Source organism: Lathyrus oleraceus, chromosome 6, assembly GCF_024323335.1.
Source record: "Lathyrus oleraceus cultivar Zhongwan6 chromosome 6, CAAS_Psat_ZW6_1.0, whole genome shotgun sequence".
Lineage (NCBI taxonomy): Eukaryota > Viridiplantae > Streptophyta > Magnoliopsida > Fabales > Fabaceae > Lathyrus > Lathyrus oleraceus.
Window position 1 is genome coordinate 9,422,445 of NC_066584.1, and position 72,089 is coordinate 9,494,533.

At 35.7% G+C, this 72,089-nt stretch overlaps 3 protein-coding genes and 1 pseudogene across 5 annotated transcripts in view; 1 reads left to right on the plus strand and 3 right to left on the minus strand.

Moving 5' to 3' along the window:
- Positions 1-42,505: 42,505 nt before the first annotated feature.
- LOC127091636 (uncharacterized) lies at positions 42,506-51,162 on the plus strand. Of its 2 annotated transcripts, none has more exons than XM_051030322.1 (16): positions 42,506-42,696; positions 43,498-43,883; positions 43,978-44,203; positions 44,282-44,530; positions 44,640-44,755; positions 45,233-45,331; positions 45,430-45,517; positions 46,142-46,371; positions 46,908-47,080; positions 47,310-47,509; positions 48,530-48,862; positions 48,966-49,067; positions 49,231-49,528; positions 49,859-50,007; positions 50,083-50,367; positions 50,449-51,162. In XM_051030322.1, exons 2-16 carry the CDS (start codon positions 43,585-43,587, stop codon positions 50,653-50,655), a joined length of 3,054 nt encoding a protein of 1,017 aa, XP_050886279.1. In that variant the 5' UTR covers positions 42,506-42,696; positions 43,498-43,584; the 3' UTR covers positions 50,656-51,162. The 2 variants fall into 2 exon arrangements, with proteins under 2 accessions (XP_050886279.1, XP_050886280.1); XM_051030323.1 differs by having other exon boundaries at positions 42,515-42,701.
- Positions 51,163-60,276: 9,114 nt separating this feature from the next.
- Positions 60,277-61,751, minus strand: LOC127093640 (uncharacterized; annotated as a pseudogene).
- A 109-nt stretch (positions 61,752-61,860) lies between these two features.
- Positions 61,861-62,870, minus strand: LOC127093641 (glutathione S-transferase T2-like). Its single transcript, XM_051032579.1, has one exon. The coding sequence runs from the start codon at positions 62,392-62,394 to the stop codon at positions 61,861-61,863; it is 534 nt and encodes a 177-aa protein (XP_050888536.1). The 5' UTR covers positions 62,395-62,870.
- Positions 62,871-68,752: 5,882 nt separating this feature from the next.
- LOC127092760 (probable inactive heme oxygenase 2, chloroplastic) overlaps positions 68,753-72,089 on the minus strand; it is a 3,802-nt gene continuing 465 nt past the window's right edge. The window contains exons 1-5 of one of the 2 annotated variants that reach the window (XM_051031649.1): positions 71,992-72,089; positions 70,911-71,134; positions 69,883-69,990; positions 69,644-69,785; positions 68,753-69,033 (exon numbers count right to left, since the gene is read on the minus strand). The exon at positions 71,992-72,089 is cut by the window's right edge and continues 465 nt beyond it. In XM_051031649.1, the coding sequence (XP_050887606.1) occupies positions 69,693-69,785; positions 69,883-69,990; positions 70,911-71,134; positions 71,992-72,089 (523 nt within the window). In that variant the 3' untranslated portion in view covers positions 68,753-69,033; positions 69,644-69,692. Of the gene's footprint in view, positions 69,034-69,144; positions 69,556-69,643; positions 69,786-69,882; positions 69,991-70,910; positions 71,135-71,991 lie in introns of those variants that run through there. The other variant, XM_051031648.1, reaches the window with a different exon arrangement.

Here is a 72,089-nt window from a genome sequence, read left to right on the forward strand (position 1 = left end):
GTGTGTGTGTGTATGTGTGTGTGTGTGTGTGTGTGAGAGAGAGAGAGAGAGAGAGAGAGAAATGAAATTTCATCAATTGAAATGCTTCTGCACAAGGGTTCTATTTATAGAATCACTTGTATAGGCTACAAGCTAAAAACCCCACTTAAGTGTATGTGGCCCATATCTTATGGTATACTGAAATTCACTTAAGCGCGTGGTACCTTACAACATTTCGTATTCTACTTAAGTGCACCGTATCTTATGATGTTCTACAATTCACTTAAGTTCACCGTACCTTACAATGTTCCTTATTTACTCTATCTCTCATCAATCCATCCTTTTGTATGTGACCCTGTAGGTTTTCGCGATATTGGAAATAATATTAAATCACATATTTAACATAATAAATAGTGCGTGGTATCTAGCAACACATCATTGCAACCCAAGACACGAAAATGTCATGTGATATGACAAATCCCTTTTAGTGATAATACTTGTATGTACAATTACCCTTTTCCCTTGTGTTTATATTGAACATAAGGCATGGACTGTGTCATCCTTGTCGAGTTCAATATTGGGCCCTTAGACATTTATCCTATTACGCAGGATGGGCAAATTCCATCTAGGTCACTCATGTCCCTTAGCGTGCTTCGTGGAGTACCCATCAACTATCTTTATGGTCATCCAGTTACAGACAATGTTTAATCAACAATAAAGAACTCGACTCTACATCTAGGCTCCATAGTGGTTTCAGGTCGAAGGGTGACATATACCACTATCACCATAATAATAACTTATGACATTTTGCATAACATTCTATGTAGTATTCTCCTAGCGGGTCAATCCAGTATAAATATTACTCCTAATATTCATACATATGTTTAAGACTTGATAACTCCTTATCCATGATCCATGAGATGTGATCATCAGTCTATAAACATAATAGTCTTAATGCTTTAATGTTATCCCACTTCACAACGAAGCTCAACTACGGATACTTTAAGAATAATGTCCTTATGTTTAATGGGATCTCATGATTAAGTCACACTTGATACATTAAACGGACTAGCTATTCTAGGGACTTTATTAAATAAACATAGTAAAGAAAAAACATTTTATATTAATAAATAATTCGATACAAGTACCAAAAGTATTAGCCTCTATGGCTTACATCAACAATCTTCCACTAGCACTATATCTAATCAGGCATACCCCTAATAGCCATAGGTTTAGTATAGCCATCATGCTTCTGTTGTGCATGAAGCTTTGTCAGTGGGTCAATAATATTGTCAAGTGTATAGACTCTGCATATTTTCACATCTCATCTATCTATTATCTCTCGAATAAGGTGATAACGCCTAAGTATGTATTTGGATCGTTGGTTAGATCTAGGCTCATTAGCTTGTGCGATAGCACCATTGTTATTACAATAGAGATCAATGGGATCCACAATGCTAGGAACTATACCAAGTTCACTAATGAACTTTTTGATCCAAACATCTTCCTTTGCTGCACTTGAGGCAGCAATATACTCAGCCTCGGTTGTAGAATCAACAACTATATCTTGCTTTGAACTATTCCATCTCATAGTGCCACCATTTAAGCAGAACACATAACCAGATTGCGATCTAAAGTTATCCTTATCTATCTGGAAGCTAGCATCGGTGTATCCAATTACAACAAGCTCTTCCTGACCTCCATATATTAAGAATGAGTCCTTAGCCATGCTCAAATACTTAAGGATATTCTTGACAGTTACCCAATAAGCATCACCGGGATCATATTGGTACCTACTCGTTGCACTTAAAGCATACGAGACATCTGATCGAGTACACAACATGGCATACATGATAGATCCTATTGCATATGCATATGGAATCTTATTCATGCGATCCCTTTCTTCCTTGGTTGAAGGGGATTGTGTTTTTGATAGACATATGCCATGTTGCATAGGTATGAATCCTTTCTTGGAATCATGCATATTAAAGCGTCTCAACATTTTGTCTATGTATGTACTCTGACTTAGGCTAAGCAATTTTTATGATCTATCTCTATAGATCTTGATTCCTAATATATAGGCTGCTTCACCTAGGTCATTCATAGAAAAGCATTTCCCCAACCAAGTCTTTACTTATTGTAGGGTAGGGACATCATTTCCAGTGAATAATATGTCATCTACATATAATACTAGGAAGACGATCATGCTCCCTGTCATACCCCAAAATTTGCCCGTTAATCTTGCAAGACATTTTTCAAGACACTCCAACTCATTGTTCAAGGCATTAATCTTAAAAGAACAAAGACCCAGCACACAGGTGGCCAAATCCAGAAAATGGCCCAAACTGGCATGCTCGCTAGGCGAGCAACTCCTTCGCCTAGCGAACCCTTCGCTACGCCACTCGCCTAGCGAAGCTTGCGAATACCAGAAAATTCTGGGCTTCATTCTGAGCCCATCAGGTCACAAAAAATTATTATAAATAGCAGAGCTTCATTCAGAAAAAGAGGACAGAGGCAGACGGACAGAAACCCTAGCAAGGAAACCCTAACAGAAGCAACACAGCAAACCCTGGAGGCTAACCCAGAGAATTCAGAGCAACCCTCAAGGAAACCCTGAAGGAAACTCATCTACACCAAGGTTACCTCCGCCCAACTCAATCCGGCGCCAACCCTAAGAGCGACTTGCCAATTCAAGGTTGCAATTCAATTGCAAACAGGTTTGCATTACTATTACCGCTTTATGTTCTTAACTTGCATGTGGCATTATGATTGAATCCATAAAAATATCTTAAGTTTTTGCATGTGAATTTAAGTATGCATGAATATCTTGAACGTTTAACCATGTAATTTCTGTAATGGATGCCATAGGGTTTGGAGCTTTCTGGAATTGTACTGTTACCAAAACCAGAACCCGCAGCCGCTCGCTAGCACATCACTAAGCGAGCATGTAGCGAGTATTCGCTAAGCCTTCGCTAGGCGAGGCAGGGGCGAACGTGACAGTCGCTGATTTTTCTGTTCTGATTTTTTCTAATCTGACATGTTTTATTGCAACCATGCATGGTTTACCTGACATTATTACTGTTGTGATTCCTTTTGTTTTGGTGCAACTCTCGATTGCACCCTGATTTGGTATTCTGACCTGTTTGCTGAATGTTGTAAAGGCTCACATACTCCTGGAAAAGGTAGCTTGCTGGGTATTCCACTTTATTTGTGGGATACCCCTGTGGAGATTCATCCTAATTACCTAATTGATTATAATGTGGACCTAATTACCTAATTGATTACAACTACCTAATTGATTGTAAAATATTGCCTTTGAATATGTGATATTGGACCTCTCTTTGTTGCCTTACGGTATTACGGTATTATGGTCATGTCCCGCGAATGTGGGGATACATTTAGCAAAGACCCTTCGATTAAATCATCATGTCCCTATAAAATAAATCATCGTCCCTCGGATGTTGCCTACGAATATATGATTTTATCCCTCGATGACCCGTCGTTGTAGCATACGGTTAAATGATGATTGTCCCTTCGAATGCTAAAGTATCCTTACAAATGTTGCCTTCAATGACCAATCGATGACCCTACGATGTCCCTTTTACATCCAAAGGATAAAACTACTTACTTCTCAATAGTAAGGACAATTTTACCCTCATAAGGATAGGAAATACCCATAAAGACCTTGGGTAGGTATAACTCTTAAATGCTGAATCACAACTCAAAATACTTTTCACACCTCACACTTTGCAAAACATCTACTAGAAAATCACCACTTGGTATACATTCGTACTAGAATCATTGCCAAGTTATATTTTTCTAAACAGTTTTCTAAACAGCTTTCAAAATTAAACGAGATAAACACTTTGTATACATTCGTACAAGAATCATTACAAAGTTAAACTCTCTTTCCAAAACATTTTCTAAGCAATTCACAAACACTTTTTCAGACAAGAAAAACATAAGTGATTCAGCATTTAAGAGCCCATGGATAACCATGGATACAAAGGGTGCTAACACCTTCCCTTTGTATAATATACCTCCCGAACCCAAAATCTAATCTAGGTCTTTCCTGTTCTTTTCCGCCTTTCCTTATTGGATAAAAGAAAAGTCGGTGGCGACTCTTGCTATCCGCGACATTGCGATTCAAAACACAAAAGTCCAGTTCACCGTATGACAGAACTGGCGACTCTGCTGGGGAGATTAAAGAGAGGTTACCTTAAAAACAAGATCACTTATTTAAATTGTCTGATTTACTTTTAAGGGATTGCTTGGGTATTTTATGCTTGAGTGAAAGATCCTACACCCGGATCTAGTGTACCTTAGGTAAGTAGCAAAAGATCATCGCGACTATCTGGCGTATACTGGAATGGTCAAAATGATGGCTACGGTTAATGTGACACTTTGGATGTCCAGATGTTCCTCATGTTTACTTGAGGAAAAATTTGGCTTCCGCGTGGTGTCATCAAAGCATTAACCAGACCTTTAGAACCCTAATTGACTCATCCTAGCCATTGGAAAGTAGTGAGATAACTGGCTTCGGTTCCGACTGGGGTTGGTTGAGACTCGATACTACACTCTTTGAGATTGGACTTTAGGGAAGCTTCGGTCAACCACTTGGTGTTGCACTGAAGTGGACTTAAAGGAAGGTCAATGATTTGAGATCCTTCTAGAACCCGGTTACTATTCTAGGACAGGTTGAACCAACCAAACTTCAGTGGGGAGGGTACTTACCTATGGAACTCATGCAAGCCTTAAAACCTAGGAATGATTATGGTGTGACTTGTTTGTGCTTGTTACTTACTTAACATCATAACATCATAACATCATAACATCATAACGTCATGACATTGCACTAATCATTTCAAGGACTTAGGGATTTAACTTTGCTCTGTTTCGTAAGGCTATGGCTTCCAGGAAGACCATCCGGATCAATTTTGTAGCCATCTCTCCTCAACTAAAGGATTTAGTGTCAGAACTTCCTGATCAGGCTCAGTTCATCAAGAAACATGGTTCTCTCCTTAATTTGGTTACCACTGGTTTCAAAGAAGATATGATGAAAGTTCTATTCCAGTTCTTCGATCCTAAACATCATTGCTTCACTTTCCCAGACTATCAGTTAGTACCCACATTAGAAGAATTCTCCAGGATGCTTGGGATACCTATCCTTGATCAAATACCTTTCAGTGGTTTAGAAAAGAGTCCGAAGTCTGAAGAAGTTGCCGCAACTTTACACATGACAAAGTCCGACATTGAAACTAATTGGGTAACAAGAAGTGGAGTTAAGGGTTTACTTGCCAAGTTTCTGATAAATAAGGTCCGAGAATTCTTAAAAGATATGAATGTCCATGCTTTCGAAGATGTCCTAGCATTACTAATCTATGGTTTGGTGCTATTTCCTAACCCGGATCAATTCATAGACATGAATGCTATTAAGATATTTCTCACTCATAACCCTGTGCCTACCTTGCTTGGAGACATTTTGCATTCCCTTCACACCCGTACTATGAAAAGGCAAGGGACTCTCATGTGTTGCATACCTTTATTATCTAGGTGGTTTATTTCGCACCTTCCTCAATCAGTCTTGAAGAATGAGCAGAATTTGAAATGGTCTCAAAGGATAATGTCACTCTCCCATTCAGACATCTATTGGTGTCCTCATCTCGAAGAAAATGTTATCCTCATTGACCGTTGTGGAGAATTCTCTAACATACCACTCCTGGGGATGAGGGGAGGTATTACTTATAATCCTGCTTTAGCCCTACGTCAGTTTGGTTGTGCTCGAAGAGATGGTCCACATGAAATAATTATCCAAGGCACTGTGTTTGACTATGACAACGATTCCCAAGGTCTCCGTCAAAGATTTGTACGAGCTTGGGGCATGGTGAAAAGAAGCGTTTTAGGACAGAAAAACTCTATTCCTATGGAACCTTATCTCAGATGGGTACGCGCAAGAGCTCGTGAACTTGGCATGCCATATCTTGCAGTCGGACCGCTGATTGTTGAGCCAGAAGTTGAAGGAGGTATTTCTCAGATCATTCCTTATCCGGATATGCCTACCAATGTTGAAGAATTGAAAAGATCCTGGATCCAGTTGAGAGAGGAAAGGGATACTTTTGAAGCCCAGTTTTGTGCTGAAAGGAAGAAAGTGTTAGAACTCACCAGCCAGCTTAATGAGGAACGAAGACTCAATACATATCTTCGCCCGAAAAGAAGCCGTCCCTGGGAGACTTGAGCTGTCTTTGTATTTTATTATTTTGTTGTAATAAATATTGATTACAAAATTATTAATAAAAGTTCCTTTCTTGGTGGTTTACGCAAAGTTAAATTCCAAAAGTCCTTGAAAACATTTCATACATTGCATAGCATGACATAACATTGCATAACAGGTATTCTAAAGGATCCATGTTCTCACGGTCTTCCTATTGAAAACAGAAAAATGGCCCTCGAACAAACTGTCAAAGATCTCCAGGCTCAAAATGCTCAATTCCAGGAGTTGATCCTGAACTTATCCAAGGGGCAGGAGGAACTGAAGGCCCTCTTGCTCGAGAAGAAGAAAGACAGGAAACCTGTGAGTTACATTAACCCGGGAAGAAGGCTTAAAGGACAGGCTGCAGGAGTCAAGATTAGATTTCCGAAGGATCAAGAAGAGGAGACAAAAAATGATTCGGAAGATGAGAATGCTGATCCTCTCAACCATGAGGACGACGATGAAGATTATGAAGATGGACAGTACTCTCCGAAGGATGATAAGTACAAGTTGCTGGAAGAACGTATGCTAGCTATGGAGGGTCAAAAGGCGCCCGGTCTGGATTTCGAGAGCTTGGGTCTGGTCTCTGATGTGGTCATTCCTCGCAAATTCAAGATCCCCACTTTCACTAAGTATGATGGTGCGTCTTGTCCTCAGATGCATCTGAGAGCTTATGTGAGAAAGATTCAGCCGTATACCACTGATAGGAAACTATGGATCCATTTCTTCCAAGAGAGTCTGTCTGGCATACAGTTGGAGTGGTATTATCAGCTCGAGAGCTCTAACATCCGCACCTGGACTGATTTAGCGACAGCTTTCTACAAGCACTACTAGTATAATTCTGAATTGGCGCCTACTCGGCTACAGTTGTAGAATATGACTATGGGATCTAAAGAAAGCTTCAAAGAATATGCTCAAAAATGGAGAGATTTGGCTGGCAGAGTCAAACCCCCTATGACTGATCGAGAATTAGTGGACATGTTCATGGGTACACTGACTGGCCCATTCTACAGCCATCTACTGGGAAGTTCTTCATCGGGTTTCACTGACCTTATATTGACGGGTGAACGTGTTGAAAGTGGTATTCGAAGTGGAAAGATACAGGCAGCTACCTCCGCAAGCACCAGAAAGACCCATCAGGGAAAGAATGAATCAAATGCTGTGTACGGTGAAAGGGGTCATAACAAGAAAAATCGTGACCATACCATTGGAGCAGTTACAATTGCAGCACCGCCAGCTCAAAACTTCCAGCACAAACAAGACAGGCCGAGAAGGCAGTTTACCAAGATCAATATGACTTTAGCACAAGCACTGCAAGGTATGCTAAAGGCAAATTTAATCACTCTCAGAGGCCCTCCTGCAAATCTCAACACTACTTCTCCTCGTTATAATCCCAACGCCAGGTGTGCGTATCACTCCGATAGCCCCGGGCATGATACAAACGATTGCTGGTTGTTGAAGAATAAGATTCAGGATATGATCGACGCGGGAGAAATCGAATTTGATCCTCCGGAGGCTCCCAATGTCATCACTGCACCTATGCCTAATCATGACAAGACTGTTAATGTTGTGGATGACAATTCTCACATTACTACTGTAGCGGACTTAACATCTCCTCTCCTGATCATCAAGAAGAATTTATTGCAATCTGGTTTATTTCCAGGTTGTGCTGAAAATTGCGATCTCTATATACTCCGACCCAATGATTGCCTGAAATTGAGGAATGGTATTCAACGGCTGATGGACGATCGTACAATTCTCTTTGAAAAGATTCCTAAGGTGGAGAACCCTGTTGAAGAAATATCTGTGATTGCTAGGTCCGAAGTTCCAGTGAAGATTACCGCTACTAGAGTACCTGTGAAGATTACTGCGGAGCCCAAGGCAGCTCCCCTAATTATTACTGCACCTGGCCCAGTGCCGTATTCCTCAAGCAAAGCCATTCCTTGGAATTATGGAGGTGATGTTTACATCCATGGCGTAAATCAAGTTGGTAATTCTGCTAATCCTAATGACATTGTTGGGACTAGTAAAGTTACTCGAAGTGGAAGGATCTTCTCTCCAGAAATCTCACCTCCCGCCCCTGAAACTCGAGGAAAGGAACCAATGATCAACCCTTCTCAGTCAAAGACATCGGTTGAAGTTACTACTGAAGATGTTGCCAAGCAGGAAGTGGAGGAAATGCTAAAAATCATCCGTAAGAGTGATTTTGATGTGGTAGAGCAGCTGGGGCATACTCCGTCTAAGATCTCGATGTTATCCTTGTTATTATCTTCTGAATCTCATGCCAAGGCATTGATAAAATTCTTGAAGACTGCTCATGTACCTCAGGAGACATCCGTCGATCAGTTCGAAAACTATGTGGCCAATCTGACTGTTGACAATGGCCTAGGCTTTTCCGATGTCGACCTGACACCAGCAAGAAAGAATCACAATAGAGCTCTTCATATCTCCATCGAGTGTGAAGGGATCACCTTATCTCACGTATTGATCGACAATGGCTCTTCTTTGAATGTGTTGCCGACAGCTGTGCTCGATAAACTTGATTGTAAGAGCATCGAATTGAAACCTAGTGATACTGTGGTGCGTGCGTACGACGGTGCGAAAAGTGTTGTCCATGGTGAAGTGGTTCTCCCTATCAAGATAGGACCTCAAGTCTTCAACACTACCTTTCACGTGATGAACATCCGTCCGGCCTATTCCTGCTTGCTGGGACGCCCTTGGATTCATGGGGCAAGTGCCGTAGCTTCATCTCTCCATCAAAAGCTGAAGTATCCAATAGAGGGTAAGATTGTCACTGTGTGTGGAGAAGAAGAGTATATTGTCAGTAGTGTGCAGGCCTTCAGATACGTCGAGGTGGATGGCGAATTCTTCGAGACTCCTTCTCAGTCATTTGAAGTGGTTCCGCCGCCCAATCCTGTCCTTAAGCCAACTCCCCTTGTGCCCAAGGTTATTCGTGCTCCTCCTGCTATGATTTCTCTGAAAGATGCTCAAGCCGTGGTTGAGAATGGTGGTCGTACTGGTTGGGGTCAACTGATCAACGTACCGTACAAGTCTGACAAGTCTGGTCTGGGGTTTAACTCTGAAAAGATGGTCAAAGATCAAATTAATGCTGTAGAAGATGCTGATAGCGATTGTGACTTGGATAGCTGGATTTTCACAACAATTGGTGACGGACTCAATAATTGGAAGGCTGAAGACACTATCCCGATTTCCTTTAGTCAGGAGTAATTGTTATTTCCTATTTTTTGTAAATTTTTAATTTTTACAATTGAACTTCTTGAAAGCATTGTGTCTGTGCCCGGGGCACAATAGCTAATTTGTTAAGGGTTTTGTCATCTTCATATGCATATTCATATTCAATAAATCAATGGACCTTTTGCATTCAAATATTGCGCTCTTTATCTTTCCTGTCATCTTTCGAACAAGCTATGTTTTCTTACACACACTCACGTAACGAATTGCAGATCCACACCCACTCTGGATCCTGTTGATAATAGTTCTGCTACTGTTAATTATGACTTCGAAAATCCGATCTACCAAACCGAGGATGGAAGTGAGGAAGATTGTGAAGTACCTGAAGAGCTTGCCACACTGGTACTGCAAGAAGAAAAGACTATACAGCCGCATGAAGAGTCAATCGAAATTGTAAATCTGGGTACTGAAGTGGACAAGAAAGAAGTCAAAATAGGAGCAGGCTTGGGAAGCAGTGTCAAGGAAAGATTGATTCAGATGTTACATGACTATATTGAGATTTTTGCTTGGTCTTATGAAGACATGCCAGGATTGGATACTGATATAGTAGTACATCGTTTGCCGATGAAGGAAGATTGTCACCCTGTTAAGCAAAAAGTTCGTCGCATGCGTCCTGAAATGTCCGAGAAAATCAAAGTCGAAGTTATGAAACAGTTTAATGTCGGTTTTCTAGCTGTTACTTCTTATCCTCAATGGGTTGCTAATGTGGTACCAGTGCCGAAGAAGGATGGTAAGGTGCGAATGTGTGTAGATTACAGAGATCTGAATAAAGCGAGTCCCAAAGACGACTTTCCACTTCCGCACATTGATGTTCTGGTAGATAACACTGCTCAACATAAGGTATTCTCCTTCATGGATGGATTCTCGGGTTATGACCAGATCAAGATGGCGCCTGAAGACATGGAGAAAACTACGTTTGTGACGCAATGGGGCACTTTCTGTTACAAAGTAATGCCATTCGGTTTAAAGAATGCAGGGGCAACATACCAGCGTGCTATGGTGGTTTTATTCCATGATATGATCCATCATGAAATAGAGGTATATGTGGATGACATGATAGCCAGATCTTATACTGAAGAAGAACATCTCGATCATTTATACAAACTGTTTAAGAGGTTGAAGAGGTACAAGTTGAGATTGAACCCGAACAAATGCACCTTTGAAGTAAGATCCGGTAAACTCTTGGGCTTTATTGTCAGTAGTAAAGGAATTGAGGTTGACCCGGCTAAGGTGAGAGCTATTCAAGAAATGCCAGTTCCCCGTACAAATAAAGAAGTCAGAGGTTTCTTGGGACGTTTGAATTACATTGCCCGATTTATCTCTCATTTGGCCGCTACTTGCAAACCCATTTTCAAATTACTGAGGAAAAATCAAGAGATGATCTGGAATGATGAATGTCAAGAAGCTTTTGACAAAATCAAGAAGTATCTCCAAGAACCTCCAATTCTGATGCCACCAGTTGAAGGAAGACCTCTAATCATGTATTTGACCGTGTTAGAAAATTCAATGGGGTGTGTGTTGGGGCAACATGACGAGTCTGGTCGAAAAGAGCATGCCATATACTACCTTAGCAAAAAGTTTACCGACTGTGAAACAAGATACTCATTGCTCGAGAAAACTTGCTGTGCTTTGGCTTGGGCTGCTCGCCGACTAAGGCAGTATATGTTGAATCATACCACCTTATTGATTTCTAAGATGGATCCTATCAAATATATATTTGAGAAGCCTGCCCTCTCCGGAAGAATAGCAAGATGGCAAATGATCTTAACAGAGTATGATATCCAGTATACTACTCGGAAAGCAATCAAAGGAAGCATGTTAGCTGATCATTTGGCTTATCAAGCAGTTGATGATTACCAATCTATGAATTTTGAGTTCCTAGATGAGGATGTCATGCTTGTTACTGATTATGAAGAACCTGGACCAGATGAAGGACCCGAACTGGGATCCCGATGGACTACGGTTTTCGATGGATCTTCTAATGCGTTGGGCAATGGTGTTGGTGTTGTAATTATTTCTCCCAAGGGTTGCCATACGCCTTTCACTGCTAGACTATGTTTTGATTGTACCAACAATATGGCCGAGTATGAAGCATGTATTTTGGGACTCAGAGCTGCTATAGACCTGAGAATCAAGTTTTTGAGTGTGTATGGAGACTCAGCTTTGGTAATCAGTCAGATCAAAGGAGCATGGGACACTAAACATCTGAATCTCATCCCTTATCGAGAACAGGTGTTGACATTAATCCCATATTTTGAAGAGATTACATTCGAACATATTCCACGAGAGGAGAATCAGTTGGCAGACGCCTTGGCTACCATGTCCTCTATGTTCAGAGTCAGATGGGACAATGAAGCTCCCATGATCACCATTGAACGACTAGATGAACCGGCATATTGTTATGAACTTAACGCTGATGAAATAGAAGAGAAACCTTGGTTCCACGAAGTAAAAAGATATTTAGAAGCTCAGGAATATCCGGAAGGGGCATCCATCAATGACAGAAAATTTCTGAGGAAGTTTTCCGCTAAATTCTTTTTGAGTAATGGAATATTATACAAATGTTACCGCACTTCAGTACGCACTTCGACAGGGGCAACTCCTTTCTCTTTAGTCTACGGAATGGAAGTCGTCTTACCTGTGGAAGTTCAGATTCCCTCTCTAAGAATCATGAAAGAGGCAGGTTTAGACGAGGATGAATGGATTCAGACTCGACTCGATCAGATAAATTTGATTGATGAAAAGAGACTTGCGGTTGTTTGTCATGGGCAGATATATCAGAAGCGCATGACCCAGGCATTTAACAAAAGGGTCAAGAGACGGGTGTATCAAATCGGCGATTTGGTGATCAAGTGTATCATTCTACCACAAAGTGATCCCAGGGGCAAATGGACTCCCACATACGAAGGGCCATTTGTAGTTAAGAAGGTATTCTCTGGTGGAGCCATGATACTTGCTACGATGGATGGCGAAGACTTCCCACATCCCGTGAACGCAGACATAGTTAAAAAATACTACGCGTAAAAGAGACCCGCTAGGTCGACGTACCTAGGCAAAAGTAAGGGCATCCCGGCGAACCAAAAGGGTTCGGGCAAAAATTAGGGATAAACATATAAAAATATACACCCGGCAAGTCAAAAACCTGAAAAGGCGGCTTGGGCAAAAAAGGGTATCCTGGTGGACTGAAAACCTGAAAAGGCGGTCCAGGCAAAAATTAGGGATTAAAAGCGTATGACTATGTCCCGTTCTCAGACAACTTCATCCAAGTTCAAGGGACTGAACAAGCCAATCACTTCTATCCGACAGCAGGAGATGAGATGCTTGAAGACATAATGACAGTAGTAGAATTAAAATCAATAGGACTTTTTCTTCATAGCTTTTCTTTGTTGTCTCGACGATTTCCTCTTACTAGGATTTCTGTCTCCTTGTGCTCAAATTGCCTGTTTATAGGCTCTCTTTCAAAATCAATACAATTTCATTTCCAAAAAGATGCTTTGTTTTACTTTCTCTGTTTTGCTTGCATAAACGTCCATTGATTTAATCTGAATTGATATATGCATTTGAATATGATCGATGTTTATCAAAATACATGCATAAAACGGAAATAGCAATTACTAAAAGACTTCAGGATCGAGGAGAAGGTCTAACCATGCTTTCCAACGAATCCGGTTGCTAGTTCTATTCCCCAGCATAAACCAGTTACTCCCCAGAAGGAATTGGCATCGCTAGACAGACGGATCATCTCCTCCATCCCCCGGCCAAACTCTGTTGAATATCTCTACCATCAGACAGAAATCGAGTATCCCCAGCTAAGAGAGGGTCATCGATACAAATGTTCCCAACCAGAATATTGGGATTTATTTTCCCCACGAAGAACCTTCCTCATGCATAGTTCATTCATTACATCATTTCACAGCATACGCATGCCTACAACATTCGCACTTATTTCCGAAAGCATAAAACATCTCATGCATCATGACATAGCATGAAGCTAACTTTATTTTTCAGGTTAATTATCCTCCTGATACAGTCAAAACAAAGGTCCATTCAGACGGATATCTTTATCGATTACGTTCAAGATTCAAATACATCCCTCAGATATAGTCTATATGAACATTCATTCTGACAAGCATTTTGATATCCTCCTAATGGTGGCATCTTTAAGCCCATCCCAGACATTTACTGCAAATACAACAAATATTATCAGATACAGCTTAACGTACGGTTCATTCTGATTCAGCTCAACATATGACTCCTTCAACTCAGATGCGATCTAACGTACGATCCATTCTGATCCTCAAATCCTCATATATTGCCGAGCGTACGGTACATTCCGGGGTGTAGTCTAGCGTACGACTACTTTCTTCTTCAGATACAGCCTAACGTACGGCTCATTCTGCAACTCCAATACGGTCTAGCGTACGACCTATTTGGACCTTCAAATCCTCAGATACTGCCTAGCGTACGGTACATTTAAGGGTGTAGTCTAGCGTACGACTACTTTCTTCTTCAGATACAGCCTAACGTACGGCTCATTCTGCAACTCAGATACGATCTAACGTACGATCCATTCTGACCTTCAAATCCTCAGATACTGCCTAGCGTACGGTACATTTCGGGGTGTAGTCTAGCGTACGACTACTTTCTTTTTCAGATACAGCCTAACGTACGGCTCATTCTGCAACTCCAATACGGTCTAACGTACGACCCATTTGGATCTTCAACTCAGATGCGATCTAACGTACGATCCATTCTGACCCCTTTTTTCAGATACAGCCTAACGTACGGCTCATTCTGCAACTCAGATACGATCTAGCGTACGATCCATTCTGATCTTTCCTCCCCAGCGAAGTCACCCGCCTAATGAATAACTCATTCTGCGATTTAGATACGATCTAGTGTATGATCCATTCTGATCCTTTATCCCCAACAGTGTATGATCCATTCTGATCTTTCATCATCAAACTTCCTGGATGGCATCTCTAAGCCCATCTCCATCAAGACTAGCCTTTGATTAACAAGTGCAAAATTTTGGGGCATTCTAGTGTTCAATAATCTTCCACCTCTAGACCACGAATGGCATACATACCATTCTAACTCTCTCGGTTCAAGAATATTGAACAGGGGCAGCTGTCATACCCCAAAATTTGCCCGTTAATCTTGCAAGACATTTTTCAAGACACTCCAACTCATTGTTCAAGGCATTAATCTTAAAAGAACAAAGACCCAGCACACAAGTGGCCAAATCCAGAAAATGGCCCAAACTGGCATGCTCGCTAGGCGAGCAACTCCTTCGCCTAGCGAACCCTTCGCTACGCCACTCGCCTAGCAAGCTTGCGAATACCAGAAAATTCTGGGCTTCATTCTGAGCCCATCAGGTCACAAAAAATTATTATAAATAGCAGAGCTTCATTCAGAAAAAGAGGACAGAGGCAGACGGACAGAAACCCTAGCAAGGAAACCCTAACAGAAGCAACACAGCAAACCCTGGAGGCTAACCCAGAGAATTCAGAGCAACCCTCAAGGAAACCCTGAAGGAAACTCATCTACACCAAGGTTACCTCCGCCCAACTCAATCTGGCGCCAACCCTAAGAGCGACTTGCCAATTCAAGGTTGCAATTCAATTGCAAACAGGTTTGCATTACTATTACCGCTTTATGTTCTTAACTTGCATGTGGCATTATGATTGAATCCATAAAAATATCTTAAGTTTTTGCATGTGAATTTAAGTATGCATGAATATCTTGAACGTTTAACCATGTAATTTTTGTAATGGATGCCATAGGGTTTGGAGCTTTCTGGAATTGTATTGTTACCAAAACCAGAACCCGCAGCCGCTCGCTAGCACATCGCTAAGCGAGCATGTAGCGAGTATTCGCTAAGCCTTCGCTAGGCGAGGCAGGGGCGAACGTGACAGTCGCTGATTTTTCTGTTCTGATTTTTGCTAATCTGACATGTTTTATTGCAACCATGCATGGTTTACCTGACATTATTACTGTTGTGATTCCTTTTGTTTTGGTGCAACTCTCGATTGCACCCTGATTTGGTATTCTGACCTGTTTGCTGAATGTTGTAAAGGCTCACATACTCCTGGAAAAGGTAACTTGCTGGGTATTCCACTTTATTTGTGGGATACCCCTGTGGAGATTCATCCTAATTACCTAATTGATTATAATGTGGACCTAATTACCTAATTGATTATAACTACCTAATTGATTGTAAAATATTGCCTTTGAATATGTGATCTTGGACCTCTCTTTGTTGCCTTACGGTATTACGGTATTATGGTCATGTCCCGCGAATGTGGGGATACATTTAGCAAAGACCCTTCGATTAAATCATCATGTCCCTATAAAATAAATCATCGTCCCTCGGATGTTGCCTACGAATATATGATTTTATCCCTCGATGACCCGTCGTTGTAGCCTACGGTTAAATGATGATTGTCCCTTCGAATGCTAAAGTATCCTTACAAATGTTGCCTTCAATGACCAATCGATGACCCTACGATGTCCCTTTTACATCCAAAGGATAAAACTACTTACTTCTCAATAGTAAGGACAATTTTACCCTCATAAGGATAGGAAATACCCATAAAGACCTTGGGTAGGTATAGCTCTTAAATGCTGAATCACAACTCAAAATACTTTTCACACCTCACACTTTGCAAAACATCTACTAGAAAATCACCACTTGGTATACATTCGTACTAGAATCATTGCCAAGTTATATTTTTCTAAACAGTTTTCTAAATAGCTTTCAAAATTAAACGAGATAAACACTTTGTATACATTCGTACAAGAATCATTACAAAGTTAAACTCTCTTTCCAAAACATTTTCTAAGCAATTCACAAACACTTTTTCAGACAAGAAAAACATAAGTGATTCAGCAGTTAAGAGCCCATGGATAACCATGGATACAAAGGGTGCTAACACCTTCCCTTTGTATAATATACCTCCCGAACCCAAAACCTAATCTAGGTCTTTCCTGTTCTTTTCCGCCTTTCCTTATTGGATAAAAGAAAAGTCGGTGGCGACTCTTGCTATCCGCGACATTGCGATTCAAAACACAAAAGTCTAGTTCACCGTATGACACTCCCACTAACCTTCTTGTAGACACAAGACTCATATTCATTCTTGATGAATCCATATTATTTTACTGTTTCATCAAAACGAAGATTCCAGCTTCTGGAAGCTTGCTTCAATCCATAGATTGATCTCTGTAACTTGCATATCTTTTGGGCTTCTTATGGTATGTCAAATCCTTCAGGTTGTGCCATGTACACATCCTCAAGAAGATTCCAATTAAGGAAAGAAGTTTTGACATCCATATGCCATATTTCATAACCATGATATGCAACGATAGCAAGTAAAATTTGAACAAATTTAAGCATTGCAACTGGTGAAAAGGTTTCATCATAGTCAATCCCATGAATTTATTTATATCCTTTTGCGACCAGTCTTGCCTTATAAGTATGTATCTTACCATCCATATCAGTATCCTTTTTGAAGACCTACTTGCATCCTATAGGGTTAACTTCTACATGAGGCTCTACCAAGGTCCAAATCTGGTTTGTGTACATGGAATCCATTTCAGATTTCATGGCTTCTAGCCACTTCTCAGACTCAGAACCAGTTATGGCCTCTTGGTAGGTCACATTCTCATCTTGATCCATGAGTAATACATCACCTTGATCAATTCTGAGATATCCATATCTCTCAGGTAGGTGACGTATCCTGCTTGACCTACGTTGGTCTTGTTCTACTTGAGCATGTTGCTCTTCCACAACTACTTGTGTTTCCTGCTCTAATTCCTCCATAGGTGTATCAATGCTTTGTGATTCTTGAATTTCTTCAAGCTCTACTTTCCTCCCACTAATTCCTTTGGAAATAAAATTCGTTTCTAGGAAAACTCTAATTCGAGCGACAAACACTTTTCCGTCAGAAGGATTGTAGAAGTAATACCCTCTTGTTTCTTTATGATACCCTACAAATAAGTATTTGTCAGATTTGGGCTCAAGCTTAGTTGAAATTTATCGTTTCACATAAACTCTGCAACTCCAAATCTTCATGTAAGATATATGTGGTTTCTTACCACTCCATATCTCATATGGTGTCTTCTCAACCTTTTTGGATGGAACACGATTAAGTGTATAAGTTGTTGTCAATAGTGCATGTCCCTAAAAGGATTTTGGAAGATCGACGTGACTCATCATGGATCGGACCATGTCTAACAAGGTTTGATTTCTTCTCTCAGATACATCATTCCATTAGGGTGTTCCAGAAGGAGTAAGCTAGGATAAAATCCCACACTCTTTCAGATGGTCATCAAACTCTAGGCTTAAATATTCACCACCTCGATCTGATCGAAGAGTTTTAATATTCTTACCTAGTTGGTTTTTTACTTCATTCTTGAATTCCTTGAACTTTTCAAAGGACTTTTATTTGTGTTTCATTAAATACACATAACCATATCTAATGAAATCATCAGTAAATATGATGAAGTACTTAAAACCTCATCTGGCTGGTAGGCTCAATGGTCCACATACATCACTATGTATGAGGGCCAAAAGATCATTAGCTCTTTCACCTTTTCCTGTGAATTGAGACTTTGTCATCTTTCCAATTAAATAATATCTTCATGTCTCATATGATTCATAGTCAAAAGAGTCCAAGAGTCCATCTTTATGGAGTTTGGAAATGCGTTTCTCATTTATGTGACCTAATCGACAATGCCAAAGGTAAGTTGGATTTAACTCATTAGGTTTCATCCTTTTAGAATTAATGTTATAAATAGACATTTAAAGATCAAGGACATATTAATTATTCATTTGTGCAGTAGCATAGAATATATCATTCAAATAAATGGAGCAGCAATTGTTCTTTAATATGAATGAAAAACCAAACTTGTCAAAACAAGAAACGAAAATAATATTCCTGCTAATTGCAGGTACATAATAACAGTTCTCCAACTGAATTATTAAACCACTAGGTAAAGTCAATACATAAGTTTCTACGGCTAAAACAACAACCTTTGCTCCATTGCCAACTCGTAAGTCAACTTCACCTTTTGCCAAATCTCAACTCCTTTTTAGCCCCTGCACATTGGTACAAATGTGAGAATCGCATCTAGTATCTAATACCCATGATGCAGAAGTAGATAGATTAATTTCAATAACAAAAATACCTGAAGTTGAAGTCTCTACTCCATTCTTCTTATCTTCTAGGTACTTTGGGTTGTTTCTCTTCTAGTGTCTGGTCTTAACGCAATGGAAGCAAGTGCGTCTTTTGCTATGCCTCCACTAGGCTTCAAAGCAGGAGCAATGGGTTTGGGTTTGGCAACTTCCTTTCCTTTCCCTTTACCACCCTGCTTGGCGGGCCTTTTGTTCTGTTTCTTTTTATTTCCGATAATCATAATGGACTTCCCTTTTGACTTCAGATTTTGCTTAACAGTTCTTAACATGCCTAGCAATTCAGGAAGAGTTTTGTCCATATCATTCATGTTGAAATTAAGGACAAATTGACTGAAGCTCTCTGACAATGATTGCAAGATCAAATCAGTCGCAAGTTCCTTTCCGAGGGGAAAACCCAACCTCTCAAGGTTCTCCACAAACCCAATCATCTTGAGCACATGGGGACCTACAAGGGCTCCCTCAGCTAATTTGCCTTGAAAAAGGGCTTTTGAAACTCCAAACCTTTCATGCCTTGCCTGCTCTTGATAGAGCATCTTTAGGTGTCTGATCATATCGAACGCTGTCATGTTCTCATGTTGCTTTTGTAACTCCGAGTTCATGGTAGCTAGCATAAGGCAAGCAGCTTCATTGGCATCATCGACATGCTTCTTATAAGCATCTCTTTCTGCCTTAGGTGTAGAACTAGGAGGTTCCTCTTCAAGAACAGGTTCCTCCAAGACATACAACTTTTTATCATGCTTGAGGACAATCCTCAAATTTCGGTGTCAATCTAGAAAATTTGTCCCAGACAATTTTTCCTTATCAAGGATTGATCACAAAATGTAGTTAGAGGTGTTTTTTGTCATGGTAATCTACATGAAAAATATGAAAATATAAGTATCATTAAAATAACATATTTAATTAGGCCTTTAATTAAATATGCTCCCACTATTTTACTCAAAACAAATGACCCTCGCCATTTGATTCGGAAAATCCCATTGGAAGATTTTCTAGTGGGTCGAGATCCACATTTCACTTTGTTTTAAGTCCGCGTAGGAGGATTACACAAAACTAGGTTATTTAGGTAGGAACTCCTTCCAATTGTATCTAATACAACTCTCGAATGTTTTAGTTGGGTGAATAACTCCTTATTCCATCCATCATATGGATCATTTCCATCTCTTGCTTCTAAACGTATATAATCTTATTATAATTTGTTTAGTTAAGTTTGACCCATTGTTTTAGAAATTGGATATTACGATTATCCCATCGCATCTTACTAATATAGAACACGCACCTCGCACAGGTGAAACCTACATTATTCAATACTAGTCTTGATGAGTGCTAAAACTTGGAAAATATAAACTTAATATTTAATTTGAGGGAATTTGCAATTATTTTGATCTCACCGATTTATTTATCATATAAATCGTCTCTCACATGCATCAACATACATACAAAATGAAACAGTTATAGCCCATAACGCAATTGTTCTCCCAAGCCAATGAGAGAACCTAAGTTAACCTAATAACGATCTAAATTTCTCCAAGCAAGATCTTCAAGGTTGTCTTCCTTTGATATTGTATTCTTCTCTTTCTTCATAACATTACATTACATAAAAGAAACTCGTTTTTCATACGAGGGAGTTAGATGAAAAAAGACGTTACATTAAGAGATTAAAAGAGAGGCACGACACGCATACCGTATTTTAAAATCCCAAAAACAAAATAAAGGAAAACTAAGGCCATAAATGATCACCACAAGACAATAATAATAAACACATTATTATTATTAATTTAAATTCTGTTAATTAAATAAACCAAATTAAATTTCGGCGATTGATCACACTACGCAGAGTTAGCCTTGGGTTTCGTTGTCTGGTCAGCGGACGAGGGTCAAGGGGGCAGCGCCCTGGCGCAAAATTTTGATGAATAATTAATTTGAAACCAATGTCGTTTTTCACACCATCACTTGATACTTTAAAGTACAACTATTATGCAGTCACAATCTTAATCGCATAACTCTTTGACAACACAACCCTTGTACCGTCATGAACCCTAATGCAGCAATTTCATACCGTCAAACACACCTCGATTGATAATTCAATATGATTGATCAACACGTCATTGCTTCACCATACTAATGTTGAATTCCGAAGCAAATGACAATTGATCGCTCAAAGAAATAACAATTATTAAGTGTTTGAATGAACGAAATAGAAACAATGCATCATATATACCATATTTTGCATCATAATTACTTATATCATATATATAAATTGATAGATCACATTTGTGTAACCTATGAACGACTGATGTATCGCTACTTCACCATACTAACGTCGAATTCCGAAGAATAGTCAACATCAATCATCCAAACTGTACACACATGATGCCAAATTTAATTACTCGTTTATTATTTAATTCATTCTATCTTTTAATCATATTAATACAGAAAATACAGAAAATAAACAGCTATCAGATGCATGGTTTCGTAAGTGGCTCTGATACCATTGAAGGAAAATTGTGATCCAAAATGCAGCGAAAATTAAAAATTTTCTTTAGTGATCCTTAGGAATGGGCATGACAAGTGATAGAAACTGTAACCTCTTATGGCAATTGAAATCTTTGATGCAGATATAAGGAGTGATCATGAGCATTGAATAATGACAACGCCTCTACTCAGTCCACACGAACGAATTTCTTCAGTCTCACTGCTAGTTACTACGAATGAAGGCTTTGAGAGATAGAGAGAGAGAGAGAGAGAGAGAGAGAGAGAGAGAGAGAGAGTGAGAGAAATGAAATTTCATCAAGTGAAATGCTTCTACACAAGGGTTCTATTTATAGAACCACTTGTGTGGGCTGCAAGCTAAAAAGTCCACTTAAGTGTATGTGACCCATATCTTATGGTATATCGAAAATCACTTAAACGCGTGGTACCTTACCATATTTCGTATTCTACTGAAGTGAATCATACCTTATGATGCTATATAATTCACTTAAGTGCATTGTACCTTACGATGCTCCTTATTTACTCTGTCTCTCATCAATCCATCCTTTTGTGTGTGACCCTGTAGGTTTTCGCGATATTGGCAATTATATTAAATCACATATTTAACATAATAAACAGTGAGCGGTATCTAGCAACACATCACTGCTAACCAAGACACGAAAATGTCATGTGATCTGACAAATTCCTTTTTGTGATAATAGTTGTGTGTATAATTACCCTTTTGCCCTTATGTATATACTGAACACAAGGCATATACCGTTTCATCCTTGTCCAGTTGGGCCCTTAGACATTTATCCTGTTATGCAGGATTGGCAAATTCCATCTAGGTCACTCATGTACCTCACCATGCTTCGTGGAGTACCCATCAACTGTCTTTATGGTTATCTAGTTATGTACAATGTTTGATCAACAATAAAGCACTCGACTCTACATCTAGGGTCCATAGTGCTTTTAGGTCGAAGGGTGGTATACATTGTTGGTGTAAGCCCTAAAGGCCAATACTTTTAGTACTTGTATCGAATTATTTATTAATAATAAAAGGCTTTTTCTTTATTATGTTTGTTTAATAAAGTCACTAAAATAGTTAGTCCGTTTAATGTATCAAGTGTGACTTAATCATGAGATCCCATTAAACATAAGGACATTATTCTTAAAGTATCCGTAGTCGAGCTTTGTTGTAAAGTGGGATAACATTAAAGTATTAAGACTATTATGTATATAGACTGATGATCATATCTCATGGATCATGGATAAGGAGTTATCAAGTCTTAAACATAGGTATGAATATTAAGAGTAATATTTATACTGGATTGGCCCGCTATGAGAATACTATATAGAATGTTGTGCAAAGTGTCATAAGTTATTCTCATGGTGATAATGGTGTATGCCACCTTCGACCTGAAACCACTATGGACCCTAGATGTAGAGTCGAGTGCCTTATTACTGATCAAACATTGTCCGTAACTAGATGACCATAAAGACAGTTGATGGGTACTCCACGACGCATGTTGAGGGACATAAGTGACCTAGATGAAATTTTCCCATCTTGCGTAACAGGATAAATGTCTACGGGCTCAATATTGAACTAGACAAGGATGACACAGTCTATGCCTTGTGTTCAATATAGACATAGAGGCAAAAGGGTAATTATACACATAAGTATTATCACAAACGGATTTGTCAGATCACATGACATTTTCGTGTCTTGGGTTCACTGTTTATTATGTTAAATATGTGATTTAATATAATTGCTAATGTCGCGAAAACCTACAGGGTCACACACAAGAGGACGAATTGATGAGATATAGAGTAACAAAGGAACACCGTAAGGTATAGTGCACTTAAGTGAATTGTAGAACATCGTAAGATACAGTGTACTTAAGTAGAATACGAAATATGGTAAGGTACCACACACTTAAGTGATTTTGGCATATCATAAGATATGGGCCATATACACTTAAGTGGGTTTTTTAGCTTGCAGCCCACACAAGTGGTTCTATAAATAGAACCCTTATGCAAAAGTATTTATGTAGTTGTAATTTCGTTTCTCTCTCTCTCTCTCTCTCACACACACACACACACACACACACACATACACACACACACACACACACACACACACACACACACACACACACACACACACACACACACACTCAAAGCCTTCATTCTTAACAGCTAACACTGAGATTGAAGGAATCCATTCGTGTGGACTGAGTAGAGGCGTTGTCACCATTCAACTTTCGTGATCGCTTCGTAGATCTGCATCAAAGGTTTCAATCGCCACAAGAGGTAACGATTTTATCACTGATCATGCCCATTCATAAGGATCACTAAAGGAGAAATTTTTAAATTCCGTTGCATTTTGGATCGCTCTTCTCCTTCATACACCCCTATCACCATGAGAATAACATATGCCACTTTACATAACATTCTATGTAGTATTCTCCTAGCGGGTCAATCCAGTATAAATATTACTCATAATATTCATACTTATGTTTAAGACTTAATAACTCCTTATCCATGATCCGTGAGACATGATCATTAATATATATATATATATATATATATATATATATATATATATATATATATATATATATATATATATATATATATATATATAATAGTCTTAAGGCTTTAATGTTATCCTACTTCACAACAAAGCTCGACTACAGATACTTTAAGAATAATATCCTTATGTTTAGTGGGATCTCATAATTAAGTCACACTTGATACATTAAACGGACTAGCTATTCTAGGTACTTTATTAAACAAACATAATAAAGGAAAAAACTTTTATTATTAATAAATAATTCAATACAAGTACTAAAAGTATTGGTCTTTAGGGCTTACACCAACAAATACTTGTTCGAGGAACTATGTGATCAAGATGGTGAATATGTATTGATTGGAAACAATAAAGCTTGCAAGATTGCAGGTGTTTGATATGTGACATTAAATCTCCTTTATGAGTTAATAAGGTTGTTGACTAAAGTCACGTATGTACCTGATTTGAAGAAAAAATTGATTTCTCTTGGGGAAATAGACAATAAAGGATATGTTTTCCAAGGAGAAAAAAGTATTCTAAAAGCCATGAAGGGGTCAAAGGAAGTCTTAAGAGGCATGAAGAAACAAGGCTTGTATACCCTTGAGGTTGAAGTTGTCATTGGTTCTGCAGATGTTGCATCCACGAAACCTTTGTCGAAGACATAAATTTGGCACATGATATTGGGTCATGTCAGTGAAAGCGGTCTGGTCGAACTAGGGAAACAAAATCTACTTGGTGGAGATAAAGTCGAAAAGCTGAAGTTTTGTGAACCATGTGTACTTGGAAAATCTTGCAGAATGAAGTTCAATAAAGGCAAACAAAGAATACATGGATCCCTTTATTACATCCATGTTGATCTTTGGGGGCCTGTGAGGTGTCCATGACATTCAGGAGCAAGTTATTTTCTATCCATATTTGATGATTATTCCAGAAAGTTAAAAGGAGAAAGAAGAAGTCAAAAAGAGAAGGAGTAAATGATCGAAAGTAAAAACTGAGAGAAAAAGCTTAAATAGTCTATACCTTTCGCAACCGAAATACTCCTTCATTCGGTAGGTTGGTGAATCTCTTTCTCACTTAATCGCCTTTTGCATATATATTAATATATATATATATATATATATATATATATATATATATATATATATATATATATATATATATATATATATATATATATATATATATGTGTGTGTGTGTGTGTGTGTGTGTGTGTGTGTGTGTGTGTGTGTGTGTGTGTGTGTGTGTGTGTGTGTGTGTGTATGTGTGACCATGTTTTAAATGATGTGTGGATGTTTGTAAGGGTGTGGGTATGATTGCGTCAGATCTTGAGTTTTAGGGAGAAAGTATTGAAAATTTGTTGACTGCTTGAGTTTGGATCCGATCCAGGGTTAATCCTTGGCAAGGATTAGATTTTGGGTTGATTTAGGGTTAGAGTTCGTGATTTAGGGTTAGGGTTCATGATTTAGGGTTGGTACTTCTTTTTTCTTTTCGATTTCAGTTGGTCTTGTTAAATGTGTTTTGTTTCCATGATTTGTCGAGAAATGGAAAAGAAAAATAGTAATAAGTGAGAGGGGAATTGGACCCTTGTTTTTGTTTTATTTTTCTCATGGTTTAATACTTATATTTTGGGTGTTTGATGTAGTTTCATATTTTATTCATCTTTCCTTTTTTTAATTTAAGTCAAAGATACCACATGTCATAGTGTGAGTGAGGGTATTTTGAATTTCAAAAATTCTTGCACCCTCTCTTTCCATTTGAGTGTATCATCCCTCCTCCCTCTTCCCTCTTGCTATTTATTTTTTGTATTTTTTTTTGTTTTTTATTTAATTTGTTATTATGCTATTTTATTTTTAGGATTAGGTTTTTTGGCCATGGGCCTTGGGCCAATATAATGCTTATACTCCCATATTAGCATGCAATCTCTTTTGTGATTGTTTTATTTTTTCTTTTGATTAGTTTTATTATTTGATTAGTAATTAATCAATATTTTTTTATTAAGTCGATTTTAATTTAATTAATTGTGTTTTTGATTGTTAAGTGGATTTGATTTGATTATTTGTTCAATGTAATTCAAAGTGTTTAGATTAGTTAGGTAATCTCTGTCATATTGCACGTGTAAACAATTTCACTAACAATTTCAATTTCAATTTTGAACCATTGCTCAAATCCTTTCGAAACAATTTTCACTTCATACAATTCATTTCACAAAATCCATTTTCATCGACACAACTGCTTGATCCAATCTTAAGTACCTCTTCCATTTCATTTAAATTCTTTTGTAAATCAATTTGAAACACTTGATCCAACGTCAAATCGTTCTATACATGAAATTCTTCTTCTCAATAGAATCAAAAGACAAAGTGATGATAAGTGCACACCTTTTGAATACCTTGGTATTTCTCCTTAAAATACTTTAATCAAACAAGGATAACAAGTGACAATTTGAAGCACATCCTTTTGAATATCTTGGGTAAATGAGCGCTAGGAGCACACTTATGCTCAAACGTTTACTAAAAGTCTGCAAAAATTATTTTTTATAAACTTGGATAACAAGTGACAATTGGAAGCACATCCTTTTAAATACCTTGGGTAAACAAGCGCTAAGAGCACACATATGCTCAAATGTTTAATAAAATTCCATATAAAATCAACTCAACCACTCAAACTTCTATTTTCGTCTATGTGCGACTTGAAGTACTTTTTCATAAACGAGTATGATATATCCATTTCGACGCGAAACAAACAAAGACTTTAGCCTCCAAGAGCTAGCAAAAAGTAAACGTTTAACCTCTCAAATGCGATCTAAGCAACACTCTCTAAAAGCAATCAATCAACCTGTGGTTTTCTACCATGAACTACACAACTCTGATTTTCTCATTGCACCATGAGAATACGTAGGTACATGATTCTGAAATCTTGGCGAGAACAGTAATAAAAAAACCTGAAAATATTTCCCCTTTTATTCTTTCTCTTTTCTCGCTCAATAGATAGAAGATCACAAACACTTCATGCTAATATTCATTCACATAACTAACTAAATGGGTCTCGTTAAGTACAACTGATGTGAGAGGTGTCAATACATTCTCCTCACATAACCGACTCCCGAACCCCATCTGGTTGCGACGACCATTTGCCTTAGCTTTACCGGATATTATTTGATATTTTCCCATTCCTTTGGAACAAATTAAGATTGACGGTGGCTCTATTGATTATTCTGAGCGTGCAACGCGCTCGGATAATTTTTTGCATCGCGACATTGATGAACAAGTGATATTAGTTCAAAAAGTGTATAATTTATTTTTACTAATTTTCAAGAATGTTTGATCATAATCTCTTTGCAATTAAACCTTTAAACTTAAACTAACACTGAATCACTTAGCAAATTACTATTTAAGATTAAACTCAGTGTTAATATAAATATACAAGTTTCAAGGTTTCATTCATATCTATAGGCATAAAAAACAATAATATTTAAATAAAAGCATTTGATAAGTCAATTTAAAGGTGGCCAAGTGGTAAAAAAAGCTTTAAGAACATATATTATATAAATAAAGGAATACTACTAAATCTAAAGGAAATTCATTCAAGTTACAAAGTTTTTCCTAACTATTTATTCATCCCTAACAATAGAGAATTTTGCTACCCATGATAATTGACAGAAAAATAGGGAAAAAAAGTAAAAGTTACAAATAAAGATAGGTGATAAAAAGCTTCAACACCATTATATCTAGTTGTAAAGTAGTTCATTAATACATATCTAAGTGAATCCTCTTTTATATGTGTAAAGTTTTCCATTTATCAATTGAGCATTTATACATGAAGGCGAGAAAAATATAAGAAAATGGATTTGAATTGTGTTAACCAATAAAAACTTTTTCAGGATGTTTTAGCTAAAGTTCAAGTAAATCACAAATATTGGAAGATAAAAAATAATGAAATATATATTAACACACTTAGCTAAATGATGAGGTGTGTTGTGAAAATGAAAGGTTAAACCACACCAAACTATCATTAAAATTTAACAATAATATTAATTTCGTTGATGATAAAGATGTGTAGGATAAAGAACAATGACAACCAAAATAAATAGTCTCAAACATCAAAATAACATATAACTAATGTGTCATACCCCGTATTTCTTTAAATACACAAATTTCTATTAATTGAGATCAATTGAGATCCTATGTGCTCTAAAAGTTATCAATTGGGATACATAGAGTAAATAATGAATTCAGGTTGACTTAATTAATATTAATTGGGACTGACTTTTTATTAATTGGAACATTTTGGTAACACTAATAATGAGTCAATAGCTCTAGTAAAACAAATATTACAAATATAGTGCCACTTGAGATATTTGTTACTACTAGTAACCTTGTTCTAACCACATGTTTCTTGTGGAAAATGGAGGCCACGTGTTTATATCTCTTACCACCTACCCACAAGCCATTTCTTTTCTCTATGCATCATACAAGTGAATAGAGAGAAAGAAGAAGCTCAAGAGAAGAAGAGGAAACAAGCTAGTAGAGAAAAAGAAGAAAAGCTTGGAGAAATCAAGGGCTTGGAATCATCACCATCATCTTCATATCATCATCTCATCCTTAACAACTTCTCCTCTTCCATTTCTTGAGGTGGGTTCTAGTTAGAAACCCTAGGATTTCTAGAGATTAAGGTTGTAGAATCATAGGTTGAGTATAATAATACATGTTATATGATAAATGTTTTCTCTTAATTATGTTGATTCCATGAGCAATTGCTTTGATATGTTCTTCCTGATTATTGTGACTAAATGATTGGTTGTGGTTGTGGTCATGAATTTGAAATCCATGATATATATATATATATATTTGTGTGTGTGTGTGTGTGTATGTGTGTGTGTGTGTGTATGTGTCTGTGTGTGTAGGTATGTTGTATGATGGGTTTTGGTTTGTACAAAGAAGTGGGTTTAACTGTTAGAAAATAAAGAAGTTATGCAGGTGGGAATCCAAGTATTACAAAAAGGATTTTTGAGAATATGGCAAGGACCAATCGATTGGTCTTGGGTGTTTCCTCTAAGCCAATCGATTGGTCACATACTCAAAGCTGGAAAATGTGAAATTTTGCTAAGAATCAATCGATTGACACACTCCTCCAATCGATTGGCCAAACTTTCTGTTTTACAGAAAAGGAAATTTTAGCAGGACCAATCGATTGACAGGGGATTGCAATCGATTGCATAAACTTTCTATTTTGGAAAATTGGAATTTTTTTATGAACCAATCGATTGACACTGAGGATCAATAATTGATCCTTTGTAATCTTTGAAAAACAGAAATGTGAGAGGAACCAATCAATTGGGCTTCCCCAACCAATCGATTGGCTTATGCCTAACACTTCAAAAACCCATTTCTTTGATGTTCTAAATGCTTTTCATCAACCATTGATAAACTGTGATGCTATGCTTGTATTAAATCCATGTTAATGGTGAAAATTACATGAGGAATCTAGTGATCTAACATAGGATTGGTATTAGGCCATAAGTTAGGTTTATAACCTAGATAACATTAGAAGATGGCATTCATTCGTATGGTGTTTATGTGGAGGTCTTCGACGAATGGTGTAACACCCCGATAATAATATGATAATTATTTAAATTAAGTTAATAATATATTTATTAATCTAATTAGATAATTGGATTATTATTATTATTATTTTTGGAATTATTGAATTATTATTATTATTGGAATAATAATTATTTGAAAATATATAAGCTGGAATAAGTAAAAAGAGTTCATTTTTGGAAAATAAGGTTTTCACGTGAAACTCAGAGAAGCGGCTGAAAGAGGCAGAGCAAGAGGAAGAGCTAGAGAGCAAGGGTTGGAGAACGGAAAAGCTTGAAAGCTCAAAGTTGCCGGATTAACTCAGGTAAGGGGGGTTATCGTCGTTTAATGGGTATTATGGGTTAGTATGTAATGGGTAGTGATAAACCGTTGAATTGACCCTAATTGGGATTGTTGAATGCTGAAAATTGTGATGGATATGTTGTGTTGAATCTGAAATTGAATCCGTAATTGTGTGAGTCGTGTTTTCCCGAACGTATAGTTTTCTACGGAATTGGAATCGGAGGTCCGGAAGTCCTCTAACGGCGGAAAATGCGGAGAATTCTGCATTCTGCTTTGTGTTAGCGCATGAACTGCTGTTTTGTCTGCGTTAACCGGTTAACCCAGGGTGTTAACCGGTTAACACTGTTACGAATTGAGAATTAGTGCTGTTTTGCCTGCGTTAACCGGTTAACCCAGGGCGTTAACCGGTTAACACTGTTAAGTTTTGGGCAGTAAGCGTGTTTTGCCTGCGTTAACCGGTTAACCCAGGGCGTTAACCGGTTAACACTGTTGCAGAGTGGAAAAATTGTTAATTTAAATGTTGTGTGCCTAATTGGTGGTTGCCTATATCAGTGTGTGATATGGTAGGGATTATTTCCCGCTGTTCTGAGCAGTATGGGTATTAGTAGTGTGTGCTAATACTGTGTTCATTTATTTGAGATGATATGATGTTTTGACAAATGTGTTGATGATGTATGATGATATGCATAACGTTGCGAATGTATATAGTATGCATGTATTTGTGAATGGGCTGTTGTATGGCTTAGAGTGTGAGCATGTGTCCATTGTGAATTGTTGTTGATGTTGCATTGCTAGATGATTAGCATGTATAGCATAGCCCTTGGGGTTGTAGCTAATTCCCATGGTGAGGAATTAGTGAGTGAATTATTGTGGATTTGTTGTTGATGTTTGCATGCTAGGTGATTAGTGTGCATAGCATAGCCTTTGGGGCTGTAGCTAATTCCCATGGTGAGGAATTAGTGAGTGAGTCACTATATCTCAAATGAGTGGGACTAGTGAGCTTAGTAGCCGTATCTGGATTTGATCGGTGAGCTTGAACTATATGTTCAAGAATAGTCGGTACCGCATGTGTGGAGTCTCATTTCATAATGTGTGTATGGCGTATAATATGAATGGATGTATTCCAATATTATACGTGTGGTTGTGTTGACATTGAGTATGAGTACGATTGAGTTGATATTGCCGTTGCTGAATGTGTAATCTGATTTGGGTGATGAAATGTGTTATTTACTTAACATGACATGATAATTTATAATGCTTATTATATCGATTGAGGAACTCACCCTTACAACTATTTTTCAGGTAACGAGCAATGAGTTGAGTAGAAGCTAATGCTTGGAGTCTAGTGTAGTCTCCTTAGTGGGTCGTGCTCTGATAGATGTAACATCGGGATGGGATGTTTTAACTTGTTTTAAATATTTTATTGTTGGTTATGAACCATTTTACATGTAATGTTTTACATGATTGATGAGATTTCTATCCGCTGCGTTTTATGCAAATGCTTATGTTTTGAATCAATAAAGAGCATGACCGTTATATTGGTGAATGGTGTACAGTGTTTGTGTGTGACACCCTTAACTGCATAATTACTCTGAGTTTTATATGTTGTTTTAATTAAATATTGGGGTATTTTAGAAGGGTGTTACAAATGGTTGCCAGAGTTGAGAGTGAGACGCTTTGTATGGAACATGCCATGTTATTGCTTGTGTATTTTGGTGAATAAAGTCACCTGTGATTGATGAATCTTGTTATGATTTGTGGAACCAATCATGTATTCAGAATGTTTTGCCCTTGGTGGTTCACATCTCTATTCGATATGCTTAGATGAGTAAGCAATAGGATGTGAGACCGGTGATTTGTGCCTCAATTGGGTTTGATCCCCAACCACGGCGGACATGGGGGAAAGGTGGACACCTAAGTGGGTTAGAGTCTCATACGGTGAAAGATACCCTAAGTGGGTTAGAGTCCCATACGGGTGACGGTCGCCTGAAATGAGTTTGGACCTCATAGAGGACCCGATATCCACCGCGAAAGTCGAATCATACGAGCATGCATGAACTGGGCTTGCCCTAGACGTAGGTCCGCTCAGGGATTGATGTTTCGTGAATCTGAAAAATGATCTTATTTTGAGTTGCGAGAACTCAGGTGCATGTTACCATACATTGCGAGTTAGTTCCCCGTCACTTAAGTCTTCTTTCCCCTTGTTGACTTAAGTTGGATATTGACTAGAAAACCCTGTAGGGCCGAGTGGACCCATAAGATAGGGAACCCACTGAGATTATTATCTCACCCCATGTTGTTGATTATTTTTCAGGTGGTTCTGAGCAGGCGAAGGGTAAGGACAAGATAGAGTGATGTCTTGCTTACCTGATGTGTGGATGGATACTCCGTTGTGTATATATTTTTGAGATAATTGTATAATGATCTAGCTCCTAGTTTTTATTTTGGGCACTTTTGTGTACGTTTTGTGCCATGTTATGTTTCTTTTGGGCATGTAAATATGTACACTGTTGCCGTTAGGCGCTTATGTATTTTAGTACCAGTATTACACTATGTATAATATGTATTTTAGACATATATTATATGTGGGTGTTACATAATGTAAGCAAATCTACAACAAGCAAAAGAATTATAAAATATGAGAATACAAAGAACTTGTTTACATAGTTAAATCAAATTGATCTATTATAGGAGAGACAACAATTTTTCGATTCTATATACTTTCATGAATTGTTACAAGAGATTACAAATGATTCAAAATAAAACATTCATCCAAGTTCTCAATAACAAACCCTATTTTCTACCCCAAGTTTTTCTCAATCTCTCAAACCCTTTATATATGAATCTTAGACACCTCCAAAGATCTCCCAAATCCCATGAACCAAAATGACTAAGCTCAGTACTAGTGAACCACCCGGACGAAACCTATTTCTCAAAGGCAGACGCTCATCCGCCACACTAATGACAAGCCTCTAATGCTCTGAAGCTTCGTCGTTGCCACTTGTCAGACCTCTATTAGATGATAGACACCCATAAGATTTCTGGCTCCATTATATATGCCGCCATCGATGATTGGTAGATCGTCTCCTCCATAGTTCGTACGCCTTTGTGCACCTTCGCTGACTCCAATCGGTCGTACGCCAATCCCTCGTGGATCCTGCATCCTCCGCCAACTTTCCTGCTTCTTTTTGGGCATTTTAATTTTTGGCAATATTGAAACATGTTTTACTTCTCTTCATCACTTGAGTTTTTAAATCATACTTCTACCATTATCCACCTTGACTTTAAATTGATGTTGATGCCAATGTATCCATCAACTACCTTATTGTTCTCTCTGATTTGAATATTCATTCAACAAGTATAAGTCATGCTTAAACCTTGATTTTTACACTTGTGTCCTCTTGCACCTAACCACCTTTTTCATGCTTAGGTAATCTAACAATCCGACATGTATAGTTATTCAACCATATTTGACTCCATTTTATTTTTAATGCCTTTCTAGGAAGTCCTTGTTTCATACTTTTGCAATCCTTCAGCCACATGCAAAGCATAACTACCAAGCCCAACAAATTTTAATCCTTGAGATGATACGATCTCATTTGTTACCTTACCATAAGTCAAATGATAATCAGAGACCATTGTAAATGTTCTCTCATTACTACTAGTATCTATACCATGAACCTTCACCTTAAATTGAGTATAACCTTCCATAGTTTCTAATATCTTAATCTCTAACCTTACCCTAGAAACTCCATGGAAACTCAACTTCTACCACTATGCCATAAGCGGTCAAATGTATTTTTATTCCTTGTCTTTAGAAAAACTCATTAAAATGCCCTAAAATAACCTCCAATCATCTAACATTTCTTGACCTCAATTCCCATATCATGTTTTTGTCATAAAAGTCTTCGATAACTGGTGATGAATGACCAATAGCATTAGAACTGTATAAGATATATAACCCACTTAGTTTATACCTTTTAGCTACGATCACTCTGCCATGTGAAATATTCAACACCTCATATTCAAATCTAGTGTAATAGCCTATATCATCCAACATGCTTATGGATAACAAATTTTCCTCGAGGTCTAGAATATACCTCACATTGGATAAAAGGAATTCACTATCATTGAATATTTGAAGTTTGACCGTACCAATAATGTGTAGCTTGCAAGCCTTATTATCACAAAAAGAACTACTTCACATTCTTTCAACTTCAAATTCTCAAAGTATTGTTTCTTTGTACACATGTGATAAGAGCATTCTAAGTCAATGACCCAACTCTTTTCAGTATCCAAACTCGACATCACTAGTGCACCAACACTAGCATAACTACTATCCATATCTGATGCAACAACGATCTCAACAAATTCTTCATTTTCCTCCCTCATTGGACAATCCTTCACGAAGTGATCGATTTTTTTTAATAAATAAAGCATTTTAAACTTGATTTGGATTTGGACATCCCTTTATGCTTAATCCCTCTTCTTGAGATACTCACTTCTTCACCATTATCATAATATTAAAATCTTTCACTTTTGAAAATTTCTTAGGTCTCACAATCGTTAGGGTTTCATCCAAAGTAAGAGTATCTTTCTTACCATAAAGAAATGTATTATTAAAGTGATCAAAAAGGATCTAGGTAATGAGTTTAACATGAATATAATATTGTCCTTATTATAATTTTTACATCAATATTCTCCAATCATCAATGATTTTATGAAATATTTGTCAAATATTCCACTATGGGTTTGTTCTCTACCATTCAAAATGAGTAGATTTGTTGTTTCAGACACAATCTATGAGATAAAGACTTTGTCACATACATTGATTCAATCTTTTCCCACAACAAAGTTGTGATCTTCTTCATGGAGATTTTCCTTGGATATTTATCCCCGAGGCACAAGATAATGTCATTGTTGACCTTATCCACCATCTTAGTCTTCTCTGTTTTTGTTAGGTGTGCATGCATTGATGCTTCACATTTCAATGTTTTGACATACTTCTGTTGAGTTAATATTGCTTGCTCATTCACTTTCCACAACCCAAATTTGTTGTTTTAAAAAAACTTATCGATGTCCCATTTAGTACCCATGGTTTTCACTTATAAACAAAACCCCTTTGCCCCATGATGGACACCTTGTGAAATTGAAGAGTTCAATCATACCAAACTATCATTAAAATCTAACAATAATATTAATTATGTTGATGATATGTATGTGTGGAGGAGATTAGAAAACATTTATGAGAAATAGTCACCCAAGTTTCCAAAAACAATCCTAATTTTCTACTAAAATGTTTCTCAATCTCTCCAACTCTTTATATATGAATCACACATACCCAATGTATTTATAAGTGTTTCTCAACCCCTTTAAACACATTTAAAGGTCTCTAAAATCCCAAGAATAAATTCTAGGAAATTCCACCATTGCCTCTCTATCTAAGATTACCACCTCTTTCTTCCCCCTCGAAGTCTTAACCTTAAAAGTGATAGACATGCATATTTATAACCGTTGAAATCAAACAAATTCATAATAAATCTAAAATATGATTCATTAACAGACGGATCCACAAACTAAAATGAATAAGTTCGATACTTTCGAAGTGCCCAAACCAGACCCACTTCTCGAGGACCGCCTCTCAGCTAACGCTTGTCGTCAGACTTTTCCGACTCTGCCCAAGTTGGACCATATAACCTATTGCACCCTCTTTTAGATTCTCCGTTCTTCATTTCTTTCCAAATATTTATATTGATGTGGAAAATTTTAGATTAATTTAAGAAGAATTTGAAGTCCATTTAGTTTGGAAAAAATGTTTTTATAAGTATATTATGCAATTGTCTCATATTTTACACTTTATTTTCTTTTTTTAAATATATGTGCACAAAACAATAAAAATACATGTTAAATATATTTTTAAATTTTTTACCTTATCCCAACTATTATTCTCCTACTCATACAATTTATTCAATTTTATTAAAATACCCTTAAATAAATAATTTATATTTGAAATTAAAAAAAATACATTTCTGATAACTTTTGGTAAGTAATCCCGGAAGTCTAAGACAAAAAGAGTTTATACAACACAAAAAAACAATGGTCTAAAGTGTCCAGTTGTTGCCTAAAGTCAACTATACCCCTTTTAACAACACTTTTAAACCTTGTCTAAAGTAACAAATTTGAATAAGAAAATTTTAATTAAGTCATCCAAAAAGCATAAAATAGAACGAAAACGAATTTAGGCAACATAAGAAAACCGTGACCTAAAGTAAACAACCATGGCCGAAAGTCTTCAACAATTCAGCCCACACTTTTAACAAACTACACCATTTTTAGTCACGATTTTAAACTGTTGCCTAAAGTCTATAATTTAGAAAAAAAATTAAATCACCAGAACTATTTAATTAAGTTATCCAATGAGCACTTTGAAAACTATCGGAACATTTTAATTAAGTTATCCAGGGAACACTTTAAAAACTATTAGAACACTTCTGATAATCACTTTGAAAACTACAAGAACATTTTAATTAAGTTATCTGGTACATTCCAAATTACAAATTTGACTATCATAACTCTTTTACAAAGTTTTCCAATGTATTTAAAATTAAATATTTATTTACTAAAACTCTTTTACCAAGTATTTTAATACATTAAAAATTAAAAAATTGACTACCATAACTTTTTTTTGCTAAGTCTTTCGGTAAACAGGCGTAAAAAAAAATTAATTTTGAAAATTTTAATAATAAATAAAAATGTATAATTAAAATATTTTGATTTTTGATAAATGTTGGAGTGTAGGTATAATGGGAGGAATATAGGGTAAAATTTTCAATTTATATTCTGGGTTTTATATTTTGGGCCTTGATTTCATAATTGGGCCTAAAGCCCAAAGAAATAAATGCTCTAACCGACTTGGAGTTGGATGTTGGAGTGGGTCAGCGATGATGGAAACTTTGACAACAAGAAGACGGTTATGGAAGCTTTGACGAAAAGAAAACGGTGCAAGTTGGGAGGAACTTGGACGGAAAGAAAAGACGCGGAAGGAAGTCGCCGAAACTGAACTAGATTTTTCTGTGTGCATATCATTTTGATTAATTAATTCATTTATAAAGGAGTAACGTGTGGATATAAACTACTACTACATAAATTAATTCTCATACCACCATTAACGAAAACAGTTGGTTGTAAAATTAATGTCTATATTTAAAATAATTATTAAATTATTTTTTTACTTTATATATATATATATATATATATATATATATATATATATATATATATATATATATATATATATATATATATATATATATATATATATATATATATTTGATTTTTTATATTGATAAAGTAATTATTGATTTTTCATGTTGATGTTGAGTTAGCATGATATAATTTTGAAAGAATTTAAAAGACCTATTTTATAATATGGATGTTCAAAATCGGATAAAAAATTGTTAACCGAATAAAATAAAAAATTATAAAAAAATTATATTTGAAAAGGATGTGTTTGAGTTCATTTAATAGCAAAAGCGCACGACTCGGTTCGATTTATGAGTTGTATTTTGCAAATCAAACAAAATCAAGCAAAATTGTATTATATTACAAAATCTTACAAATTAATATATTTTTAATTCTTTAGGAAACTCAACAAATATTATAGGTATATTTATGGTATTTTTAATCTATATATCAATAAAAAATATATCATTTATTTATAAATACTATTATTTTTATTTAAAATGAAATCTATATATTTATTTTTGTTTCCACTCTTAATTAGTTGATATTGATAAAGTTAAGATTAAAAAAGAAAAAATATAATTTACACTACTTTTGTATTTTTTTATATATAATATTAATAGTATTTTAAATTTATTTAATAATACAAGTTCATATTCTTTTTTAGGTATAAGATAAAATTGTAATACGCAATTGATATTTATGCATCAAATTATAATTTTATTTGGACAACTATAAACTTAGTTTATGGTAAACACAAATTTATATTATTTTTTATATGGTGTGTATGATTTAATAAAAAAAAAGTAAAAATCAAAAGAACCGAATCAATACAAATCACATAACTTTGATTGGTTCAATTTTATTTTTAAAAGTCAGCCGAATCAAACCGAACCATACATTTTTTATCTTGGGCTTAAGATGACTTTTAGCTTCAAAACCACGCAAGAGCGAACACCCTACTTCCGAATATACTTGAAGAATATAAATTTTTTCAAGCGTTTAAGTGAGAGGAGAAAATAGATTTTAATATAGGGGAGATAAATTAGAGAATGAGAGAGGATTATTTTAATTAAATATGTGTTTGGTTTAAAAGAAGGAGAAAAGATGAATTTTAATTAAATATATGTTTGGCTTTGATGAAAATCTTAGAATGACGACAACTTCCCGTGGAAATTGAAATGATTTATTGGAATTAAATGGAGAATAAATGAGCATAAATAAGAACTAATATGGAAGTGAATTTTAAAAGATTCATTTTAGTCTCACAGAAGAGGAGAACAAAAATATTAGTAGTGTATATATTCCAAATTGACTAAATGGATTAGGTCCCAAGAGTACTCAATTTTATAAAGGAGTGAGGATATACCATCAAACCATCTAGACACACGCACACGTGTGCTGATGTCGATCGGCCGACTCGGCCCGTTCCGACCCAACCCAGTTCGGTATGATTCGATATAAATGAATAAATTTTTTAGAATCCAAATTGGGAGAATTTAATTAATTTTAATAGGAGAAATTATTTTTTTATTAATTGATTTCATGGAAATTGATTAATATTAATTAATTAATTAATTAATTATGATGTGTGACTCATCAAAACCTAGTTTTAACCTAAGTTCTGGCGGAGTTTGACTTGCCTTCAGTTGCTGAGCAAGCAAAACAATCAGTAATGGGCCTGAAAGTTTCAACTCTCCCACGGTTTTCGCTCCACTCAGTTCAATTTGTTGCCAATAAATAGAGTTCATCAGTTCATTTGCAACTCACTCCAGATTTTTGAATATTTTGGAATCTCTCTTCTCCCTCTCATTCTCTTCATCTCAAATTATTTTGTATGTTTTGTTTTTTCGAGTGACTTTTCGCGCCATTTACGACTGAATTATTTCTAGATACTCCAAGTGTTTTAAACACCATTTGAAGGTGTATTTCTTCGAACAATTTATTACAATGTAAGTGAGAATTGTCGTTTTGAACGAATTGTTTTATCCCGGAGACGTCGTCGAAACTCAACAATATTGCATAATTATTGGCAGTACGACGAAACATCTTAAAGAAAGCGACTTAGTACACGACTCGTCATAATAATTTTCTTTGTGGTAATTTTTCCAAAATCGAAAACAACAATTTTAAGACGTTACTTTAACTGCCATGACTACTGAGGAAATTATCGACACTAATGCGGTCGTTGTTGTCTTTGACAAATCATTTAAGTTTGAGGGGTCTCACTTCAAACGTTGGCAGGATAAGATGAAGATTTTCTTAACTTTAAAGAAGGTTGTTCACGGTCTGACTGAGGATATCCCCGTTGCTCCTTCAGAATCAAACAAACAAACTAATGGTAAGAACTCTGCAGATTCAGATGGAATTGCTAAAACGGATGAATATGCTGTGATTAACTTACAGCTCACGAATGAAATTGCTTTATGGTATGAGAGTGATTATCTCTGCAAAAATCACATTTTGAACAATCTTACTAACGATTTGTATGATTACTACAGTAATTGCAAGATTGCTAAACATGTATGGGAAGTTTTGTAGAAGAAATATGATACTGAAGAAGCAGATTTTTTTTTAAAATAACCATGTTTTAAAAAAAAAAACGAAAATAACCAATTTTTCAATTTTTTTCCAAAATAACCATGTTTGGAGGAGGATGCGCCGGGGGAGTTGACGCACCCCAAAAAAATAAGAGGAGGCGCCAGCCTCATGAAGAGGCGCCTGCATTTAAGTTTGAGGGGTCTCACTTCAAACGTTGGCAGGATAAGATGAAGATTTTCTTAACTTTAAAGAAGGTTGTTCACGGTCTGACTGAGGATATCCCCGTTGCTCCTTCAGAATCAAACAAACAAACTAATGGTAAGAACTCTCCAGATTCATATGGAATTGCTAAAACGGATGAATCTGCTGTGATTAACTTACAACTCACGAATGAAATCGCTTTATGGTATGAGAGTGATTATCTCTGCAAAAATCACATTTTGAACAATCTTACTAACGATTTGTATGAATACTACAGTAATTGCAAGATTGCTAAACATGTATGGGAAGTTTTGTAGAAGAAATATGATAATGAAGAAGCAATTTTTTTTTAAAAAATAACCATGTTTTTCAAAAAAAAAACGAAAATAACCAATTTTTCAAAAAATTTCCAAAATAACCATTGCGCCGGGGGAGTTGGCACACCCCAAAAAAATAAAAGGAGGCGTCAGCAAAGACCTTTCATGTTAATTTGTTTCATAATATATTTAACGAGCCATTGTTCTTAGATCATAAGAGAAAGACACTAAATTTTTATTTTAAATTTTAATATCTTAAATATATGAATTATATTCTTCAATATTTATATAATTTATTTATAATCAATATAAATTGCTATTTCCATTTTAAATTATATGTTACTCCTATTTTGTAAAATATTTTGTTTTATATTTTAAGTTGTTTTGCAATATAAATTAAATATTAATAAGTTTTTCTTATCATACTATCTACTATTTATATTATTCTTTTATTTCATCATCTTTTCATATCATTAATAAATGATATATAATTTATTTATTTATAAAATTAATTATAATCTAAATTTGTGTGAAATATCATAAAGAAATTATTATTTAGGACGAAGAAAGTATCTCATTTAAGTTATGCACGATTTTTAAAAAATAATTGATAGTATTTATTTTATTATTAAAATAAATCTGATTTATTATAATGTTTTATTTTTAAAAAATATATTGTTCTTTTTTCATTTTATTAAATTTTATCTCTATTCTTTAATTTTTAAAAATATTATATATTAATATATTCAAATTAATATTCAATTATTTTGTGTTTTATTTTATAATGTATTTATATTTTATTAATTTTTTATATATTAAATATTTAAGTATTATTTTATATAACTTAGACATGTATTAATATATTATATTATTTATAAAAAGTAATATAATATTTAAAAATATATTATATTTAAAATAATATAATTATTCAATTGTATTTTTCAATTATATTTAAAAATATTATGAAGTTTTTATATTAATTTTTACACAAAAATTCAAATAAAACTTCATAATATTTATTATAAATACAATTGAAATATTAATACATGTTAATATATAATATAAAACACAAAATATATGATGAAACAATTGAACAATGGCTCATTAAATATAAAATAATATATTAATATATAATATTTTTAAAAATTAAAGAATAGAGATAAAATTTAATAAAATGAAAAAAAAAATATATTTTTTATATTAATACAAAATAATTGTTGGCTGCAGGCGCCAAAATATGTTACTCCTATTTTATAATATATTCAAAATACATTATTAATATATAATGTATTTTGTGTTTTATTAATAAAATTATTTTGTGTTTTATTTTAATACAATTTAAAAAATACAATTGTACAATGGCTCATTAAATATATGATGAAATAAATTGGTATGAAGGGTCTGTGGTGCAATGATAATATCTTTCATTATTGTCCAAAGATTGGGTGTTCAATTCTTGTTTGTTGTAATAATAAATTTTATTTTCAAAAGAAACACACATGGCTAGACTCCTCTTATTTTTTGGGGTGCGCCAACTCCCCCGGTGCATCCTCCCCCAAACATGGTTATTTTGGAATTTTTTTCCCCCGGCGCATCCTCCCCAAACATGATTATTTTGGAATTTTTTTTGAAAAGCTGGTTATTTTCGTATTTTTTTTGAAAAACATGGTTATTTTAAAAAAAAATCGAAGAAGCATGTGCAAATAAATATGTTGTCAGCTACTACTTGAACTATAAGATGGTGGATGGAAAGTCTGTGGAAGCTCAAAGCCAGGAAATTCAAAAAATTGCTCATGAAATTATATCTGAATGCGTTTGGATCGAGTTTTGAATTCAATTATTTATCTTCATTTAAATTTCAGATTAGAGAATGAATATTTAATTGAAATTTGAGTTTAGATATGTGAAAGGTAAACTTCTTCTCTGTCCCACCCTTTTGCCATGCCTAATTTTGAATACTAAAAGGTACAATTTTTTTTTTGTATATAAGGTAAAATCAACAATTCAACTCCTAATCCCATGAGAGACAAAATCCACCGTTAGATGGAAAACTATTATCATATAAATTATTTATATAAAATTTAACATCAATAAAAAATGATTTAATATATCAACGAGATGCATAAAAATTAACGTCTTACAAATTTGTTTTGACCATTCTCTATAACATATTAAATAATTTTCTATTGATATTAAGATTTATAGAGATGATCTATATAATAATACATTTTAATCCAACAATAAATTTTATTATGCGGATATACAATAAATAATTATCGAAAATACCATGTTCCTAAGTTTGATACTTTTGTGTCATTTGATCTTGATATATATACATAAATTTCCTTCATCGAAAAATGACGTGACATCATAAATATCACCAACTTATTTATTTTTGAATTAATATTTTTCAACTATTAACAACATTGAATTTGTGTTACTATTTTCAATTAATTCTACCAATTTAAATGAAAAACCATATTTTTTATATAAAAAAATTATGGCCAATCAACTAAAGTCATACTAGTACCGTCCAATTATTATTTTTAAAAATAAAAAATAAAAATAAAAAAGAAAAAGAAAAAGAAACTGGATTTTGAGAATTGAGAAAAGAGAAAAGAATATGCCATTGTTATTATGTTATGTTCCTCACAGATATTCTCAGATTCCAACGCAAAAATACTCTTCTGAAAAAACATTCACTTCATAACTTTTCTCTTTCAAACAATTTCATTATCGCACCCTTTTCTTTTTCTCTTCTCTTTCGATACAATCTAACACAACGCAACAACAACGTAAGGTTTCCTTTTTCTTTTAACATTTCCAACATCTTCTTTTCGTTCATTCTTGTTCTTGTTTTTTTTTTCTTTCTATACATATACGGTTTCTTTTGCTTCATGTTTTTTTTTTAGTTTCAAAGATTTTGTTTTTTCAATTTCTTGTTGCTTTTTTGCCTAGCTTCAACATTGTAAGGTGATAATTATATAAGAGGAATTAGATTTAGGGCTTTTGTTGTGTTTCCCTAATTTTATTGATTTTAAACTTCTGTTAACTGCTATATAATTCGACCTTAATTTGTTGTTTTTTTATTAACTTAGTTATATTTATTTTTCAACTTTGTTCTTTTCATCATGATCATTATTTTGCCTCTGTTGTGTTGTTGTACTATGATGACGTTGACATCTTTTAATGATGACCATAAACTTGATGTGGAAATGTCTAGATATAGAAGTTTAGTGGAATTCAATAATTACGAAATTCAATCATTGGCTAATCTTCTTGGAGGAGGATTTGATTATGTATAGAATGTGAAAAGGACAATTTGCGGTTGAATTTCTGTTGAACTGACAAAGGATTCTGAAAAAAGCGTGTCTGTGTCGGTGTCGGACACCGACACCGACTGATTACGTTTAATTTATTCTTTTTTTCAAAATTATTATCGGTGTCATCGTGTAAGTGTCGGTATTGTGTTCGGGGTGTCTGTGATTTATAGTTTGAATAGTTACTGTTATAGTTATTGTTACCTGACTAAATTTCAAATTTCTGCTACCTTTTGTCAGAAATATTGAGATTATTATTATTTTCATCTTCTGCAGGATTCTTCTGTCGCTGTTCTATATGGTATTCTGGAATTACTAAAGTAGGATTCATTGCAAGAGTTTTGATTCTTTGAAAGATTGGAAATGGGCTCTGATAAGCACCCTGCAGGTCTTCTTGATACTCTCAAAATGGAGAGGGTCAGAACTATATTTACCCACACTTATCCTTACCCTCATGAGCATTCACGCCATGCTGTAATTGCTGTTGCAGTGGGTTGCCTTTTTTTCATCTCATCTGACAATATACATACTCTAGTAGAAAAATTAGACAACAATGTTAAATGGTGGTCTATGTATGGCTGCTTGTTTGGGTTCTTTTATTTCTTTTCATCGCCATTTGTAGGCAAGACTATCAAGCCGAGTTATTCAAATTTCAGTCGATGGTAAGTTTATTGAACAAATGTGTATATATGTTACTATGAAAGTTTATGAAAATGATTCTACAGGATTAGAAATGATATGGCATCCACTTTGCAGGTACATAGCCTGGATTTTAGTGGCTGCAGTGTACCATCTTCCTAGTTTTCAGTCAATGGGGGTGGATATGAGGATGAATCTATCTTTGTTTTTGACAATATATATCTCATCCATTGTGTTTCTTATTGTTTTCCACATTCTTTTTTATGGCCTCTGGTATATTGGCTTGGTTTCGCGTGTGGCTGGAAAGAGACCAGAGATCTTGGCCATTCTTCAAAATTGTGCTGTAAGTTTGGAAGATTCTTTTTTTTTTTGTTAGAAGACTCAATATCATTCTGATGCCTTTTCTTTATATATATAATAGGTACTTAGTGTAGCATGCTGTGTATTTTATAGTCATTGTGGAAACCGTGCCATGTTAAGAGAAAAAACGCTTGAGCACCAAAAAAGTTCGACCTGGTTTCCTTTCTGGAAGAAAGAAGAGAGAAACACATGGCTTGCGAAGTTTCTTCGGATGAATGAGTTGAAGGACCAGGTTTGCTCATCTTGGTTTGCTCCTGTTGGATCTGCAAGTGATTATCCTCTTTTGTCAAAGTGGGTTATTTATGGAGAGGTACTTAATATAAGCTTATAATTTATACAATCTTGTGTATTAAATAGTGTATCTTTGTCTGTTGTGGTCCTTTACATGTTGTGATGCAAGAATTCTTTTAATGTTTTAGATAGCCTGCAATGGTTCATGTCCTGGTTCGTCAGATGAGATTTCCCCCATCTACTCACTTTGGGCTACGTTTATTGGGCTTTACATTGCAAACTATGTGGTTGAAAGGTCAACAGGGTGAGTAATTCTTTTAAGTTGATTTTTTATGTGCTTAACATTGCTATATTTTTGCATGTTAGTATGATTTTTTGTATTGTAAAATCCTTCTGATATTAAATTTTGGTAGAAGTTAGTCATTCACGTGAAAATATGCCAGTTTTTGTTCTTGGTTTGGCAGACTGCTGTTGAACATATATGAAATTTCGCACCTGCATTTCTTGGGATGTTTTTAACCTGAGCATCTGTTCTTGTTATATTGTCTAGCCATCCCAATGAAATGTGTATTAGTTATAATTGTTTTTGTTTTTGCCAAACTGTTTTTCTGGCCATAGTTCCCCACAAAAAGCAATGCACGACAGTGCCACGAGCCATAGGAACAATAGTACACTGTGAGGGGAAATGATTACTATGGGAAATCACATTTTCATAATACATTAATATAATAATTATATCAATATTTTTTTCTCATTATCTTAATGTCTTAAAAATCAACAGTTGGGCTCTCACTCATCCGCTCTCTGTTAAAGAATTTGAGAAGGTGAAGAAGAAGCAGATGAAGCCTGACTTTTTGGACATGGTTCCTTGGTACTCTGGGTATGTGTAATTTTTTTTCTTCATATTACTTACTTTGTTATATTTTGAGGTGTTGGAGATGATCATGATTGTATGGTTACACTTGATAAATTATGCAGAACATCTGCTGATTTATTCAAAACTGTTTTTGATCTTCTAGTATCAGTGACGGTGTTCGTTGGCCGTTTTGACATGCGAATGATGCAGGTAATTTTTTATATTTCCTTGCAATAGTTCATAATATTTTGTCAATATGCCATTTAACTTATAGCCTGAATTGCTTAGATTACCGTATTACATTCTATGTACTATTAAATTGCATACAGTGTGACATGACAGTAAGTGCTTGCTTACCTTCTAGGGGTTTATAGTTACTCCAAATGTGGTGTAGGATAATGTTGAAAGGATTTTTTTCCCTGTATTGTTGCCATTGGTCTTGTATCTGGTATTTTCTTCTTTAAGAATAACACAAGTTGCAAGAAATGTGGATGTGAAAGCATATGAATCATACAAGAATTTGTCACATACAACAAATTTTTGTGCTTTTAAAATTCAGTTTACCATGTGATTTCTAGTCGTCAAATTTTTATTAAAATATTTTCTTGAAATTTTTATATTTATACCGAGCATGCCAAAATCAAACTATATGTTAACTGTAGGTGTAGTTAAGCTTAGTATAAAATCTTTGACGAGTCTTACATGACAATTTTTTGAAATTTATTTTTGTAGTTCAGTAAAAAGTATTCTTCTGATATTAAGAAGCTTGCTTTGTTGCAAGAATGTCACATTACTTGTATGCGATGGTATATTAATTCTTATTTTCATTTCCAGGCAGCAATGAGTAGGGCTGAAGATGGAAAGCAGCATCGCGACCTTTTATATGACCATTTTAGTGAGAAGGATGATTTTTGGTTTGACTTTATGGCTGATACCGGTGATGGTGGGAACTCATCTTATGCCGTTGCACGGCTACTTGCAAAGCCTTCCATTCGTACACTGAAAGATGATGCTCAGGTTACCCTACCACGTGGTGACCTACTAATTATCGGGGGTGACCTTGCGTACGTTGCCTATTTATTGTGGCTATTATATATATTTTTGGATCTATTATTATATGTTAATTGAAAGATTCTCTTGAGTGATTAGTTAACCATTTAATGCATGTGGTTCTTGATACTGAGTTTTGAATAGCTAGGTCTAAAATCAAATCATAAATAACAAAATTCTGAGTTTTCTGTCCTTAGTTTTGTACATTTTTATAAAGGGATATGGAAGCCCTATTAGAAAGTAGATCAGGTGGAGAGGTAAAGGAAACATGTGCTAGTCAATAATTATGTATATGTTTAAGAAAAAAGTATTATTTTCATGGAGTAGTTGCATTTTCTAGAGTTTGGGAAACATGTTCTAGTAAAAATTGATTTGCAGGACTTGTTTGTAATTTGTTAGCATGATAGGAGACACCCAAACTGCTTTTATAATCGACCAATAAGATCTTTGTAGTGCCATTTGAAGATTAACTCCTTTTCTTTCTATTATTTGTTTTTAGAGTTCTGTTGCTATTTTTGTTTTATTCGAGGGCTTGTTTGTACTGTTGTAGGTATCCTAATCCATCAGCATTTACATATGAAAGACGTCTCTTTGTTCCCTTTGAGTATGCACTCCAACCTCCTCCTTCCTATAAAGCTGAGCAGATAGCCGTGAATAAGCCCTTTGGTGATCAGCTGAGACAGTATGATGGACCTCAGTGCTTCGTTATTCCGGGAAACCATGGTTAGTTTTAGCTTGGATTGAGCCTCACCAAACTATGTTACTTTTCAAGGAGTTTATTAAATTTTCACAGTTTTCCTTGTTTGTATCTATTTAGTTGCTTCATTTATTTTTCATTAATTGTTATGTTTGTTTTGGTTATTTTACCTGATCTCATTTTAAAAACATCTAAAAAATTGTTTCTATGCGTAACGGAAATATGTATTCATCGTTATTATTGTTTGCTTCACAGACTGGTTTGATGGACTTCAGACTTTTATGAGGTATATCTGTCATAGGAGTTGGTTAGGTGGATGGCTCATGCCTCAGAAAAAGAGTTACTTTGCTTTGCAACTCCCTAAGCGGTGGTGGATTTTTGGCCTTGATCTTGCTCTTCATGGTGATATTGATGTGTACCAATTCAAATTCTTTACCGAGCTGATAATGGAAAAGGTAAAATAATGTCTGTTTTTTCTCTCTTTATATTTACATGATGTATAATTTAATGTCTGCTTCTTCAAGTCTCTAGTGTCTAATGTGATTTTACTTAACTTGTACATATTTTAAAACTTTTTTTATATTTAGTCATTCTTTTGCTGTTGCCATTGGTTTAATATGAAACAAAAAATTGATGTATTGCTATATCCTGGTATTCGCACCGAAATTATGAGGAAATTTATTGAGCAATATTCTAATTACCATAAACTCTGAAGATTGAATGCTATTTGTCCCTCAGCCTAAGCCTCCTTGACCCACCCCAGCAATGCGGTGTCTGTCTATGAGCCAAAAAAATATACCACAATATGATTAATTTTGTGGAGGCTACTTCTTTCCTATTATTGTATTCCCCCAAACATTGGATCATACTCTTTGTTCCACAATTTAAATCATTCGGGGAAAAATCTTATTTTATTTGTCGTTTTATGAAATCAATAGTGTTAGGACTGACAATGTTGTATGGAAGGAGTATTGGGTGGTAAAGAACCAACGCGAAAGTAAAATAAGTGTAACAGGGATGAGGGTGTTGTGTTGGATGTGTGGTATGACTAGATGAGTTGTTAAGGTGAGAAATGACAACATTAGAGGGAATGTTGGGGTAACACCCATAATATAAAAGATGGTGGAAAATAGGCTTAGGTGGTTTGGGCATGGTGGAAAAGATTGTGGATTTTGTAGTAAAGAGAGTAGATCTGATGAATGGGGTAGTCAAACAAAGTTAGAGGTAGAGGAAGACCTAGAAAAACTAAATGAGAAACTATTAGTAAAGACCTCAAGATTTACGAGTTGGATAGAAACATGGTTTTTGATAGAACATTATGACGAAATTTGATCCATATGGCCGACCCTACTTAGTGAGATAAGACTTTGTTGTAATGTTCCAATTCTTGTAATTTCTCTTTCTCTATCTTGCCTCATTTTTTAACATGTACACTGATTGAGCATACCTGTCTTCATGACCCATTTTCATCTTAGGTTCAAGAGAATGACTCTGTGATCATTATAACTCACGAGCCTAATTGGCTAACTGACTGGTATTGGAGCGATGTTACTGGGAAGAATATTTCACATCTGATTTGTGATTATTTGAAAGGAAGATGTAAGCTTCGGATGGCTGGGGACTTGCATCACTACATGCGTCATTCACATGTAAAGTCAGATGGACCTGTCCACGTCCACCATCTTCTTGTAAATGGTTGCGGTGGAGCTTTTTTACATCCTACCCATGTTTTCAGTAAATTTAGTAAATTTGATGGAGTTTCCTATGAATGCAAAGCTGCATATCCTTCCTTTGAAGATTCAAGCAGGGTATGTAGAATGTAAACAGTTTCTTAACTGTAAGCACTAAATGTTTGGTTTTTATACATGTTGCTACTTACGGGATTATAACATTATTTTTAATTTAACGCAGATTGCATTAGGAAATATCCTTAAATTTCGGAAGAAGAACTGGCAATTTGATTTTATCGGCGGTATCATATATTTTATCCTAGTATTTTCAATGTTTCCGCAAGTGAGTTCCTCCATTTCTTTGGTATTATTGAGTTTTATTTTTTTAGTTGTATGTTCTCGATGCTAATTTAGCCAGTGGTTTCCTTTTGGGTCAAAGTAAGTACAGATAAGCGGGGTTTCCTTTGTCACTAATACCCAACTGTCTTCTTTTTCTTAATTTGTAGTGTGAGCTGAATCACATTCTCCAAGATGATACATTTTCAAGTCAATTAAGCAGTTTCCTTGGTACTGTGTGGAACGGATTTATATATATCCTACAAAACTCTTGTGTGTCATTTGTGGGAGCTTTAGTATTACTAATTTCAGCATATTCTTTTGTTCCGCCAAAGTTGTCACGGAAGAAACGAGCAATGATTGGAGTTCTTCATGTCTCTGCTCATCTTGCTGCTGCTCTGATTCTTATGTTACTTCTTGAAATAGGCATTGAAATATGCATCCGGCATAAGTTACTGGCAAATTCAGGTTTTATTTTCGTTCCTGTTGAGTGACTTGTATAACTGTATTGCTACAAATTTGTGTAATCTGTGTACAGCCTAAATTGATAAATTATATATTTTTTTGGCACTTCATATTGAAGGCGTGTCTGGTGTCTGACACCAACAAACGTGGTTACATTCAGTTAGTCTCTATTCTCAAATTACTACAAGTGTCGGTGTCATGTTCAGTGTCACTGCTTGCTAATCTATGGTGATTCTGTAGTTAGTAGTTTGATACTTTGTAAAGTAGTGTCGTATGTTATCATGTAACAAATATAGATCATCAATGATGATTTTGTGTGTTTGTATGATCCAGGTTATCACTCGTTATATCAGTGGTATCAATCAGTGGAAAGTGAACATTTTCCGGATCCAACTGGCCTCAGAGCTCGTATTGAACAATGGACATTTGGTTTTTATCCAGCATGTATCAAGTATTTAATGTCCGCTTTTGATGTGCCAGAGGTATGAATTTTTTTTGGACTTTTACAGTTCTGATTGTTCTTAAAATGGATAGTATCATGAAGATTATTTTCTCAGGTCATGGCTGTCTCTCGGAACAATATTTGCAAAAATGGGTTAGAGTCTATTTCTCGAGGGGGTGCCGTAATCTATTATGCTTCCGTCTTCCTTTACTTTTGGGTTTTCTCTACTCCGGTCGTTTCATTAGTGTTTGGAAGCTACTTATATATTTGCATTAACTGGCTCCACTTACACTTTGATGAAGCCTTCTCGTCTCTCAGAATAGCTAATTACAAATCATTCACACGATTTCACATCAATTCTGATGGTGATCTTGAAGTTTATACTCTCGCAGTTGATAAGGTATAACTTTGATTGTGAGCGCAACCAAATTTGATAGTTGATGCAAGTTTATTGAACAGTTATTTTTCTTTCCATTTGCAGGTTCCTAAGGAGTGGAAGCTTGATTCTGATTGGGATGGAGAGACAAAAAATCCACAAATTTCGAGCCATTTGAGAAGCTTTCCGAGCAAATGGAGGGCAGCCGTTTCCCACCAGGATCCAGTACATACAGTCAAAATTGTTGATCATTTCACTATTGAACGTACGGAATGCGGTGATACTGATTCTAAAGGGCAAGTAGATCAATGATTTATTGATTTACTTGTCCCATTTGTAACATTATTTAGGAAGAGATTTGAAGAAATGAAAAGTAGAACAACACTTTTCACATCTCTGTTACTCTCTACTATCTTTTTGCAAAGTGAGATGCTGACCAATCTCTTAGCACGAGACCTTAAGGATTTAGGAATGGGTAAGTATGAGCCTTCACTCTTCCTTTCTCTAATTATTAGTAAAATATATATTCATTATAGATTGTAATTTTGTAAAAAAAATCTTGTAACACTTAGTAGTATAATTACACATGCTAGAAGTTAGTAGTATAATTACACATGCTTCAAAGCTTCAAATCGATAGAGGTTATGCTGTTTGAAACTAGATTTGATTGTATTTTTAGTTTACTTGTTAGGCTTAATGCTTTAGTCTCTTGATTTGCTCAAGGGATTGTATTCTTCAGCAAAGAAAATGTTGATGTAATACTTGTATGTATTTAAGTGATTATTTTTTTCTCAATATATTCTATATCTTTTGTTATTATTTCTTCTTTCAATTGTTCAAATTTCTATTATATATATAATAAATGAAGGATAATATTTTAAAGTCATGTATAAATTTCTATTTTCTTAATTTGCGTGGATTTCTCTTCTTTTGTGTATAGAAAATATCTTTCTATTGGAACTTATATTAACGTGACTATTCAAAAGTGTTTCAAACCATCCACTCCCAGATCTTTGCAATGTTTGATGCAAAAATACTGTACAGGACTGCAACCACATTCTTCCCTGGCCAATTCATCAATTCAATAACCATAGTGAACTATACTTCAAAATACTACCTTTTAAAAATGGAACATATTAAAAGTTTGATAACTCCTCATATCACAAGTCGGTCATGGAACAATTGGTTAGATGAAGGAAGTAAGAGTAAGTCTTTCTGGTATGATACGGGAATCTCCGATGCAATGCTGTGGGGTGTATTTGCAAAGCTAATAATCCTAACACCGAAGTCAATGAGGTAACAGTAGAGTAACTTGCAAGAGTGAGAATGATAATACATGTTATGGCGTGTCTATGGCGTGTCGCAAAGTTTATATATGATATACATTTGAAATCATTTATGCTTGATATGACAGAGTTTATATATGATAAACAGAGCCTATGGCGTGTCGCAAAGTTTATATATGATATACAGTTGAAATCATTTATGCTTGATATGACAGAGTTTATATATGATAAACAGTTCAAATCATTTATGCTTGATATGGCGTGTATCGTTGGGAGGTTGATGCATCAGTAACTCAGATTAGGTGTCACTCTAGTGAGGTTCCATAAATTCATAGGATTTTTATGATGATGCTTCGTATTGGACCTGTATAATTGAGTCTGTTTTTTTGATCTTTGGTCGGTCTAGAACAGTTTCCCCCAAAAAATTTCAACTATATACGTGTGAAGCGAGGATTGTATTGGATGCTTCAGGATCAATTTCTAGGCCGTTCTTCTTTACCACCAGACAAATCTTCATCTTAAGGGAAAATGAAGGATCTTGCTGAGTGGGAGTAGATGATCTTGGGAACATGTGTATTAAATGCTCGTTAAGTAGCCAAAACCTGTCGCAGTGAAAGCTCTACACGTGGCTCTAGGTTTAAAGATAAAAAAATGAATTTTTAGGGTACTCAAGTGCTAGGGAAATTGAAGTTAAATCAAGACCGTTTGTGGCGATGATGTGTTTTCCTAAATCTTTAATCACTGATTGTGGTCGTTCGCAATCAATATATGAAGGTTAAAGGGTGAATTTGGTCTTTCCTTTTTCATTGTTCGTCAGACTTAGGGATCCTTATATCATTTTTTTCTTCTTTCAACCCTATATCTTACCACAAGTTCACATCCGAATTTTTTTTTTCCCCCTGATCTTATTCTCTTGTTTCGACATCTTTCAGGGAACTCTTAAAGGTAACAACTCTGCCTTCTTTTTTTATTATGCCCATTTATAATTCGCTAAGAGTTCTTATTAATGTTTTAAAAATCGGACCGAACCGGCCGGTTCAATCGGTTGAACCGGGAACCGGAGATGAATCCGATTGGGTTAATCTTTCAAAATCGTTAGTGGGTCAAAATCGGAGTAAAACCGGAAAATTCGGATTGAACCGTCCAAAACCATTCGAATCAAAGAATCGGAGTCGATTTTGTAAAACCGTCCGGTTTAAAAAAATTCATCAAATTGACCATTTTTATTTATTTATTATAAATTTTAATATGTCAATATCAAAACTTAAAATACATTCCCAATCAAAAAAAAAATTCCATAATTTTTTACAACCAAACAAACTTCTAAGTTTTATCACTCCATAATAATTTTTCTTTCAACCACACTTCATCATCACGTCGTCTCTTTCAAACATAGTCACGATATATAACTCAATATTGATTGTCGTTCAAGTCAATATTGTTTGTTGTTGTCAATTAAGATTTATTTGTCGTAATTCAATTCAAATTAATTTTTTTTGTTTAATAAAATATATTATATTATTTATTTTTGGTATTTTATCTTATTTAGTTTAAATATTCTTAATTATTTGAACTTTATTTTAGTTATTATATTCTATTATTTTAATTTTGATTTGAATTAGTTTAAACTTATTTTATTGTAATTCTTTAATTTGGTCAAATTGTTCTTAAATGAATGTTGAAAAATGAAGTGTAGAAATATGATATGTTATTATATGTATTATCGATATTGTTGTATTAAATTTGTAATAAATTTTTGAAATATTTATTTTATTAAGTTGTGAACATATGATTATGTGTGACATATTTATGAAGTTTAATTTTATATTATTAGTTTATTTAATAAACGGTTCGACCGTAGGTTGAACCAGTTGAACCAATTGAACCTTAAACCGTAAGTTTCACTGGTTCGATCTCCGGTTCGGTTTTTAAAACATTGGTTCTTATAGATTTTGACATGAAGGGCTCGAAAGAAAATAATTTTGTCAAAGTTGGATGGGGGATTGTTGGTCTTCCTTCCAAGGAATTTGCAAGGGGTTTTTCTTTCCTAACTTTACTCTGACAAATCCAGTCGACATAGGTGACTTCAAGTAAGAATGAGAATCTCAAACTTATATCGGAGAACATCAACGTGCTATTGATTATGACCCTAATGACAATGAAGTGATGTGATAGTTAAAATCTTTATCTCATGCTTAGACTCACAATCATTCTTTTTCACGTGTTGGCAACGAAAATAGGATGGACCAAAGTAATCGTCAGACCGCTCATGACTCTAGATACGAAGACCTATTTTTGGGTGGATAAGAAGACACTAAATATTGTTTTTGCTTTTTTTCCCGGTAAAAGAGGCATGAACCATGCTTTTACCGAGGTAGGTTCTTCCTCGAATTGGGGAGGGTTCATCTTCCTAGAAAAAGACAAAAGATTGTGAAACACATACAACAAATGTGTTCCTCATCTTCATAAATGTTTATTCTCCCGGATAAACTTTCGGCTTCCTTTCCACAAATTTGAGGTGCAAGTTCTAAACCACTTGGGGGTTGCTTCTTGTTAAGTGCACCCGTGGGTCTATGTCAAAGTCTTCCAATATTGGTGCAAATATAAAAGGAGTGTGCCAACTTTGACTTTATTTTTCCATCTTTCTAATATTGAGCCTAACTTGGCCGCTCGAAATGAGGTTAAGTCTTACTTGCCCTAATGCAAGGTAGAAAGATGTTTGAGGTGTATACAAATAGTATGAAGAATTTTAAGGACCAATATTACCTTGTCACGCCCCTCACCGGGGTTCTCATGCAAGTATATGTGATTCTCAACTTGGTACACCTCCAAGTTGTTCTAAAAAATTCCCCAAATTCTAGCATAAAAATCATTTTCTAGTCAAATCGGGAACTTATGTTTACTTTCCTGGCGACATGTCTCAAGAGGAGACCTATTTGAAGGATAAACGATGGCTTTTTGGGAATGTTTTAAATTTGTTAATGGTGTGTGACCCTCTACAATTGCTTTAAATAAGCAAAAGACCGCTACATAGAGACTCGCTAGCTGGTGGAGGCTACCACCAAATAGGAGAAGCCTAATATCTCTACTAAGGGAATGTGAAACATCTTTATCCTTGTTTTTCCTTTGCCCCAAATTGGATACTTTCATTGTTTTTATCTCCCCCTTCCGATTTGTTGATAATATGGGTTGTTATAAGATAATGCTCCAAATGAAAAGGGTATTTAGAGACATTCCTTTGCCTTTAGAAGTTGTTTCCTTGATGTTTTAGACAAAGTCTGCTCCCCGGGCACTCATGAAAATTCAGAATCTCCAACTTTTCCTTCCTCAAAGCGTCCCAAAATTCAAAACACTTCTAGTCCGCCTTTGGGTGAAGGTGTCTTGAGGCCGCCACCAAGGATAATCGGTGAAGACCCACCAATGGGAGATATTAATGGAGTCCATCTGGTTGGTGAAAAAGTCTTCAAAAGGACTCTATAAGAGGAACAAAATTCAAGAATATCGGGGGGAGGAGGAAACTTGTTGTCGACCCCAACAAACTTATCACCGACGATCCTAGCTTTTTTTGGAACTTGGATGACCATGGAGCTTCATTTTTTTGTTTCTGAAGAGAACTGCACGTATTTGTTAAGCAAGGGTGAAGACATTCATTGAGAGGAGATGGTAGAAATTTTGTATCAGACGCGCTAGGCTTCCGCTATTTTGGCTTTCAAAGATGCAGGCAAATAAGGTGTCTTTGCGTCTGAATGTCTTCAGAAGAAGAAAGAGATGCTTAAGGAGCATCTTGGGGATCTTGTTATTGAAAGGTATTAACTCATTGAATTTGACAAGTCGGGTAATCTGCTAAGCGAAATTGGTGACGAGGTGCTAGCACAAGGGTAACCTCACATATTAGTCGAGAGAGGGAAAATGTTGACATCAGTGTAGAAGGCATTGTTTAACACTGAAAATTCCCCTGCTAAAGTGAATGAGCTTTAGACTTTTCTCACAAGAACCTAAGAGAGTTGGAGATATCCTTGAATGACGCTCGAAAAGGATTGAAGAAGGCTCAAGATGACCTTCGTGAAATGCGATATGAAAATGTTCACCTTTCTAAAGAGTATGCAAAGGTAGTGAAGTACACTTATTCTATAATGCATACCTCTTATGAGAACGCTTTTAAGTAGGTGAACTCTTCCACCCGGGGTGCAATATTGAGGGAGTAGGTTCATCCAAAGTATGAGATAATATATGGGAAAGAAGTAATACTTGGTAAGGAGTCGTACTTAGAAGCATTCCTTTTTTTTACTGAGCTATCTTTATAAGGTATTACTTATTTTTAAAGAATAAACTGCAGTTTTTGTGAGTGTGAATTGTTGTTACATTTATTTCGATGTGAAGTATTATTCTTTTAATTTCTTATAGTGGTATTTATTGCAGTTTCGAGGATTATTGTTGTGGCACCATAGTTAGCTTCTTCGGGCTCATGCAAGTGTCATGAGGCCGTGCTCATAAGCTTTATTTAACGACTCTCAGAAGCGTGCCCGGTCAAGGGTTTGCTCCTTTTTCTCGCCCAAAGTTTATATTTGGTTCGAGGCCGACATAAAAGGGCATCACCTCATGCATTATGGAGTGAATAGCTACTAAGAAGGGAGTGAACATGAATCACCACCTTTTATTTCGAGGTTTGGTATCATTAATTGAGTGAGTCTCGTTGTGGGAGTTTGATTTCTTTAGTTGCACACTCATGGTGTTCACGACAACACCCCTTAGTCATATTTGTCTTCGTGTGACAATAAAGAAAGGAGTTTAGCAAATAATTTATTCATTGCTAAAAGAAAATAATTACACGGTAAAGTGAGCCTTTGAATGTATGATTAAAAATATTTAGCTAAGACGATCTAATTATTGTCTTATTGGTCCAAGTAGGGTCTCATTAGTCGATTTATTATCATTTGAGTCTCCAAGGTCAGTTGTTGTAAAGGGCTATAAGTTATTTCAACGTTGTTCCTTGGTTATTTTTCGGGACTAAATCCCAGACCCATTTCTTGATGTCCTCACTTGCATTCATCGAGTTAGGATACTTGAGATTGTACCTGTTGGGAGACGCCCATCTCCCGATGTGATGTCCAACCGGCATCGCTTCTAAGCTCTTTCTGAGGTTGTCGATGTTGACTTCCAACGCATTTTCTTCCTCTTTCCAGCCGATCTCGCATCATGGTTGCATTATAAGGCTTTATGTACTGACCAAGATCTAGATAGGGTGACACATATTTTCACAGGATTATCGTAGAGGTTGTGGTATTTCATCTTCATGTGAATCAGATAGACCTCGATTTCGAGCGTTCCAGCGAAAGGTCTATCCAAAATGCAGTTGTACATGCTTGTGCACAAAACCATCAAGAATAGTAGGTGTATTGTCTTGGTGTCTCTTCCTTCGTTGAGTGAGACCATGAGCTTTACAAAGTCCCACGGGTGGGTTACCATGATAATGATTCCTGTAGGTTAGAACACTTGTAAGGCAATAGATTTTCTTTTACAAACCTTCATTTTTCAAATAGTATGACGCACATGATATCGCACAAGCTTCCTCCGTCGGTAAGGATCCTTAAAACATCAAAGTTGGCCATAATCTCGATTATAACCAGGAAAAAATATCATTAGGGATACCATCCACTTTTTCACTATCTTTAACTCCAAGGATAGGTTTTTCCGACTTCCCTTCAAAAGTTACTTATTCTTTCTTATTGACCGTTATCAGCTTGAGAATCCTTCTTTTGACCATCCATATGGATATGGTATTTGGGCGTGGAAAACCTCTCCTGGTATAGGTTATGAATTGACGCTTTCCTCATTGATCTTCTTCCTTCTCTTCACTGCCATCTTTCTTCCTATGGCCCCTATCACGACCTCAATTACCTTTTTTGGGAACAACTTCTCTCGACGGGGGGATCACTTTTTCCATGGTGATTCATCTTCCCTTTTACATTTTCTTCTTCTCTCGTGACCATCCTTTGTCAGTCCTCTTGGATGTACTTGGTTAACCTTTCTTTCTTAATCAGTTCCTCAATTGTATCCTTTAGGAGTACACACTTATTTATATTATGCCCATGGCTCGTGTGGAAGCGACATAATCTTTTCTTATCAATTCTATCTGTTTCTTTCATGGGGCGAGGTTTCTTATTTCGACTTCCTTGAAATAAGTGTTAGTCCATTCTCGTAAGATCTTCTCCACGGATGTATTAAAAGGTATGCAGGTTGAAAACCTGGTCCAAGGACCTCCATCTCCATCGTCAGTTGAGATTTTTTTCAATCGATTGGTTATTTATCGGGTTCACTAATCCTCAACCTTTTTTCCAACTTTTCCTCTAAAATATTCTCTTCATAGTTAATGTACGACGGGCCCTGCTGGGGAGGTCACACCCTAACCTTTTCCAGTCCTAACTTCTTACGAAACATATAATCTGCTATTAATTATTCTTTTAATATCCAACATTTTAGTCCTTTATTCGACCCGTCTACTTCGAAGACTACCTTGGCCAATCACTCAATTTATTCTTGCAGGGTTTCCTTTTATTCTTTTGGATTCTACTAATAACAACAATAGTTTTGGCTACTATTTCCAGGCTATAAATTGAGTTGTGAATGAATCATATAGCTCTTTCTAAGAGTTGATACATCCATCAGGAAAGGTTTTTAACCATGCCCTGACTGATCCTTCAAGAGTTAAGACAAATAATTTGCATTTTATTTTGCTTATGGCGTTGTGATAATAAGCATAGTGTCCACATATCCGATTAATGTTCATATAGATCTTTGGTCCCGTCATAACTATCCATCCTTGGCTGTTTTTCGGGGGATTTGAGGATTCATCTGTCAAGGATGCACCTAAAGAGCGGGTTTCTTCTTCGATTAGGAATTTGTATTTTGATGTCTCGCTTGTTCCTTCCCTGGGGGTGGTGTAACAAAGATCTTTGAGGATGACTTCCATTGGGGGGGGTATGGATGTCATCTCTTCCTCATGAGTTATACAGAGGAGAATAGTGTGTTTAATATAGGTGACAATCAGAGAATAACTTGATGTAGAAAAATGGTGTCAACGAAGATCAACTGAGGTGAGGTTCAACGATTAATACGTGGCGCCGCTTCCCATGATGAGCGATCTAGAGGCAGAACGTGTTATATGTTATCTTATATTCTGAGGAATCTTTTGACTAAGAGATGTACATTCAGATGCTGCACCAATTTTTATATGTTGGTGAGAAATTCATGTGGCCCTTGCATGTCAAGATTGACTTGGAGTTGTTGGAGGCTTTAAAACATATCTGATCCAAGAACCTATAGATGTGGTTGTTTAGAAGTTTGACCTTGGAGTAACTGTTAGAGAGGTTGGAAGATTGACAAGATCTAGATTACTCTCTAGCACATAGGCGGAGGAACCAGAGCTTGAGGAGTCTTAACGGTGAGAGAAGTCACGAGGATTGGATCGATTCCTCATTCTATAAGAGGAGAGGTTTCTCTTACGGGATTGAGAGCATTATTCGTCATTTGAGCGACGACACTAGCGTTATGTTGAGCGGTGATTCAAGGGGATTTAGATGCCACCATAATTTGTTACATAGTTGATCAAAAATTATAATGGAAGAAAGATTGGTTTGATGCTGCTATTAAGATACAATGGATTTTTGTGAAAATTCGTGGGAATCAAAATTCGTTTTGCAGATACAACGCCTTTGTTCCAGCCAGTGAATGAGAGATTGCTCATATGAATGGAGAAAATCTTTCGGATACGGTTACAAGAATCTTTGGTGCCGTATAGCAGAGTAGACCTCCAAAGTAGTATTCCAACATCCAAGTCAGTGAGATAATAGTGGAATAGAATAATGACACTTGTTATGGCACGTGAGAAAACTTATATATGATAAACGAGTAAAACCGTCCCCGCTTGATTCACAGTGTGTAGCAACTCAAAAAACCGTCCAATTAGATTTTACAGCGGTTGAGCATCGGTAACTCAGATCAGGTGTCCAACTCTCTAGCATGGTTCCACCGGTTCGCTTGTCTTTTCTAATGATACTTCAAATTGGACCCTTATAATCAAGTCTGTTTTAGTGTACCTTTGTCCGACCCGAAATAATAAGTCCACATAGTTATGATCTGGTACATACATGAAAAATGTTTCATTAATTTTTTTAAAGATCCTGGATTATTAATAGGTGGAATACTAAATGATTGAAAATTTTCTTACCAGTTGAAAGTTTTGGGGTGTGGATAATGCACGTAAGGGAGTTCCAATGCTTCAAGATGCGAAGGATGACATGACTGCTCGGTGACTCTTAGAGCATCTCCAACTGTGAACCCATTTTTGGGTTCTTTGTGGGACCTATTAAGCCACGTCAGCTTGAAGCAACTCAACTACTTTTTCACTCCAATGGTGCAACTCTGAAGAACTCAGATTGGATCTCACAACTTTATTTTATATATTAATATTTTATTCATATTAAATTTTATATTAATTAAAATAATAATTTTAGTGTTTTAAATTAAATTTGATATAAAATAAAAAAAATTAAACTTATAATTTAAAATGATAATTAAAATTAATCTCAAATACATGATATATAATTAAAAACAATAAAAATAAATAACATCACATAATTAATCAAACTTAAATTTCATCATCTTCATGTCCAAAACGTTCCCAAATATATTCGACTAGATCTCCTTGAAGTTTACGATGAACTTGTTTTTCTTGAATACTTGCTCTTCTTTGTAGTCTTGTTGCAAGATTCAGATGAGGACCGCTAAATGTTTCAGTTGTTGAGTTATTGATATCCACATTATCATAAGAGTAATCAAAATTACCTCCATATGTATGTCGTTCGTCTTCCACAATCATGTTGTGCAATATGATGCATGCATATATGGTATGCTTGAGAGTGTCCATGTGCCAGGCACGCGTTGGGCCACGTATAATTGCAAATCGAGATTGAAGCACTCCAAATGCTCGCTCCACATCTTTTTTAGCCGATTCTTGATGTTGAGCAAATAATTTTTTCTTTTCTCCCTGTGGCATTGAAATAGTCTTGACAAATGTAGCTCACTCGGGATATATACAATCTGCTAAATAATACTCCATATTATATGGTGTCCCATTTATTGTATATTGCACATTGGGAGCACGTCCTTCCAAAATATCGTTAAACACGTTGGATTGGTTTAGCACATTAATGTCATTGTTTGAACCTGCAATACCAAAAAAAGCATGCCAAATCCATAAGTCTTGTGATGCCACTGCTTCAAGCATGATTGTGGGCTTACCATGATCACCTCGACAAAATTGTCCTTTCCATGCAACAGGACAATTTTTCCATACCCAATGCATACAATCGATGGAACCCAACATACCTGGAAAGCCACGTGACTCTCCCATTTGTAAAAGATGTTCAACATCAGTGTTGTTAGGCTTTCTCAAATACTCGGTGCCAAATACAACATTGACACCCTTAACAAATCTTTCTAAGCACTCAATTGAAGTGCTTTCACCGATTCGAACATATTTGTCTACAAGGTCAGCAGGAGACCCATACGCCAACATACGAATAGCAGATGTACATTTCTGCAATGGTGAAAGACCCATTTTACCAGTTGCATCGACCCTCATTTGGAAATATTCATCATGATTTCCAAAGGCATCTACAATTCGAAGAAATACATGCCTATGCATTCTGAACCTTCTTCGGAATTGAACATCTGTGTATACTGGGTTTTCCGAGAAGTAGTCATTGAATAATCGATTGTGCCCTTCTTCACGACCTCGATCTACCGTTGTTCTTCTCTTTGGCCTAGAGGAACTTCCAGATCGACGTTCATTCTGAAATTGTTGTTCTTCATCACTGTCGTCCATAAATTCTTCTTCAACCAACTCCCAAAATTCTTGATCGTAATTATTTGAATTGTCTGAATCCATTTAGTGAGTAAAGAATGAGAGAAAAATGAGAAGAATAAGATGAGAATGAGAGAACAATGACATAAGTGGTAGTATATATAATGGTTTGAATAACAGCTAGTTTGAATAACGGCTAGTTTGAATGGTTAATTTAAATTAAAGTGGTAGTTTGAATAACGGCTAATTTAAATTAAAGTGGTAGTTTGAATAACGGCTAATTTAAATTAAAGTGGTACTAATGACCATTTTACGTAGGTGTTGATAAATTAAAGTGGTACTAATGACCATTTTACATAAGTGATACTAACTACATTCCATATTTTTTTTCATCTTATTACAATATTTTTCATGAATATCTCGTTGACTATCGTTCATAGTAGAAGTGTCTTTCATCATCATTTGCACTACCCTTAATTCTAGCTCGTCCTCCTTAGCTTGCGCAAGTCTGTCCATTGTTATTGCTTTTTTATTCTTTGCATCTTGCGTTGCATTTGGAATTTCTGATGCCTTACCCTTCCTTTTTGCTATTTTTTGTCCCATTGGACGCTCCATTGGTGATGATGAGTTAAACTCATAACTTGAAGTTGTATTTGGGTTCTCCGATGATGCCCCACTAGCATAAGTCTTTGTTATTTTTGCAGAACTTCCAATCGATTCTTCGACGATGCGCCATTTAGCTTCATCTTTTAACAATCGCCATGCATACTCAAGATTGAATGTTGTACCTTGATCCTGAGCAAAAATAGCATGTGCATCTGCCATGACATCGGTCTCGGATGTCCCATTTTTCTTTCCTTTAAGAGCAATTTTGTAACACCCAACAAATTTTTGAACCATGCCATTTATTCTATGTCATTGACATTTTAACTGTCCCCCTAACTTTTCCCGCAATTGCCCACGATATTGGTTATAACTAGCAACAATTATTAACCAAAAACTCTCAGCCTTTTGATCAACTCCCACAATTGAATCATTTGAAATATTGAGCCATGATTGGATAAGTAGTATATCCCCTTCCCTTGTAAATTGCTCTCGAGATCTTTTTTTAACGACAATCCTTTCTTCTTTTTCAGTACCAACTTGAGTAGAAAATGCTAGGACTTGAGTAGAAAATGGTGGAACTTGAGTAGAGACTATTAGAATTCATTTGAGGTATAGGATACATATTTGGATTGTTTGGTGACGGAAGAAATATGGTGGGGTTTGTTTGCACCGGTGGAATTTGAGAATTTTAAGGATTAGGATTTTGATAAATTTGCATGTAATTGAAAAAAGCTTTTTGATAATGAAAATGATTAGGATCCATTTGGCCTAAACAATTGTAATTTGAAGTAAAAAGATGAAATTTTGAGTTGAATATTTTGTAAAAAAAATGCTAATGAGAAAAAATTGTTGAAAAAAAATTAAAAATATAGGAATAAAATGATGAAATTGTGAGAGAGAAATTTCAAATTGAAGAGAAAATAAAAGTAAGAGAAATTTGTGTTGGTAAATTTTTGGAAACCAAAATTATATTTATAATAAAAAATAAGTTAAAAAAAAAAGTCGTTGAACGGCTAGTTTCTAAATTAAAAAATAGAAAAAAGAAAGGTTACCGTTGCTTCACATTACACTTCACATTACGCTGCTCCCCATGCTGACATATGCTTGAAACGAGAAAAAGTGAAAAGACGGATGCCATGCTGGCAAACCCATTGAAGGAACCACCAGTAGAGGTGGTCTTAGTACCAACAATTTAGTGGTTGCACGAATGAGAACCATTGATTGCTCCAACTTAATTGAACAAATGTATATTACATAAACAGAAGCTAAGACTAAAACTACCAACTTCAATGTTAATGGGGATTTCTTCATAATATATATATTTGTTACTGTGCTCATAGTACTAATCAAAATGGAATGGTTAATTAATTACCATGTGAGTATGTTACATATATGAAGACAAAACAGAAAAACATAACAATACTGTTATTACCTTGTTGAGGACAAATAGTGCTTCAACTTCAACCATTTTTGGTGCAAACAGAAAGAAAGACAAACAGCAAAGAGTACCCTTCAAATATGTTTAATATTTTGTGGAAGAAGAAAACAGCTAAAAAGTAAATGATATTGAGAAGGAAACAAGTAGTGTAGGGCACGCACTGTCACTTATTTTGGATTTTATTAGTTAAGTATTAGTCGTGTATCAGACAGACTGAGTAAGGAAATTTTAAAATTGTGATGAAAGAATGAATAAATAAAATTTACATTGTAATGTAGACTAAATTTTAGTCCATCTTATCTTTTAAAGGAGGAGAAATGTAAGTTTTGTTTGAATAAGAAAGAGCAAGGCAATTCCATTTCTCTAAAAAGATAAAAGTAATGCAAGTCTTAAGCGTGAAAATAAAAGGTGAGTGACTCGATAGCGGATAATGGAAGCCTAATAGCAGGTGACCTATCGGATCTTCAACAGACTGTGCTACTATGATAAAATTAGAGTTTACCTAACACATCCCTACAAAATTGGCATGTAGAGTGAGAATTGTCCCCACTCGTAAACAAATGTTCAGACCATATATTATTCAATATCATACTTATAGAAATATATTGTATATTTCATTATGATAGGAACTATTACATTGTACGGTATAAATAGGATACAACAAGCTGTACTAACTTGTTAATAAACAGAGAAATAACTCCGTATAATTGCTGCTACCTAAATAAGGAAATAATAATAATAGAGAATAAATCTATTTACACCACTGTTTTGTAACAGCTTAACAAATCATAATCAAATGATTATGATTTGATATGTGCTAATCTTCAACACTCCCCCTCAATCTGGGTGGTAGATGTCTATCATACCCAGATTGGATTTGATATTTTCATAAGTATTCCTTGGAAGAGCCTTGGTTAAGATATCTGCAGTTTGCTTGCATGATGGGACATGATCAATATTTATAATCTTCTGATCAATTTTTTCTTTAATGAAGTGCCGGTCAATTTCCACATGTTTTGTTCTATCATGTTGGACTGGGTTCTTTGCGATGCTTATAGCAGCTTTGTTATCACATAGTAACCTCACAGAATGGTTCACATGAATTTTGATTTCATCTAGCATGCTCTTAAGCCACATTCCTTCACAAATACCTAGGGCCATAGCTCTAAATTCTGCTTCTGCACTACTCCTCGCCACTACAGATTGTTTCTTGCTTCTCCAAGTTACTAGGTTCCCCCACACAAATGAACAATAGCCTGTAGTCGATTTTCTGTCTGTGGAGCATCCTGCCCAATCTGAATCTGTATAAACTTCAATGTCCCTGTTTGAATTCCTCTTGAAGTGGAGGCCTCGGCCTGGTGTGCCTTTGAGATATTGGAGGATTCTATTCGCCATTTTCATGTTAGACTCAGTTGGATTTGACATGTAGCAACTAGCCAAGCTTACAGCGAACCCAATGTCGGGCCTAGTGTGAGATAGGTAGATTAGTTTCCCAACTAAACTTTGATATCTATCTTTGTCGGCTGGTGGACTTTCATCTTCTCTTCCTTTTATTTGTTCTATTGGTGTATTAGCTGCCTTGCACCCAAGCATTCCAGTTTCTTGAAGTAAGTCAAGGGTGTATTTCCTTTGTGATACATAGATACCATCCTTTGTTCGAGCAACTTCCATCCCTAAAAAATACTTCAGTTGTCCCAAGTCCTTAACTTCAAATTCCTTTGCCAAGAGTCCCTTTAAATGATCAATTTGATCATAATCATTTCCTGTAATAACGATATCATCAACATAAACAATAAACAAAGCTACCTTTCCTTCCATGGAGTGTTTAACAAACATAGTGTGATCTGATTGGCATTGGTTGAACCCGTCTTTCTTTACAACTCGAGTCAATCTATCAAACCACGCCCTTGGAGACTGCTTGAGGCCATAAAGGGATTTTCGGAGCCTGCACACCATATTTGCGGTGCTGGATGATTCAAGTCCAGGAGGAATCTGCATATAAACTTCCTCTTCTAGGTCACCATTTAAGAAGGCATTCTTGATATCTAGTTGATGGAGTGGCCAATCTAAATTTGCAGCCAAAGAGAGAATAACTCTAACTGAGTTCAGTTTGGCCACCGGTGCAAAAGTCTCTTCATAGTCTACTCCATATGATTGAGTAAATCCCTTTGCTACAAGTCGAGCTTTGTACCGATTTACACTCCCATCTGCATTATACTTCATGGAGAATATCCATTTGCATCCTACCGGCTTCTTCCCTGATGGTAGGCTTGTGATCTCCCAAGTGCCATTCTTAATTAAGGCCTGAACCTCTTCAGTTACGGCTGCTGCCCATTCAGAATTTTGGAGTGCCTCATGGATGTTGCTTGGAATATGTGTATTGTCAAGGGCTGTTACAAACGTCTTGTAACTCTGGGACAATTTTCCATAAGATACAAATCTTTCAATGGGATGTTTAGTACACGATCTTACATTTTTTCTCAAGGCAATAGGAATATTAATGTCGTCAACATTCACAGAGTTAGGAGCAGTATTACCTGAGGGAACGTCATTTTCTAGAGTCTTGGAGGTTTCTTGGTTCTGCCTTGGAGCTGTGCAGGACTCTATTCCCTTCTTGCTCTTCCTGGAGTACACTCTCACGTAGTTTTCTGGTGCAGTTTCTGTTGTAGGGGCTGTAGTTTCTACTGCAATTTCCTCTACATTTTCTAACGTAGTTTCTTCTGGTCCATGTGTAGGTTCTGCAGTTTCTGTTGCATTTTCATTTGGTTCAGGTGTAGGTTTTGATGCCTCTGCAGTGAGTTTGGGTTCAGTTAGCTCAAGTTCCAAAAGTTGGGATTCTACCACTTCAATTGGATAGATCTTCTCCCCCTGAATGCCAACTTTGGGATAATATGGTTGATTCTCAAAAAAAGTTACATCCATGGTGTGGTAGAATTTTTTGTTTTGAGGTGAATAACATTTGTATCCCTTTTGGTGAGGAGAGTAGCCGAGGAATATGCATTTAATGGATTTCGGGTCAAGTTTACTGCGTTGGGGATCAAGATTATGGACAAAGGTTGTGCATCCAAATATTTTCAAAGGAATAGATGTAAGGATGCGATTGGTTGGATATAAGGTTTGGAGAGTGGAGTAAGGCGTATGAAAGTTAAGGATTCGGGAAGGCATTCTATTTATTAGATAGGTTGCAGAGAGGACAGCTTCTCCCCAAAAATGGTTAGGGACATTTGTAGCTAGCATGAGAGATCGGGTTACTTCTAGGAGGTGTCTATTCTTTCTCTCGGCAACCCCGTTCTGCTGAGGTGTATCCACACATGAGGTTTGGTGTATTATTCCATGTTGCGTAAAGTATGAGCTTAGTGCAGAATTATAGTACTCACGACCGTTATCACTCCTAAGCACTCTAATCTTGCTTTGAAATTGTGTTTGTACCATGGTATGGAAACATTCAAATATTCTACCAACTTCCGATTTGTCTTTCATAAGGTAGACCCAAGTGATCCGTGTATGGTCATCAATAAAGGTGACAAACCATCTTGATCCAGTTACATTTCTGACTCGCGATGGTCCCCATACATCACTATGAATAACATAAAAAGGTTGGGAAGGTTTATAGGGTTGAGGTGGGTGGGGGCTGCGTGTATGTTTGGACAATTGACAAATTTCACATTGAAACAACTTCTGATTTTTATTGAATACTTTAGGAAGCATTTTTTTCAAGTACATAAAATTTGGGTGGCCTAGTCTATAGTGCCACAGCATTGCAGAATTTTCACTACATGCAGAAACTACAGCGCAAGAGGTTGCCTCGGATTCTGGTTTAGATGCTTCAGCCTGAAGGATATAGAGTCCAGCACATTCTTTAGCATTGCCAATCGTCCTCCCCGACTCCAAAATCTGAAATTCACACAGGTTAGGAAAGAATTTAGTGATACACTTCAAATCCTTTGTAAGTTTACTGATGGACAGCAAGTTACAATCAAGTTTAGGCACATACAGTACTGAACTAAGAGTAATATTTTGTGAAATAATGACTGAACCTTTACCCATGACCTTAGAAAGGGTACCATCAGCAATTCGAACAGTCGAATTATTTTGACATGGAGAATAGCTATCAAAGACAGTCAAATCTCCAGTCATGTGATCAGATGCTCCTGAGTCAATAATCCATGAATTTTGTTTTCCCATGCTAGTGTTTAGAGCATGAAAAAGATTACCTTTTTGTGCCACAGTAGCTGTACCAATTGTTTGTTGAAGCATTTTTTGTAAGGCTTCCATTTGCTCCTTGTTGAATGGTGATGAGTGAGAATTTACCTCAGTTGTGTTCCCCCTGCTGTCCCGGTTTTTAGTCCATTTTAGCTCTGATGGCTTTCCATGAATGATCCAGCATGTCTCCTTGGTATGGCCCGGTTTCTTGCAGTGGTCACACCAAGGCCGAGTTTTCTTTTGGAAAGAACGCTGATCTCCCCTTGCTGCCATTGCAGATCCTTCTATAGATGGGACTGCACTGGATTTTCCAAGCATCACTTTTCTCCTGCTCTCCTCTCTTCGTATTTCCGAGAATGCTTCTCGAATTTTTGGAAGAGGTTTGGTTCCAAGGATTCTCCCACGAACTTCATCAAGTTCTGTGTTCAAACCTAATAGAAATTTGTAGACTCTATCTTTCTCCACCAATTCTTTGTACTTCTTTTTGTCCTCCGTGCAGCTCCATTCAACTTCATCATATACATCCAGTTGCTGCCAGTGACGATTGAGAGTATTAAAATACTCTGTGACTGAGCGGTCATCTTGACGCAAATCATGGAGTATGCTCTTGATTTCAAAAATTGCAGATGTATTGTCGACATTAGAATAGGTTTCCTTTACGGCATCCCACATCTCTTTGGCAGTGTCATAGTACATGAAATTTTCTCCAATTTCATTTGTCATGGTGTTTAGCAGCCATGACATTACTAGACTGTTTTCTAGTTGCCATTTTTCGAGGGTTGAATCCCCCTTTTTTGGACACTTGGAGTCTCCTGTGATATAACCTTCCTTCCCTTTTCCTTGAAGGTAGATTTTGACTGAGCGCACCCATTGATTGTAATTCTGGCCATTCAATTTGTGACCAGTGATAGGAAGAGCATGTCCTTCAGCCAAACTGTTGGCTGAATTTTCTGCTTTAGTATCTGCCATGGGTGGTGCTCAAGATTTAGGGATGGTTCAGATCTTGTGCTCTGATACCAATAGAAATATATTGTATATTTCATTATGATAGGAACTATTACATTGTACGGTATAAATAGGATACAACAAGCTGTACTAACTTGTTAATAAACAGAGAAATAACTCCGTATAATTGCTGCTACCTAAATAAGGAAATAATAATAATAGAGAATAAATCTATTTACACCACTGTTTTGTAACAGCTTAACAAATCATAATCAAATGATTATGATTTGATATGTGCTAATCTTCAACAATACTCTTAACACATATACCGTGGTCTCCCAAACTACCTGGAGAGGAAAGAATGTCTGAAAAATTATTCAAGAACATTCAAATTACAAATAATTCAAGCAGTGGTCTCAAAAGCATAAATAGCTACAAAAGAGAGTGCAGGTAGGAAATAATGGCCACAAAGAAAGAAATCTTCAGTTATACTGAAACATCATATGGTCATTATAATTTTAGAACTCATAATCTCAAAGTAGTTCCAGCTAAGTTACATCTCTAATGAAAAAAATTAGCCTATACCCTGGCTTAACCATTGAAATCTATATCAATAAGGATCAGAAAATCCATAACAGATGTAACCAGATCCTAGAAGCTTTGCGGAAAACGTTAAAATTGCGAGAAAAAGTGTGATGCAGCAACATCAATATTTGCTGTAAAAAACATGGTTGCAAACAACAGTTAACGCCCACAAACTGCCCACTATCCTACATGAGGGCATGCCTGGACCCTTGACCACTTTCCAGGCTGAACTAATAATCCAATTGAACGGCTGCACAACTTATAATTGCAATTGCATCAAAATGCTGGACCAAAACAAATGAAATCAAAATGCATTTACAAAATAACTTACCATAAAAAGTTAAAGGAAGAATATATTTTTAGAAGTCTTACCATAAAAAAAATCAGTCTATGAACAAAAACTGAGAACCAACCAGCATCGTCATAAGATGATTAAACGAACAATCTGTCCCATAAAGTGGAATGACTTTTTTGCTTCTCTTAAAGATTTATTTTTTTCATTCCGGGACCAATGCTGCATAAATTACAAGTACACATAAATAGTAAGTTCCACGCAACAGCTAAATATTATACTACTATAGCCACAAAATAAAGGATTCTCAGTATTCAACCTCTGCAAGCACGTTAAGCTTCTCTCGTACATCTTTCAGCATTTCCTGTACATCTCCTTCCCATTTGCAGAACTCCAGCTCCTTACCTTCCAGGAGCCTTTCAGAAACCTACAAGCAATAACAATAGAAGTAAGGTAAATGAGTTATGGTCTAGCAACACTCTATTTAGTAATCTCACTTATGGAGCCAGATCTCATCATTAGCTTTTACCTAATCAAGTACTCCGTTCACTTTTGTCCAAAAATACAATCAAATCAAATTATCACCTAACTTAATATATCCATCACTAACAAATTCACTCACTAGGCTCTCAAACTGATACAAATCACTATCTCTTTTATATTGTTAGTTTCTAGTTCTTCCAAGTCAAAATTGATACCTTAGCATTAAAGGTAGACAAAGAAAAAAAAGTCTCTTTTCAGTGACACTGGTTTCTCTTCTAATTGTTAGAGCCAGTTGTGTAAGTTTCTCAAGAAGCACTTAAAAAACAGAAATGTTAAGAGAATCTTATAATTACTTCAGTTTTTTAAACAATAGTTTCTCTCATATAAGTTGAAATAAGTTTTTCCATTCCAATTTTTTCAATGTTGTTTCATTAGCTAATAATCAGGAGTTCTTTGTGAGTAAAGAACTGAATTTTTAAACAATAAATTCTTGTTTTTCTATCCGGGAATGGACCTGGGGTATCCTCACAGCCGGTGACTGTATGACTCTAATCCCCGAGGATGTAGGGTACCAGTTAAGAGACAACTCCTTTACCAATAGATGAAACTCTACTCTCATCATCAGGATTCGAACTATAGACATGTGGTTAGAGGGCTCAAGCTACTAGCTACTCCACTACACCTTGTTGGTTAAACAACAAATTCCTGTATAAGTTAAAATTAGCTTCTCCATTTCAATTTTTTGAATGTTTAACTTCACCACAAACATCTATAAGCTAATAAGGAACTCTTTGTGACTAAAGAACCATAAAAACACTGCCTAAATAGATTGGATTCTCTATAAGAGAGGGGAAAAGTGGGTACCTGCTTTGTAATAACCTGGCCAGCAGTTATATGAGAAAAATGGATATTGTAGAAATGGGAGAGAAACAAAGGCGCACTTCTTTCCGCAAGTTCCTCCAAATATTTTGCATATGTTATCCCAGGAGAACTTGGATTGGGAATCTCAACACCTTCTTGTTTAAACCATTCTAGATCCTTCAAAATCCGTTCTGTTCTTTCCAATCCAGTTTTTCTCAAGTAGGCATCTGCAATTCAAACACACAAAAACCACCATCTTAACTAACAAAATCAAATCAAGTCAAAAATAAATCACACAAACGATTTAGGCCTTGTTTGGATAAAAAGTTTAATCAAGCTATTATAGCATTAGAGTTTATAATATAAGTGCATATATAGGCTATTTCTATAACAAAAGATAAAATAAAGTCAATATGTTTTTATATAAGCTAGATAAGTTTTTGTGAGAAAAAAAAAGCAAGAGCTAATAGAAATAAGTTGACATGTAAGTTCTTTCTATCAGCTCTCGCAATCGGTCTCATAAGTGGTTATAGCAATAGATAAACTCCAATAAGTCAATCCATTGTTATAGCAATAGATAAACTCCAACAAGTCAATCCAAACAGGTCTTAGTGCATGTTTGTTTTCTGTGGTGTGTTTGGTTGTGCGGTGAAAAAAATTGATTTTGACTGAATTGGTTTGACCTAAAAGTGAGTTTAAAGTTAAAGTGATTTATGTTTGAACAAATTTTTGCAAAAGTAAGCTTATCACTAAATTTCATAGTAAGAATTACGTTGAGACTCAAAAGCTACAAATTCTATCTTCAAGTAGAATCAATTCTGAAAACTATAATGAATGCTAAGAGATAAGAGAGTAACCGAACATGTCAAAATCAATTATACACGTCCTGACTCAATTCTGAGGTTAAACCAAACATACACATAAACTAAAATTGATTCAGAATCAAGAGTTTTTTTTAACTACAAAAGCTATTATAATTTATTAACCTAATATAATTGTCGAAAATCAATTTTCGCTACCATATAGTCAAACACGCACTTAATAAGTAACTACAATGTGACGGCAATTGAACAATTGGACTTACAGGAAACGTTATCAGAATCGTCAACAATGCGTTCGAGCGTGGTGAAAACGTGTTGATTATCAACCAAGAATCGGATAAACCCTTCCATGGAAGGATGC

What these genes read in the sequence shown, in the direction of transcription:
- LOC127091636 (XM_051030322.1), top strand. Translation starts at nt 43,585, where the DNA reads ATGGGCTCTGATAAGCACCCTGCAGGTCTTCTTGATACTCTCAAAATG. An exon ending in TTGACATGCGAATGATGCAG is followed by an intron (nt 45,518 to 46,141) that starts GTAATTTTTTAT and finishes TTTCATTTCCAG; the next exon opens with GCAGCAATGAGTAGGGCTGA. An exon ending in CCGAGCTGATAATGGAAAAG is followed by an intron (nt 47,510 to 48,529) that starts GTAAAATAATGT and finishes TTTTCATCTTAG; the next exon opens with GTTCAAGAGAATGACTCTGT.
- LOC127093641 (XM_051032579.1), bottom strand. Translation starts at nt 62,394, where the DNA reads ATGGTTCAAAAATTTGTTGGGTGTTACAAAATTGCTCTTAAAGGAAAG.